The 72089-nt window shown below is 42.8% G+C and overlaps 2 protein-coding genes across 5 annotated transcripts in view; both read left to right on the top strand.

The window, feature by feature from the left end:
- The window catches only part of LOC115125157 (voltage-dependent calcium channel subunit alpha-2/delta-1), a 191920-nt gene extending 184962 nt beyond the window's left edge, over positions 1 to 6958 (top strand). For 2 of the 4 annotated variants that reach the window (XM_065022512.1, XM_065022510.1), the window contains 3 exons: positions 2361 to 2443; positions 2813 to 2901; positions 4783 to 4909. In XM_065022512.1, coding sequence (XP_064878584.1) covers positions 2361 to 2443; positions 2813 to 2901; positions 4783 to 4819 — 209 coding nt within the window. In that variant the 3' untranslated portion in view covers positions 4820 to 4909. Of the gene's footprint in view, positions 1 to 2360; positions 2444 to 2812; positions 2902 to 4782 lie in introns of all 4 variants that reach the window. The other 2 variants (XM_065022513.1, XM_065022511.1) reach the window with 1 other exon arrangement.
- Positions 6959 to 30558: 23600 nt separating this feature from the next.
- LOC115134744 (hepatocyte growth factor-like) lies at positions 30559 to 61880 on the top strand. Its single transcript, XM_029668941.2, has 18 exons — positions 30559 to 30920; positions 32011 to 32167; positions 38686 to 38798; positions 39151 to 39265; positions 42298 to 42440; positions 43600 to 43720; positions 45844 to 45962; positions 46981 to 47146; positions 49759 to 49892; positions 50728 to 50815; positions 56331 to 56467; positions 56605 to 56637; positions 56743 to 56848; positions 57045 to 57119; positions 57219 to 57368; positions 57470 to 57576; positions 57694 to 57836; positions 57956 to 61880. Exons 1-18 carry the CDS (start codon positions 30872 to 30874, stop codon positions 58133 to 58135), a joined length of 2136 nt encoding a protein of 711 aa, XP_029524801.1. The 5' UTR covers positions 30559 to 30871; the 3' UTR covers positions 58136 to 61880.
- The last annotated feature ends 10209 nt before the right edge of the window (positions 61881 to 72089 follow it).

The raw sequence follows: 72089 nt of genomic DNA, 5'->3' as shown, positions 1-72089 counted from the left end.
TACTCTGCCACAGACAGGGTGATATGTCTGAGTTTGTAAGGTGGAGTGTTAAAGGATAATACTCTGCCACAGACAGGGTGATATGTCTGAGTTTGTAAGGTGGAGTGTTAAAGGATAATACTAGGCCACAGACAGGGTGATATGTCTGAGTTTGTAAGGGAGCGTGTTAAAGGATACTACTCTGCCACAGACAGGGTGATATGTCTGAGTTTGTAAGGGAGCGTGTTAAAGGATACTACTCTGCCACAGACAGGGTGATATGTCTGAGTTTGTAAGGGAGCGTGTTAAAGGATACTACTCTGCCACAGACAGGGTGATATGTCTGAGTTTGTAAGAGAGCGTGTTAAAGGATACTACTCTGCCACAGACAGGGTGATATGTCTGAGTTTGTAAGGGAGTGTGTTAAAGGATACTACTCTGCCACAGACAGGGTGATATGTCTGAGTTTGTAAGGGAGCGTGTTAAAGGATAATACTCTGCCACAGACAGGGTGATATGTCTGAGTTTGTAAGGTGGAGTGTTAAAGGATACTACTCTGCCACAGACAGGGTGATATGTCTGAGTTTGTAAGGGAGCGTGTTAAAGGATAATACTCTGCCACAGACAGGGTGATATGTCTGAGTTTGTAAGGTGGAGTGTTAAAGGATACTGCTCTGCCACAGACAGGGTGATATGTCTGAGTTTGTAAGGGAGAGTGTTAAAGGATAATACTCTGCCACAGACAGGGTGATATGTCTGAGTTTGTAAGGTGGAGTGTTAAAGGATAATACTCTGCCACAGACAGGGTGATATGTCTGAGTTTGTAAGGTGCAGTGTTAAAGGATAATACTAGGCCACAGACAGGGTGATATGTCTGAGTTTGTAAGGGAGCGTGTTAAAGGATACTACTCTGCCACAGACAGGGTGATATGTCTGAGTTTGTAAGGGAGCGTGTTAAAGGATACTACTCTGCCACAGACAGGGTGATATGTCTGAGTTTGTAAGGGAGCGTGTTAAAGGATAATACTCTGCCACAGACAGGGTGATATGTCTGAGTTTGTAAGAGAGCGTGTTAAAGGATACTACTCTGCCACAGACAGGGTGATATGTCTGAGTTTGTAAGGGAGTGTGTTAAAGGATACTACTCTGCCACAGACAGGGTGATATGTCTGAGTTTGTAAGGGAGCGTGTTAAAGGATAATACTCTGCCACAGACAGGGTGATATGTCTGAGTTTGTAAGGTGGAGTGTTAAAGGATACTACTCTGCCACAGACAGGGTGATATGTCTGAGTTTGTAAGGTGGAGTGTTAAAGGATACTACTCTGCCACAGACAGGGTGATATGTCTGAGTTTGTAAGGTGGAGTGTTAAAGGATACTACTCTGCCACAGACAGGGTGATATGTCTGAGTTTGTAAGGGAGTGTGTTAAAGGATAATACTCTGCCACAGACAGGGTGATATGTCTGAGTTTGTAAGGGAGCGTGTTAAAGGATACTACTCTGCCACAGACAGGGTGATATGTCTGAGTTTGTAAGGTGGAGTGTTAAAGGATACTACTCTGCCACAGACAGGGTGATATGTCTGAGTTTGTAAGTTGAGTGTTAAAGGATAATACTCTGCCACAGACAGGGTGATATGTCTGAGTTTGTAAGGGAGCGTGTTAAAGGATAATACTCTGCCACAGACAGGGTGATATGTCTGAGTTTGTAAGGTGGAGTGTTAAAGGATAATACTAGGCCACAGACAGGGTGATATGTCTGAGTTTGTAAGGGAGCGTGTTAAAGGATAATACTCTTCCACAGACAGGGTGATATGTCTGAGTTTGTAAGGTGGAGTGTTAAAGGATACTACTCTGCCACAGACAGGGTGATATGTCTGAGTTTGTAAGGTGGAGTGTTAAAGGATACTGCTCTGCCACAGACAGGGTGATATGTCTGAGTTTGTAAGGGAGCGTGTTAAAGGATACTACTCTGCCACAGACAGGGTGATATGTCTGAGTTTGTAAGGGAGCGTGTTAAAGGATACTACTCTGCCACAGACAGGGTGATATGTCTGAGTTTGTAAGGGAGCGTGTTAAAGGATAATACTCTGCCACAGACAGGGTGATATGTCTGAGTTTGTAAGGTGGAGTGTTAAAGGATACTGCTCTGCCACAGACAGGGTGATATGTCTGAGTTTGTAAGGGAGTGTTAAAGGATACTACTCTGCCACAGACAGGGTGATATGTCTCAGTTTTTAAGGTGGAGTGTTAAAGGTGTGAGATGTTAGAGATCTACAGTATGTTTGACCAGGACGTGTCAGCATTTAAGATCAGAGTGGGAGTATTGTACTAATAGGAGGTGTGAGTGTGTTAGTATTTCCTTAGTGTGTGTGTGTGCAGCCCAGGGTCCAGACCCCTGTGAGCTGGCTCAGAACCCCAGATACAGGAAAGGACCTGACGTGTGTTTCGACAACAACATAGACGTAAGTTCTCTTTCTCTATCTCTTGGTTTGAATGTTCTTCATTGCCTGATTGCATGAATTTGTTTATCTGTTTTACATTTTGCTCTCAGGGATCTTTTTTGTTCCATCAAATGAACTGGTTGCTTGCATGACAGGTCTTCTCATGTTCATTCTCTCATCTTTCTGACATCTTTCATTAAGTTATACCATCCTGCATTATCTCACCCTTTAAACTGACTTTCATTAACTGGCACTACAGTAACTGTCATTTAGTGTTTTTGCATGAAATCTTAATTCTCATCTTTTACATTTTTTCTTTCTCCTTTTTTTTCTATTTCCAATTTCCATCCTTCATTTTGCATCTCCATTGGCTCTTGTTTGAAATGGTAGGACGAGCCCCTGTGTCCAATCAGCGGTGTCTCTGGTCTGAGTCCCGTCCCCCTCCTCCTGTTGCTGCAGGTGTTGATGCTGGGCCCAGGGTCAGTGTCCTTCAATACAAACTGAACTGAGACATGTCACTCCACCACTGTTCATAGTCAGGCCTTACACACATCAACTACTAACTGACCTGAAACCTTCCAATAATCAGACCTTACACATAGCCACTACTAGCTATGTGGTATCAATTACTACGTGGCTTCTAATACGTCCATCAAATGCATAAACACACTTGGATAAACCCAGAGCAAAAGAAAGGCATCTACCACTTGATCATGTAATTCTACACCAGGTGAATAGTGTACTGTTAAGTCATGTTGATGTGGATGGAATGTGATTGATGGTGAGAAGGCTGCTACTGTGAATGTGACATCATCTCCTACTCTGAAAAATACTGACATCACTCATGTAAATATTTAACATACCCCACAGTATTCCCCTTGCCTTTTCTGACACACAGTCTTCGTACTGCCCATAATAGACCTGTCACACACACACAGGCCGGGCGCGATGCTTCGGTTGGCCTGGGAATGGAGGGGACAGGTATTATACAGCGGATATAGATACACTTCGGAGAGTGAATGTAGGACAAAGCCCTCTTCCCCAACTGAACGAGGGAAGTTCCTCTGCAGTCTATATTCCCTCTAGAGTAAATTGAGGAAGCAACAGATGGGTTTCCTACATTTGACGATGTGCTGTACTGTACGACACACACACACACACACACACAAACATACACACACACCAAGGCCAAGAGCATGCACAGATATTTACTTTACTGACTTTATTGTTGCAGTGTCATTTACACGTTTAAAGTGACGTTTAAGTAACAAAATAAATTGACAATCAACTTTCATAACAGTTGCATACCAATAAAAAGAGACTAGCCTGTTGTCCTTACTAGGTCGATAGGAACATTAGCCCAAGCTATTTAGGAGGGATATCACACCTGGCACAAATGATTGTCTAGTTGTGTTCTTCCTGCTGAGGGATGCCCTATACCTGCACCCAGAGTGGAGTAGTTCAAAGTCCAGGTACAGGGGGTGACATGGGTCTAAAATGATTTTGTCAGCCTTACGGAGGGCCCTGACCTTGAAGATCTCATCCAGGCCTGTCTGTTTGACTCCAAGTACCTTGCTTGCTGTGGTAATAATCCTTTTCAGCATGTTTCTCTGGCTGACAGTGACATTGCCAAACCAACAAACAATACAAAAAGTTAAAATACTCTCAATGAAAGATTTGTAAAACAGAGTCAGTATAGTAGAGTCTATATTTAATGATCCCAGCGTTTTGAGAAAGTACAGTCTCTGTTGGCTCTTTCTGTAGATCAGATCTGTACATTTACTCCACTGAAGCTTATTGTCTGAAAGGACACCCAGGTATTTATATTCCTCTACAATCTCTATGTTCTGACCTCTGATAGATGTTGCAGAGGTAGGTGTTGTACGCTTCCTGAAGTCTATGCACATCTCTTTGGTCTTATTGGTATTGAGGACCAAGTGTGATTTGTCACACCACTCTACAAAGTCATGTAGGACCGGGCCATGATGTTCCTCGTCATCATGCAACAGGCTGATCAAGGCAGTGTCATCAGCGAACTTAACGAGGTGTCTGTCAGGATGGGAACTAGTACAACTATTAGTGAACAAGATGTACAGGAGAGGGGACAAAACACATCCCTGAGTAGAGTCTGTGTTGGTGTTGCGTATGTCCGACACGTGGGGACATATTTTGACAGATATCCTGAACACTGGCATCAAACAGGAGGACACACACACACACACACACACCGAGATGTCAATAATGTTGCACTCTCCTGAACGCAGCCTTGTAATATGTGTTTCATCTGTTATTTGCCACATAATCTGGTTTGAATTATCTCATTGGCTGCCTGTCTGATTACCGTTTGTTGTGTCCAACAGGAGGATGATTCTGACTGTGGGGGCGGGACCTCTCTAAGCCCCTCTCTCTGGCCCTTGTTGGGGCTCCAACTACTGCTGCTGTGGCTCCTCACTGGCTCCCGAGACTCATGACCCCTACACAAACACACAAATGCACACACATACACACTCACATCTCACTTAGACAGTGTTTTACATTGGACTGTTTTCTGACGATCCATCCCCTGAACGTAATCACTGATGTGTTAACTCACTGCCAGTATGGAAGAGGAGTCACTCTCCTGTTCTCCCATCGTTCTCCAATGCCAAAGGGTGCTCTCTCTCATCGCTCACTTCTCTCCTCTACCATGTTTCAATTGCCTGAGATATTCTATTCTATTCTATTCTATTCTATGGTGCAACAGTAAGAGCTAACCAAACCCTTTAATTCTGTAGTATCTATGTATTGGTTTGAGTCTGAGGGAGGTTGAGTGGCTGTCCTTTCATGCCAACATATTCTTTTTCAGTGACAGCAAATGATTTGTGTATGCCTAGTTGTTTTGTATTATTGTTGCTTATGATATTTATTACATGTAGAAAAAGATCATTATGAAGACAACAAACGCTGTAACTGAAATGGACAGCAAAGTTCTCAATATTCCAACTGTTCCAGGTCAACCAGGAGCGAGTAAATAGATGCAGTAGACTAGAGTAGGGTTCACTCAACAGAGAGCTGAACAACACTAACTATGACACCAAATAAAGCTCATTAGAGTAATGGGGATAGTTGGCCCATGAAAGAGACTCTGATAACATGGTCAAATCCTACTTTAATATCGTTATGTCCATGGTACCAATCTATGACCTGAGCCAAATACTTTCTAAATACTGTTGTGCTGTGCTTAATTTAGGTTCACTTGCTGAGTGAGCGTGGTTGTACTTTTGGGACTATTCTATTGGTTCCATTGCACCGGGAAAGTGAAATCTAGTGCAACTCAAGTGATACACTATATATTTGACCCAGGTCTTTATAGATACATATACAGTATAGCTTCATTTGATGCATCAGATTCCTAGTGCCTATGTAGCGTCAACATCCCATTCATATATCCAGAGTTAATCTTTGATGGGGAGTCATTGGAATGATGTCCCAATGTGTCCCAGTTGCACGCCGTACAGTATGCTATGTGTAGTAGTAGAGCAGGAGCAGTAGCTCAGAGATGTGTTTCCTATGTTACATAACTAGCTGGTATCTATCTAGCCTGGGTGTCAGTCTCATTCACCTTCAGACTGCCAGACAGACTTGAACCCACCTCTGTAGAACAATGTGCTCCTGAAGTTAGTTTCCTCTGGATCCCCAGACTCAGGATTTCAGCAAAGTGAAAGACAGAAAAGCTTTCCAAAAGACTACAGGAGTTTGTATCACATGCCCTGGTGAGCAGACAACTGGAGAATGATATCAGCATATACAGTATAAAGACTGTTTATTTTCCGTCTTCTTCTACTGCTTGTTTCTTCTTTGTGTTGCTCTCTAAGTGCTGTCAACGAGACGCTGAAAGCTCGGTGTCAGAATGCTGCAATGTGACGGGATGAGTCTGTTCGATGTTGGACGCTCCTCAAACCATAGATAAGTCACTGTTTGGCCATGATGGAGAGGACCAAGGTACAGGCCCTGTTACCACAGACCTGAACCACAGACAGTTTCAAGTCTTACCCCACTCTTATCCCAAACTTACCAAAATTTAAGTTCACTGTAAACTACACATTACAAAAAAGCAGCACTGTAACCCTAACCCAAAATGAAGAACTAACAGCTCATGTTATGTCGTTTTTACATCAGGGCCTATCGCTCCCAGTGTTGTCCTTTCTGCCATGGCCATCGTGTGACTAAATGGTTTGGCGTTCAGGATCATGCCTGTTTATCGGAGTCACGTGTTGACGTGTGTATAACACCAGGAACATTATGTAGCCCTGGTACAGGCATGTCCCTGGGGAAATCCTTGATTGTGCTTTAATTAATACATTACTTACTCTTTTGTGTAACTTGACTAGCCTGATTAAATTTTGTATACATTTGTACAATAATGATATTTACTGTAAAAAAAAAAAGAAGAAAAAAAAGAAACTGAAAAAAGGAGCTATAATGTTTATATAACATGGTTGTGATTCTTGTGCAAATATGATGTATTCACAATAAACGTATAGTATTGTTATGGTCTATTGATTAGCTGTTCGTTCAACAGGAGAGTAGTTTATGGACATGCAACTTGGCACAGCAGATGGACATAAAAGAAACGCTTACTGTTTGAGGTCCCCTGTTCCCACAAGTAATAATTCAATAATGATGTAATAATAGTTCATGCTGGAGAGATCAAACAGCGGGTCACAGATCAGGACAAACATGGTATTATCTTTCAGCTGCGCAGAGCAAGGTCACGATACAGCTAAAGATGAGGTGAGGGGAGAGGACAACTCTTCCTATCGCTCTGCGAGAACAACTGAGAGTCTCTCAGCCATTCCACTGTGTTAGGAGCCTTGACACAGAGTCAACTGTACTGCCACTGACAGGATAGTAAATAACTCTAATCATGCAGGTACATGGATGTACTGTACAGCACTGGCTTGTAATGTCTGTTTAATGATGAATGTCACTGTATGCCATTCTAATCACTCATCAGTGTTTGGTTTAACATCATAAGGTACTGACAGACATGCAATGACCATGGCTGTCTAATAGACATACAACTACAAAGCTATGATATGATGTTCTTGTGCTCTCTAGCACACTGATAACAATACGTTTTTCAAAATGCAATAATGCTGCTCAGATTCTCTGATATACTAATAGGGCATTATGCAACTATGACCATCCATTAGTTACAGTGAGTCTGCCCGTGGCAGAGATTTTCACTATTATTCTTCAAGGCTTGGGATTCATTATGCCAACTTGAGTTGATATTTATTTTCTCATACTGATCATGTGAGTGTGTCACTACTGGACTCCCTAACTGATGATACATCATGGTAATGCCATAGTACAGGAGTTCTCACGCAGAATGACCTGGTACCAATGGGACATTCTTCAACCACACACTCTAAAGGCCTGCACACTGTGATAACACCCTTTACATAATGGGATATTTGTGGATGCAAATGTTGTATCTAAGATGCTTTTGGAGAAATATAGTGCATCGCCTTCTTCTTTCTTTAATCAGAATGATTGTTCTAATACCTCAGTGTAATGTGCTGGCAGTGCTGGCACAGCATTACCGTGGACAGGTGTCCATGCAGATGAAAGACAGAGAGATGTGTAGTGACATAGCATGTCCCCTCTCTCTGTGGTGTCTTGACAGGGGGAGAAACCCACTTGGCCTATTTTCTGCTCTTTTTTATTTTTTTTATTTTTTTATTTCACCTTTATTTAACCAGGTAGGCAAGTTGAGAACAAGTTCTCATTTACAATTGCGACCTGGCCAAGATAAAGCAAAGCAGTTCGACAGATACAACGACACAGAGTTACACATGGAGTAAAACAAACATACAGTCAATAATACAGTATAAACAAGTCTATATACAATGTGAGCAAATGAGGTGAGAAGGGAGGTAAAGGCAAAAAAGGCCATGGTGGCAAAGTAAATACAATATAGCAAGTAAAACACTGGAATGGAATGGAAGAATGTGCAAAGTAGGCAATCATTTGAGAAACCAAGGCTGTCGAGTCTGCCGATGAGGATGTGGTGATTGACCACATCGAAAAGCCTTGGCCAGATCAATGAATACGGCTGCACAGTAATGTTTCTTATCAATGGCGGTTAAGATATCGTTTAGGACCTTGAGCGTGGCTGAAGTGCACCCATGACCAGCTCTGAAACCAGATTGCATAGCAGAGAAGGTATGGTGAGATTCGAAATGGTCGGTAATCTGTTTGTTGACTTGGCTTTCGAAGACCTTAGAAAGGCATGGTAGGATAGATATAGGTCTGTAGCAGTTTGGGTCAAGAGTGTCGTCGTCCCTTTGAAGAGGGGGATGACCGCAGCTGCTTTCCAATCTTTGGGAATCTCAGACGACACGAAAGAGAGGTTGAACAGGCTAGTAATAGGGGTGGCAACAATTTTGGCAGATAATTTTTAGAAAGAAAGGGTCCAGATTGTCCAGCCCGGCTGATTTGGAGGGGTCCAGATTTTGCAGCTCTATCAGAACATCAGCTGAACGGATTTGGGAGAAGGAGAAATGGGGAATGCTTGGGCGAGTTGCTGTTGGGGGTGCAGTGCTGTTGACCGAGGTAGGAGTAGCCAGGTGGAAAGCATGGCCAGCCGTAGAAAAATGCTTATTGAAATTCTCAATTATGGTGGATTTATCAGTGGTGACAGTGTTTCCTATCTTCAGTGCAGTGGGTAGCTGGGAGGAGGTGTTCTTATTCTCCATGGACTTTACAGTGTCCCAGAACTTTTTTGAGTTAGTGTTGTAGGAAGCAAATTTCTGTTTGAAAAAGCTAGCCTTGGCTTTTCTAACTGCCTGTGTATAATGGTTTCTAGCTTCCCTGAACAGCTGCATATCACGGGGGCTGTTCGATGCTAATGCAGAACGCAATAGGATGTTTTTGTGTTGGTTAAGGGCAGTCAGGTCTGGGGAGAACCAAGGGCTATATCTGTTCCTGGTTCTAAATTTCTTGAATGGGGCATGTTTATTTAAGATGGTTAGGAAGGCATTTAAAAAAAATATCCAGGCATCCTCTACTGACGGGATGAGATCAATATCCTTCCAGGATACCCCGGCCAGGTCGATTAGAAAGGCCTGCTCGCTGAAGTGTTTCAGGGAGCGTGTTACAGTGATGAGTGGAGGTCGTTTGACCGCTGACCCATTACGGATGCAGGCAATGAGGAAGTGATCGCTGAGATCTTGGTTGAAGACAGCAGAGGTGTATTTAGAGGGGAAGTTGGTTAGGATGATATCTATGAGGGTACCTGTGTTTAAGGCTTTGGGGAGGTACCTGGTAGGTTCATTGATAATTTGTGTGAGATTGAGGGCATCAAGTTTAGATTGTAGGATGGCTGGGGTGTTAAGCATGTTCCAGTTTAGGTCGCCTAGCAGCACGAGCTCTGAAGATAGATGGGGTGCAATTAGTTCACATATGGTGTCCAGAGCACAGCTGGGGGCAGAGGGTGGTCTATAGCAGGCGGCAACGGTGAGAGACTTGTTTTTAGAGAGGTGGATTTTTAAAAGTAGAAGTTCAAATTGTTTGGGTACAGTCCTGGATAGTAGGACAGAACTCTGCAGGCTATCTTTGCAGTAGACTGCAACACCGCCCCCTTTGGCAGTTCTATCTTGTCTGAAAATGTTGTAGTTTGGAATTAAAATTTCAAAAATGTTGGTGGTCTTCCTAAGCCAGGATTCAGACACAGCTAAAACATCCGGGTTGGCAGAGTGTGCTAAAGGCTTCTAATGTTAACATGCATGAAACCAAGGCTATTACGGTTACAGAAGTCGTCAAAAGAGAGCGCCTGGGGAATAGGAGTGGAGCTAGGCACTGCAGGGCCTGGATTCACCTCTACATCGCCAGAGGAACATAGGAGGAGTAGAATAAGGGTGCGGCTAAAAGCAATAAGAATTGGTCGTCTGGAACAGAGAGTAAAAGGAGGTTTCTGGGGGCGATAAAATAGCATCAAGGTATAATGTACAGACAAAGGTATGGTAGAATGTGAATACAGTGGAGGTAAACCTAGGTATTGAGTGATGAAGAGAGAGATATTGTCTCTAGAAACATCATTGAAACCAGGAGATGTCATTGCATGTGTGGGTGGTGGAACTAATAGGTTGGATAAGGTATAGTGAGGAGGACTAGAGGCTCTACAGTGAAATAAGCCAATACACACTAACCAGAACAGCAATGGACAAGACATATTGACATTAAGGAGAGGCATGCTTAGTCGAGTGATCAAAAGGGTCCAGTGAGTGGAGGGGTTGGTTGGGGGTCACGGCGATTTAGACAGCTAGCCAGGCCATCGGTAGCAAGCTAGCATAGGATGGAGGTCTGTTATTAGCCACCTCTTGCGTTCCGTCAGTAGATTAGTGGGGTTCCGTGTGGTAGAGGGGATTAATCCAAATCACACAACAACAACAAAAATAAAAACAATAGATATAGTTATAGAGGCCCAAGAAGAAAACATAATAATAATAAAAATAAATAAATAGTCCGATTGTCTATTCAGATAGCAGCCGGTAAAACAGCTAATGGTTAGCAGGCCGCAGATGGGCGTTCAGGTAACGTAACTCCTTCGGGTAGATAACGTCGGCAGTCCAGTTGTGAAGGCCCGGTGGGGCTCCGCGTAGGCAGTAAAACGGGTCCGGATAGGTGACTGCAGCCCAGGAGTGATTGATGGAACTCAGGAGTGATTGACGGAGCTGGCTAGCTCCGGAATAATTGATGTTTGCTCCGGAATCGACGAAAGCCGATAGTCACACGGATAGCAACTAGCTAGCTGTGAGAGCCAGGTATGAATGTCCAGAGAGCAGTTGAAATCCAGGGACATGGAGAGAAAAATTGGTCCGGTATGTTCCGTTCCGAGCCGCGCTGCGCTGCGCCGTACAAAACTGGCGATAGATTTTTGAGCTAAAGGATAGCTGATGACCACAAACCGTGGTTAGCTGAATACTAACGATTTGCCAGTAAAGAAGCTAACTAGCTTCTGAACTAGCTTCTGATTAGCTTCTGGATTAGCTTCTGGCTAGCTCCTGGCTAGCTTCTGGCTAGTTTCTGGCTAGCTTCTTGGAGTTTCTGGCTAGCTTCTTGGAGGATTACAGATTTGAGGTAAATAATACTTTTTTTATAAATATAAATTGGTGAGGCGGGTTGCAGGAGAGTGTTTTGAAGATGAGTTGATGGAAAATAAAAATAAAATATATGTGAAAAAAAGTTGTAAATATATATATATATACGGGACATGACAAGACGAGGACAAAAGACGTCTGAACTGCTATGCCATCTTGGGAAAACTGTAAAACTGAAAAACTCTGGTCAAGCATCACGGCTCTGACAGGTCAGAGTGCCTTTAGGTTTATGTTGTTGTTTACCCAATGTTATATTTGGATGAATTCAACTACTGTTCATTTTTTGATTGTTGTGTTTGTTATACTGGGAAAGGAAAGCTCAAAAGAATCACGTTGGGCTGTACTGGCAGGTCTTGGTGTGTGTGTGAAGGGATGGTTAGCTTGGGGGGTCTGTGTGTAATGTGACTCCTCATCTGTAGTGATGGGGCTCATAGCCTTTACCATGGCTGCTATCTCCTTACATGCCAGTGCTCAGAGTTAACAGAGACTGAGGAAGAGAGAGAGTGAGCGAAGGAGAGATAGGAGGGTGGGGGGTGATGAAGGAATTACCTCAACTTCAGAAATGGTCACAGGAAAAAAGCCTTATTTTTGACTGGAATAACATTACCTTACACATAAAGAGTCAGCACACTGCTATGTGTTTCTGAGTTGTGCTATATTGAACTTGGGAACTATGATGTTCAGCTGAGAGAAAGACCAGCACTGTCTGATCAGAGCACTGTGCGTTGATATAGACATTTGATCCTCATTAGTAAACTGGCCACAACCACCCTGAGGCCGTAAAAAAATTCCATGAACCTAACCTTAACCATACGGCCATTAGACCTAGCCTGAATAAACATCTCTAATCAAGCGGCCCTAATTTAGTTGACCTCTGACCTTCATTTTAATTGGTTGTAGATTAGTTGTTCCAGTCAGAGCAGAGGGGAGGGTTTGTTCCCATAAGCAGGGTCATCATTTTTCAAAAGCTATTTTCTTGTTGTCTGTTTTGCTTTAGTAAATTACAAATCTACATTGTAGTAAAACATGTCGAAATATGACCAAATTGCCTGCTCATGACAAAACGTAATATTATAGTGCTTCCCTCATGGCCCTTTTCATGACGACACTAGTAGCCACGGAAGTGAAAGCTAGCTAACTACCATCCAGAACATTAAGCTAGCCAAGACCAACAACACAAACAAACTGACTATACAGCTATGTGTTGTGAGTGGAGTAACAACGGAATATACATCCAGGTGTAGTGAGTGGAGTAACAAACGTACTACACTAAACAAGTTGAATATCTTACCTGTGATGAAAAGTTTCCACACACAGAGCTACATGTATCCTACGTGGACACCGGGTCCCCAAAACTTTGAACCAAAAATAGTTTTTCAAAGGGTTCTCCTGTGGAGACAGCTGAAGAACCCTTTTAGGTTCTAGATAGTTTAACCCAGCATTTTGGAAGTCAATTTGGAATCTGTCAACAATAAATCCTAACATTCCCCAGTATTCCTTTGATTCTCCTGTGGGTGCTGGAATTAAAGTCAACATTCCCAACCTGACCTACAGGATCAGCAGGATGCAGGGCCCCCAGGTGTGTGTTTGTGTTTGGTTTTACTATCCTTGTGGGGACCAGAAGTCATCACAAGGATAGTAAAACAATGAAAATTCACAGGTCCCCACAAGGAAAAATTATATTTTAGGCATACAGTAAGGGTTAGGATTACAATTACAGTTAGAATTAGAAGTAGGGTTAGCTGTTAGTGTTAGGGGTTAGGGAAAATAGGATTTTGAATAGGAATCAATTGCTTGGTCCCCACAACGATAGTAAAACAAATGTGTGTGCATGCATGTGTGTGTGGTGGATTCAAATAAAGTATTTGACACTGTAATGAGTAATCTGTTGGTGGTTCAAGGTACATGGCAGCCATCAGAGTTTAGCACTCTGCCTCTGGCTACCGCCCTGTAAAGTCCCCTTAGACGCCCACCACACACACACACACACATACACACACACACAGGAGACTGAACAGAGATTCATTTTGTAGAGGGGGGTGCCAGCATGTGTAGTAGATCATTCCCAGCTGCTGGGTCCCCGCTTCTTCAGAGGGTAATCAATCTCATACGGACACACACACAGGGGCATTGCAGAGGGTTGCACTGTGTGTGTGCGTGACCCCACCTGAACCCTGTTTGGCATAGTGTGCATAATGTTTACCATCAACATGCTAATTACAAATGTCAGTTCTGACACAAATACACACGCACGTGGTAAAAAAACTGCTTGCCCAGAAAAAGTTCTCTCCACTCTATCCACAGGGTGAATGAACAATATCCACTAGACAACACAAGTTGGTTGTCCCAGATGTATGGATGGTGATGGTACATACTCATTACAACAGGCCATGGTGAAATGAACATGAGGCGGTGTTATAGTGATAACAGTCATCCCAGTCATTAGTCACCAAAGGCCAATTTTGAGGAAACTGCCGATGAAGGGAATAAATACCACAAAAAAAGTTTTGTTTCTCTGCAATACTAGCCACCTAACAATTTTATGAAGTTGGCTATAGCTTGCCAGCTGGAAAGGTTCCCATTCTCCCGACTTCACAACTAGCTACCAAGCCATTTCAGCCATTCAGTCAAGTTAGAGTAGCTTGTCTAACTACCTTAGCTGGCATGCCTACTTTAGAAAAGCAAGTAATTACTAAATGTACTGAATAAGACTCACATTTCTTTCAATCTTTTACCCAGATTTTAGCAGAGATGCATATTTAGTTTCTTTAAAAAAGAACCATCACTCAGGAGGATACAGACTGCTCAAGAGGTATGCTTAGATATGCAGAAAAATGCTTGGTTTAAATGTAATCTGACTCCTTATGATAATATTCATAATATTTGTGCATTAATTATGATGCCATGATATGTGCCTGTATTGATGATGTGGGTTATGATCCCATGTCCTGTATTGTAATTTTGATTTAATATTAAGCTCTGGTATGAAGGCCGTGAGACCGATACTTATTGAAGATCAGTGATACTATCAAGAGCAGTGTGCGGTTTCCTTTTTCCTTCATCGTTTTCAATTCTTAGCCTAGTGGTTAGAGCGTTGGACTTGTAACCAAAAGGTTGCAAGATCAAATCTCCAAGCTGACAAGGTACAAATCTGTTGTTCTGCCCCTGAACAAGGCAGCTAACCCACTGTTTCTAAGCCATCATTGAAAATAAGAATTTGTTCTTAACTGACTTGCCTAGTTAAATAAATAAATCAAATGTTAAAGCAGTATATTCAGATGTTTGATTTACAACAGTCAGAATGACATCCTCACTAAAATGACTATTTAACAGGTAAAGAGGTATGCTTAGATAACCTATGCAAGGGGGTTCCCAAACTGTTTCTGAACACACCACCAAATTGACACTAGAAAATGCAGGAGATCCCACTTGGAAAAAATTATATTCCCTAGTTAACTCTGCGTGTTCATATTCTCCCAGTTTTAGGTCTCGCAGGCTAAACTAAAAGGTTGTATTCTATACCCATTTGAGAGAAACAAGTTTTTACTTTGTTTGATAAGATTATAGTTTTTCTCAGGGGACCCCATTTCTATTCCGAGTTTGGGAACCACTGACCTTTGCAGAAAAATATATTTTTGACTGAATTTGTCATAATGATAAAACTGTTCCATCCTCAAGTACTTTGTGCCCCCTCTAAAATAATGGGTTCATGACGCCCCTGTCTGTGTGTGTGTCTGTACATGCACGTATGCCTGTGTGCATGTGTGTGTGTGTGTATCTGGTGGATTGAAAAGGAGCTGCTGTATATCATTAGGGAGTGTGTGTGTGTCTGGCAACAGTTAAAAGTCTAAAGGCCTTGGTTTACAGACTGGAAGGAGCTTTGACAATGTATATAATGATTGCAACATCAACATTTAGTAGTTTAATTTATAGTTAGCTACAGAACAACACACCATGTTTATGTAGCAAGAGTGTGTGTGTGTGTGTGTGTGTGTGTGTGTGTGTGTGTGTGTGTGTGGACTTTGCCTGTCAGCACGTTTTAATTAGCAATGGTGGTCTGACAGGATGTGTGTGTTTGTTTACAGCAGGATCGTCTGACACTGTGTCTGTGTTTACACCCTCTAAACAAACATACACACACACAGCAGGACACAGGAATATGTTTGTAAAAGGATGTTTTTATTTCCTTTACCCCCAATTAGAGGCAGATATCTGAGACCCCACTCCCCAAACCCCTCGTCCTTCAGAATCACCCAGTCTAGGCTAGTGGCAAGGCCTCCACATTTTTAAAATGTGTTTTCTTCAGGTCTCTAATGCCTCCTTTTTATGAAATATTTTGCTGCAAAATTGGTCACATTTATAGATATTGTGACGCACCCCTAAACCAGCAGTTCCCAATCTAGGGGTGACGACCCCATGTGGGGTTGGCTGATATGAAAATGGGGTCACAAGAGAATTTCCAGAACCCTGAAGAAAAATAATATATACAAATACAGAAATATTGTAATATTGTCTTTGTATCTCAAAATCATTGTAATGTGCTTAACCTTAAAAAATAACAATTATTAAAATCTCAAGGATAAAATTCAACCAGAGAGATCATGGGAAAAGGCTGCACTTGACCTTTGCACTTGAATCATTCCCACCGTGAATGGCTAAGCCCGCAACGCTATGAAACCACACACTATTGTAGGGACGCTGATACTACCGTCCGCAATTGATATGGTGAATGTGTGGGGAGGCAGAGGCTCAGAAACTTACAACAATACCTTTGTCAGATAACACTGTTAAACGACAAAAACACTGGCTGAACGACTCAAACTCCACAGCTTATGCTCTCCAAATGGACGTTAGTTGTGAAGGCCAAGATGCCCACGCATTGACTTATGTTCGCGACACATGTCGTGGGATGCTATTCACGAGGACATATTGTTCTGTCTCACGATTCCTGAGCATAAAACGGCATATGGGATGTTCAGTGTGCTGTCTGGCTAAATTGACGAAAAACAGATTCCACATGGGATTCCACATGGGATCGACTGGTGGGCTTTTGCACAGATGGGGCTCCATCTATCACGGGACGGCGGGCAGGTCAAATGGAATACCCTTCCATCTCCCTCTGAGCATTAAATGCTGCGTTCAAAACAACTGGGAACTTTGAACTGGGAACTCGGGAATCTCTGACTTTAGATTTCAGTGCGTTCAAGATAACTGGGAACTCATAAAGAAACGACCTCCTACTGGGATAATTTTTTGAACAGTCATCCAACTTGGAATTCCAGCTCGGGAACTTGGGCCTCTTTCGAGAGCTCTGACTTTCCGACCTGAAGTTCACAGACGTCATGATTTGACCTCGTATTTCTACGAGTTCCCAGTTGTCTTGAAATCACCATAAAATTAATGGTAGGCTTCCCTTCACCAGCTCATATCTGGTGAAGGGTAGCCCAGGGGTCCTGGGCCCAAAAAGTTTGGTAACCCCTGCCCTACACCCAAACAGTGCAGAATAATGCCAGGCTGGAGGGAGATGGGCCACATAAACTCATGTAATCCTATATCGCAAGCTCTAATAGACAACTTCCAAGTCAAATGTGCTCTCATTCAGTGCTGTATGGTCCCGCCTGACAAAAATACATACAATTACACATGTATTTTGATGTTGTGGTTATTGTAATCGGCTCTAAGGAAAACAAGTGGGCTCAGACATCAAAATTACATTTTTGGGGTCCAAGGCTCCTTGAAGGATTTTGCATCTTTACCCCTTACTCTTGCAATTTAGTCAGCGGATCTACCACAGATTATCTTTGGGGCCAGCCTGGATTTGGCCTCAAATCCAATATGACATCAAAAATCCAATATGGCTGCCATAATACCATTTGTGGAGGATAAATCACATATATATTTTTAAATTGTATACAACACTCATGCCCATAAAGACTGTTGTGGTGTAAAAAAAAAATATATATATATATTCTGCTTCAAATATGGCCAACTGAATTTACTCGTTCGCCTACAAGTTAACTGCCCTGGTTTAATTTGTGTTGTGTTATTCAGTCTTTAAAAGGGTTTCATAAGGCTCTTGTTATAACTAGAACTATGAGTGTGTTTGGATAGCTGAAGCCAACTAGCTTTTCAATGTGTGTTCAGGTTTTTCACGACACAAGCACATAGCCACTGGGCATAGACGTCAGTTCAACATCTAGTTTTGCATTTACATTTGGTTGAGTTGTCAAATAACATGAATTCAACATGAAATCAACAACAAAAATGTAATATCATTGGATTTAGCTTGAAATCTGGGTGAGATAATAGGGCTTCCAGAGTGGCACAGTGGTCTAAGGCACTGCATCAGTATTCAGACCCCTTGACTTTTTCCACATTTTGTTATGTTTTAGCCTTATTGATTGATTAAATTGTTTTTTTTCCCTCATCAATCTACACACAATACCCCATAATGGTTTAGCAAAAATGTTTTTTTAGACATTTTTGCAAAATAATTCAAATTAAATCGCATTTACATAGGTATTCAGACCCTTTACTCAGTACTTTGTTGAAGCACCTTTGGCAGCGATTACAGCCTCAAGTCTTCTTGGGTATGACGCTACACCTGTATTTGGGGACCTTCTCCCCATTATTCTCAGCAGATCCTCTCAAGCTCTGTCAGGTTGGATGTGGAGCGTCGCTGCACAGCTGTTTTCAGGTCTTTCCAGAGATGTTTGATCAGGTTCAAGTCCGGGCTCTGAATGCCACTCAAGGACATTCAGAGACTTGTCCTGAAGCCACTCCTGCATTGTCTTGGCTGTGTGCTTAGGGACGGTGAAACTTCGCACGAGTCTGAGGTCCTATACTAGAGTTGCTTACCAGGATGATATTGAATGTTCCTGAGTGGCCTATTTACAGTTTTGACTTAAATTAGCTTGAAAATCTATGGCAAGACTTGAAAATGGCTGTCTAGCAATGATCAACAACCAATTTGACAGAGCTTAAAGAATTTTTATTTAAAAAAATAAATGTGCAAATATTGTACAATTCAGGTGTGCAAAGCTCTTACCCAGAAATACTCTGTAATCACTGCTAAAGGTGATTTTAACATGCATTGACCCAGGTGTGTGAATACTTATGTATTTAATTTTCAATATATTTGCCACATTTTCTGCAAACATGTTTTCACTTTGTCATTATTATGTATTGTGTATCGATAGGCAAGAAAAACAAATAAATGTGATCCATTTTCAATTCTGGCTGTAACAAAACAAGATGTGGAATAAGTCAAGGAGTGAAAATACTTTCTGAAGGCAGTCGGGTAGGATGGTTATTTGGCCTATATTCACTGGTAGTTGGCTAGGATTCCGGTGTGGGGCAGGCCCAGCAGGAGATGAGGAGAGTGACAGAACCTGTGAGGGTAATGTCAGGTTACCTAGAGGTTACTTAGAGTGTAGGTCATAGACTATGAATATGTTGGTTATGAGGGACGTACACAGCTCCACTCAGCTCCACACAGATACACATTTGAAGATGATCCCTGGGTGTTGCAGGGTAGGTGGAATTGATCAAACATGGTGCACAAAGGCCACTCACTCACAGTCAATCCCCAACCATCATACACGATGACATACAGCATCTTTGCTTAAGTTTGACCATACTAAGGGGCCTCTTGTTTGCCATAGATGGCATTATGTCCTGAGGGATGTTGGGATTATTGAACAGTTTCCTAGTGCATGAGTCACCCCAGCATGAGAGCTCATTCTTCACATGCAAGTCCAGTTCAGGTGTCACATGGGCTGGCCAGTCATGGGTAGTAGCAAAATAGGGCAATGCACGGCAGAACTTTCCAGATGGCATTTTGGCTGTTGAATGGCCTCCTGACATATGGCAGTCCAGATCCACGGTGTCTCTGTCTTTATTAACTGCCAGAGGGGGGACTGATGGTGGAGTGGGCCTATCACGGACAGTTCTGGGAGATTCAGGAGGTGTGTTGGATCAATGTGTTGAACACCTACCTTATGAACGTGGTTGCATCCTCTCCGTACACCACAATGTCACCAAGTCAACATGTACATCAACTCCAGGGCAGACTGGGAGATTCAAGATGGCATTACCATTTAATAGGCACAATTTTATATGACATATGAAGGTCCACTAAGTTAATGGCATTTCTTGTCAATAAGTGTCAGGTTGTGTTGGATCATTGTAGTGAACACCTGCCTTATGCGCTTGTCATCATGTGTTTTTGCATCTTCCCCATACACCATAATGTCACCAAGTCAACTCAGCTCCAGGGCAGAAAGACAGAATGGTGGACATGATTTTTTTAAAGATGTGCCAGCTCAACCCGAACAGCATAAGAGCGCATACACCAATGTGGATCACAAATGTAGTGAGCCAGCAGAAAGTCATGTTGGATTCAGGTAGCCGCTTTGGACTAGCAATAAATCAAAGCTTACATGTAAGTAATATGGAGGTGTGACTACCCATCCCGCATGCGGGAGCGTAATCATCGACTGACACTAATTTGCATAACGCAACGGACATAAATATTCCTAGAAAATATTCCTATTCATGAAAATCACAAATGAAATATATTGAGACACAGCTTAGCCTTTTGATAATCACCCTGTCATCTTAGATTTTCAAAATATGCTTTACAGCCAAAGCTAGACAAGCATTTGTGTAAATTTATCGATAGCCTAGCATAGCATTTTGTCCAGCTAGCAGCAGGTAACTTGGTCACGGAAATCAGAAAAGCAATCAAATTAAAAATTTTACCTTTGATGAGCTTCGGATGTTTTCACTCACGAGATTCCCAGTTAGATAGCAAATGTTCCTTTTTTCCAAAAATATTATTTTTGTAGGCAAAATAGCTCCGTTTGTTCTTCACGTTTGGCTGAGAAATCGCCCGGAAATTGCAGTCACGAAAACACCGAAAAATATTCCAAATTAGCTCCATAATATCGACAGAAACATGGCAAACGTTGTTTATAATCCATCCTCAAGGTGTTTTTCAAATATCTATTAGATAATATATCAGCCGGGACAATTCGTTTTTCAGTAGGACCGATTGGAATAATGCCTACCTCTGTATTTTACGCAAGAGTCACTCTGGGAGCCATCAGGTGACCACTTGCGCAATGTAGCCGCTTACGGGTATTCTTCAACATAAATGCCTAAAACTATGTCACAATGCTGTAGACACCTTCGGGAATACGGAGAAAGAGTAATCTGGTTGATAGCCCATTCACTGCTCAATAGGGACACATTGGAACGCAACACTTTCAAAACATGAGGCACTTCCGGATTGGATTTTTCTCAGGCTTTCACCTGCAACATCAGTTCTGTTATACTCACAGACAATATTTTTTACAGTTTTGGAAACTTTAGAGTGTTTTCTATCCTAAGCTCTCAATTATATGCATATTCTAGCATCTTGTCCTGACAAAATATCCCGTTTACTACGGGAACGTTATTTTTCCAAAAATGAACATACTGGCCCCTAGTCACAAAAGGATAACTTATTAAGAGCCCAATCCTGGAGGCACAATTTATCCCACAGTAGGGGCAAGTTGTAGAGCTAGGGAGAGGGTGTCCATGGTTCTCTTTCCTTTCGTTGTAGCCTCTGAGTTTCCTCATTGATCCTCAGAGGCTTGTGACTTGAAATACTTTGTGTTGCCATACCATGCAGTCTGCTGCTTTTTCTATATCCAGACAATGGTGTTTGAGTGTAATTATGACAGGCCTATTGGATTCCAAACATAGTTGAATTACACAAAAAATGGTATTGCGTACAGGTCATAATTAGAGTACATAAATCTGAAAGATGTCTTTGATTAAAAGCATGTACAGTACCAGTCAAAAGTTTCAACACACGTACTCAATCAAGGGTTTTTCTTTATTTGTACAATTTTCTATATTGTAGAATAATAGTGAAGACATCAAAACTATGAAATAACGCATATGGAATAATGTAGTAACCAAAAAAGTGTTAAGCAGGTCAATATTCACAAAGCCGCGGGGCCAGACAGATTACCTGGACGTGTACTCAAAGCATGCGTGGTCCAACTGGCAAGTGTCTTCACTGTCATTTTCAACCTCTTCCTGACAGGCTATAATACCTACATGTTTCAAACAGACTGCCATAGTCCCTCTGCCCAAGAAAGCGAATGTAACCTGCATAAATGATTACCGCACCGGCTGGTCATGGCTCACATCAGCAATATCATGCCAGAAACACTAGACCCACTCCAATTCGCATACCACCCCAAAAGATCCACAGATGACGCAATCTCAATCGCACTCCACACTGCCCTTTTCCACCAGGACAAAAGGAACACCTAAGTGAGAATGCTGTTCAGCGTTCAACGCCATAGTGCCAATAAAGCTCATCACTAAACTAAGGACCCTGGAACTAAACACCTCCCTCTGCAACTTGATCCTGGACTTCCTGACGGGCCGCCCCTGGTGGTAAGGGTAGGCAAAAACACATCTGCCACACTGATTAACAACACTGGGGCCCCTCAGGGGTGTGTGCTTTGTCCCCTCCTGTACTCCCTGTTCATCCAAGACTGTGTGGCAAAGCACGACTCCAACACCATCATTAAGTTTGCAACAGTGGTAGGCCTGATCACAGACAACGATGAGACAGATTATAGGCAGGAGGTCAGAGACCTAGCAGTGTGGTTCTAGGACAGCAACCTCTCCCTCAATGTGAGCAAGACAAAGGAGCTGATAGTGGACTATAGGAAAATAAACCAATTAACATCGACAGGGAGATAGTGGAGCGGGTCCACATCAACAATGAACTATCATGGTCCAAACACACCAAGACAGTTGTGAAGAGGGCACGACAACACCTTTTCCCCCTCAGGATACTGAAAAGATTTGGTATGTGTCCCCCAGGTCCTCAAAACGTTATACAGCTGGGGAGTGCTGAGGAGTATTTCTGTCTGTTATTTAAAAAAAACTTTTGTGATGAAAAACTCATTCTAATTGGCCGGTCCTGCCTCCCCAGTGGGTGGGCCTGTGCCACTCCTGCCCAGTCATGTGAAATCCATAGATTAGGGCCTAATGAATTGATTTAAATTGACTGATTTCCTTATATGAAATTGTTGCCTGTTGCATTTATATTTTTGTTCAGTATAAAATCCAAAGAGCAACCTTTGACTGAAAATAAATGTACATTTTTACTGTCTGAGCCCACTTGTTTTCCTTAGAACCTATTAGACTACAATAGCCACAATGTTAAAAAAAAACATGTTTAACTGTACACATTTTTGTCAGGCAGGACCATACTACACTGAATAAGAGCACATTTGACTTTGAAAGTTTTCTATTAATCAGCTACCAAAATGAGTTATCTTACATTCATCAGAAATATTCCTATTTGATATTTCTGCATATGTGTTTACAGGTATATATTTCCAAGATGCATTAAGATATCCCAATACTGTTTATTTGTGTATGTAGTGAACTAACTACTTGTATTTACAATTTTAGCAATATCAGAGTTTGTAATGTTGGGCTACATTAACTTTTTCACAACCATCCATTTCATAAATGAGAGATATTAGAGATGTGAAAAAACATGGTTGTGTTTTGTTCTACCTTGGGTATGGGTATCTAAAAAATGAAAGCCCTTTGTCAGTATTGGCCACTAGCCTAATCAATTCTATTCAGGGGACTTTATTGGCATGGGAAACATGTGTTAACATTGCCAAAGCAAGTGAGGTATACAAAAGTGAAATAAAATTTAAAAAATGAACAGTAGACATTACACATACAGAAGTTTCAAAAGAATAAAGACATTACAAATGTCATATTATGTATATATACAGTGTTGTAACAATGTACAAAAGTACACGAGGGAAAATAAATACGTATAAATATGGGTTGTATTTACAATGATGTTTGTTCTTCACTGGTTGCCCTTTTCTTGTGGCAACAGGTCACAAATCTTGCTGCTGTGATTGCACACTGTGGAATTTCACCCAGTAGATATGGGAGTTTATCAAAATTGGGTTTGTTTTCAAATTCTTTGTGGATCTGTGTAATCTGAGGGAAATATGTGTCTCTGATATGATCATACATTTGGCAGGAGGTTAAGAAGTGCAGCTCAGTTTCCACCTCATTTTGTGGGCAGTGTGCACATTCTCTTGAGAGCCAGGTCTGCCTACGGCGGCCTTTCTCAATAGCAAGGCTATGCTCACTGGGTCTGTACATAGTCAAAGCTTTCCTTAAGTTTGGGTCAGTCACAGTGGTCAGGTATTCTGCCACTGTGTACTCTCTGTTTAGGACCAAATAGCATTCTAGTTTGCTCTGTTTTTTTGTTAATTCTTTCCAGTGTGTAAAGTTTTCATGATTTGGTTGGGTGTAATTGTGCTGCTGTCCTGGGGCTCTGTTGGGTGTGTTTGTGTTTGTGTTTGTGAACAAAGCCCCAGGACCAGCTTGCTTAGGGACTCTTCTCCAGGTTCATCTCTCTGTAGGTGATGGCTTTGTTATGGAAGGTTTGGGAATCGCTTCCTTTTAGGTGGTTGTAGAATTTTGTCTTTTCTGGATTTTGATAATTAGTGGGTGTCGGACTAATTCTGCTCTGCATGCATGAGTTGGTGTTCGACGTTGTACACGGAGAGGATATTTTTGCAGAATTCTGCATGCAGAGTCTCAATTTGGTGTTTGTCACATTTAGTGAATTCTTGGTTGGTGAGCGGACCCCAGATCTCACAACCATAAAGGGCAATGGGTTCTATGACTGATTCAAGTATTTTTAGCCAGATCCTAATTGGTATGTTGAATTTTATGTTCCTTTTGATGGCATAGAATGCCCTTCTTGCCTTGTCTCTCAGATCGTCCACAGCTTTATGGAAGTTACCTGTGGCGCTGATGTATGTATCAGGTATGTATAGTTTTTGTGTGCTCTAGGGCAACGGTGTCTAGACGGAATTTGTATTTGTGGTCCTAGTGACTGTACCTTTTTTGGAACACCATTATTTTAGTCTTACTGAGATTTGCTGTCAGGGCCCAGGTCTGGCAGAATCTGTGCAGAATATCTAGGTGGTGCTGTAGGCCCTCCTTGGTTGGTGACAGAAGCACCAGATCATCAGCAAACAGTAGACATTTGACTTCAGATTCTAGTAGGGTGAGGCCAGGTGCTACAGACTTTTCTAGTGCCCGCGCCAATTCATTGATATATATGTTGAAGAGGGTGGGGCTTAAGCTGCATCCCTGTCTCACCCCACGGTCCTGTGGGAAGAAATGTGTGTGTTTTTTGCCTATTTTAACCACACACTTGTTGTTTGTGTACATGGATTTTATAATGTCGTATGTTTTATCCCCAACACCACTTTCCATCAATTTGTATAGCAGACCCTCATGCCAAATTGAGTCGAAGGCTTTTTGAAATCAACAAAGCATGAGAAGACTTTGCCTTTGTTTTGGTTTGTTTGTTTGTCAATAAGGGTGTGCATGGTGAATACATGGTCTGTTGTACGGTAATTTGGTAAAAAGCCAATTTGACATTTGCTCAGTACATTGTTTTCATTGAGGAAATGTACGAGTCTGCTGTTAATGATAATGCAGAGGATTTTCCCAAGGTTGCTGTTGATGCATATCCGACGGTAGTTATTGGGGTCAAATTTGTCTCCACTTTTGTGGATTGGGGTGATTAGTCCTTGGTTCCAAATATTGGGGAAGATGCCAGAGCTAAGGATGATGTTAAAGAGTTTTAGTATAGCCAATTGGAATTTGTTGTCTGTATATTTGATAAATTCATTGAGAATACCATCAACACCACATGCCCTTTTGGGTTGGAGGGTTTTTATTTTGTCCTGTAGCTCATTCAAAGTAATTGGAGAATCCAGTGGGTTCTGGTAGTCTTTAATAGTAGATTCTAATATTTGTAAGACTCTCTCCCCTCTTCTCTTGCTCCCTCACTCCCCATCTGCCTCCTTCCTTTCCTTCCTCCACAGGCCTGTTGGGTCACTCTAGGTCTGATGAGAGAGAAGAGAAAAGATGATGTGAAGAAGAGAGAAAGAGGGCTCAAGGAAGAGAGAGAGAGAGGGAGGAGGGAGGGAGAAGGGGTAAGGGTCAGGTTGAGCTATTCCCCAGGTCATTGCAGTAAATGAGAATGTGTTCTCAGTCGACTTACCTGGTAAAATAAAGGTAAAATAAATAAAAAGGTCTAGGAAATTTGTAGCAGATGAAACACAACCTTTACGTGTGCACACACCAACCAAACACATACACTACCCTGGTGCCTGGCAAATTTGGAGGAAATCAAATTACCCCATCTATCCTATTACCCCCTACCCCCTCTACACCAGTGATGCCCAGTTCCAAACCAACATTTTAAGAATGTGCCTGCACCCTTTTTAACTTGCAAATGTGGTAGGTTGAACTGGATGCTTACAAAGTGCAGGTTGAGGAGCTGTTTTTTAATATAGGCCTACTGCACAGTTGAAGTCAGAAGTTGTTTTATTTATTTATTTATTTATTTCACCTTTATTTAACCAGGCAGGCAATTTGAGAACAAGTTCTCATTTACAATTGCGACTTGGCCAAGATAAAGCAAAGCAGTTCGACACATACAACAACACAGAGTTACACATGGAGTAAAACAAACATATAGTCAATAATACAGTAGAAACAAGTCTATATACGATGTGAGCAAATGAGCAGAGATAAGGAAGGTAAAGGCAAAAAAGGTAATGGTGGCAAAGTAAATACAATATAGCAAGTAAAACACTGGAATGGTAGATTTGCAGTGGAATAATGTGCAAAGTAGAAATACAAAATAATAAGTTTACATACACTTAGGTTGAAGTCATTAAAACTCGTTTTTCAACCACTCCACAAATTTCTTGTTAACAAACTATAGTTTTGGCAAGTCGGTTAGGACATCTACTTTGTACATGATGCAATATATTTTTTTCCAACAATTGTTTACAACAGATTATTTCACTTATTACAATCAGAAGTTTAAATACACTAAGTTAACTGTGCCTTTAAACGGCTTGGAAAATTCCAGAAAATTATGTCATGGCTTTAGAAGCTTCTGGTAGGCTAATTGACATCATTTGAGTCAATTGGAGGTGCACCTGTGGATGCATTTCAAGGCCTACCTTCAAAATCAGTGCCTCTTTGCTTGACATCATGTGAAAATCAAAATAAATCAGCCAAGACCTCAGAGAAAAAATTGTAGACCTCCACAAGACTGCTTCATCCTTGGGAGCAATTTCCAAATGCCTGAAGGTACCACGTTCATCTGTACAAACAATAGTTTGCAAGTATAAACACCATGGGCCCACACAGCCATCATACCGCTCAGGAAGGAGATGCGTTCTGTCTCCTAGAGACTGATTTTGGTCCAAAAAGTGCAAGTCAATCCCAGAGCAACAGCAAAGGACCTTGTGAAGATGCTGGAGGAAACAGGTACAAAAGTATCTATATCCACAGTAAAACGATTCCTATATCGACATAACCTGAAAGGCCGCTCAGCAAGGAAGAAGCCACTGCTCAAAAAACCGCCATAAAAAAGCCAGACTACGGTTTGCAACTGCACATGGGGACAAAGATTGTACTTTTTGAAGAAATGTCCTCTGGTCTGATGAAACAAAAATAGAACTGTTTGGCCATAATGACCATCGTTATGTTTGGAGGAAAAACGGGGAGGCTTGCAAGCCGAAGAACACCATCCCAACCGTGAAGCACGGGAGTGGCAGTATCATGTTGTGGGGGTGCTTTGCTGCAGGAGGGACTGGTGCACTTAACAAAATAGATTTCATCATGAGGATGGAAAATTATGTGGATATATTGAAGCATCTCAAGACATCAGTCAGGAAGTTAAAGCTTGGTCACAAATGGGTCTTCCAAATGGACATTGACCCCAAGCATACTTCCAAAGTTGTGGCAAAATGGCTTAAGGACAACAAAGTCAAGGTATTGGAGTGACCATCACAAAGCCATGACCTCAATCCCATAGAAAATGTGTGGGCAGATCTGAAAACGCCTGTGCGAGCAAGGAGTCCTACAAATCTGACTCAGTTACACCAGCTCTGTCAGGAGGAATGGGCCAATATTCACCCAACTTATCGTGGGAAGTTTGTGGAAGGCTACCCGAAAAGTTTGACCCAAGTACAACAATTTAAAGGCAACGCTACCAATTACTAATTGAGTGTATGCAAACATCTGACCGACTGGGAATGTGATGAAAGTTATAAAAGCTGAAATAGATCATTCAGTCTACTATTATTCTGACATTTCACATTCTTAAAATAAAGTGGTGATCCTAACTGGCCTAACACATAGAATTCTTACTAGGATTAAATGTCAGGAATTGTGAAAAGTTCAATGTATTTGGCTAAGGTGTATGTAAACTTCCGACTTCAACTGTATATATTTATTAGCTTTTTCACAGTTTTCATGATTTACAATTTCAGACAAGGCAATGGCAAGTCAAACCAAATGTCCAAACAACTCATGCCTCTATTCAGTCTTAAATGGTTCCAGTTGTATGTAACAGTGAGCTAGCTACTAAACTCAGCAAAAAAAGAAATGTCCCATTTTCAGGACCCTGTCTTTCAAAGATAATTTGTAAAAATCCAAATAACTTCACAGATCTTCATTGTATGAATGAACCAATGAACCATAAACGATTTATGAACGTGCACCTGCGGAATAGTCGTTAAGACACTAACAGCTTACAGACGGCAGGCAATTAAGGTCACAGTTAAGAAAACTTAGGACACTAAAGAGGCCTTTCTACTGACTCTGAAAAACACCAAAAGGAAGATGCCCAGGGTCCCTGCTCATCTGCGGGAACGTGCCATAGATATGCTGCAAGGCGGCATGAGGACTGCAAATGTGGCCAGGGCAATAAATTGCAATGTCCATACTGTGAGATGGCTAAGACAGAGCTACAGGGAGACAGGACGGACAGCTGATCGTCCTCGCAGTGGCAGGCCACGTGAAACAACACCTGCACAGGACCGGTACATCCGAACATCACACCTGCGAGACAGGATGGCAACAAAACTGCCCAAGTTACACCAGGAACGCACAATCCCTCCATCAGTGCTCAGAATGTCCGCAATAAGCTGAGAGATGCTGGACTGAGGGCTTGTAGGCCTGTTGTAGTAAGGCAGGTCCTCACCAGACATCATTGGCAACAACATCGCCTATGGGCACAAATCCACCGTCGCTGGACTAGACAGGACTGGCAAAAAGTGCTCTTCACTGACAAGTCGCGGTTTTGTCTAACCGGGGGTGATGGTCGTATTCACATTTATCGTCGAAGGAATAAGCGTTACACCGATGCCTGTACTCTGGAGCTGGGTTCGATTTGTAGATGGAGGGTCCGTCATGGTTTGGGGTGGTGTGTCACAGCATCATCGGACTGAGCTTGTTGTCATTGCAGGCAATCTCAACTCTGTGCGTTACAGGGAAGATATCTTCCTCCCTCATGTGGTACCCTTATTGCAGGCTCATCCTGGCATGACCCTCCAGCACTTTGACAATGCCACCAGCCATGCAGTTTGTTCTGTGCATGATTCCCTGATAGTCAGGGATGTGACTGTTCTGACATTGCCAGCGAAGAGCCCGGATCTCAATCCCATTGAGCACTTCTTGGACCTGTTGGATCGGAGGGTGAGGGCTAGGGCCATTCCCCCCCAGAAATGTCTGGGAACTTGCAGGTGCCTTGGTGGAAGAGTGGGGTAACATCTCACAGCAAGAACTGGCAAATCTGGTGCAGTCCATGAGGAGGAGATGCACTGCAGTACTTAATGCAGCTGGTGGCCACACCAGATACTGACTGTTACTTTTGATTTTGACCCCCCCCCCCTTTGTTCAGGGACACATTATTCAATTTCTGTTAGTCACATGTCTGTGGAACTTGTTCAGTTTGTCTCAGTTGTTGAATCTTGTAATGTTCATACAAATATTTACACATGTTCAGTTTGCTGAAAATAAACCAGTTGACAGTGAGAGGACGTTTATTTTTTTTGCTGAGTTTAGAAATCTTAGTCTAATTTCAAAACACACAAACACTTCTATATCAGATCGTTATAGAGGACTAATGGAGATTTTTGCAAACCATAACATCTGAATGATCTCAACACATCTGCTGCTACAGTACTTGCGTGTGTGTGTGTGTGTGTGTGTGTGTGTGTGTGTGTGTGGTTATGAGAGTTTAAGACCCTGTTTCATTGGTATGGATGGTTTATTATCAAAGAGCATGACTGGTTTATAATAATAATACAAAACCTCCTATTAGTCATCTGCAGAGGGAGAGAATAGAGAGAGAGAGACATGGAGATGCATAGAATGTGTGTGTGTGTGTGTGTGTGTGTGTGTGTGCATTTAGGAGCGATGACATGATGAGGGGTGATGACGTGATGAGATTCCCCATGTCCCAGGAGATATGGAGGAGCGGAGGTTTAGGATGCTGTGTGTCCTCCATGAAGACAGGGCTGATTGTAAAAGCTGAGATAACTCCTGACACTCCGGCTCATGGGTCTGATGCTGTCATCAGGGGAACTTTTCCACTAATTAATACCTAATGATTTTCACTGAGATATTAACTGAGTGTACAAAACATTAGGAACACTTTTACCTAATATTGAGTTGCATCCCATTTTGTCCCTTTAGAACAGCCTCAATTCGTCGGGGCATGAACTCTACAGGGACAGATGCCCATGTTGATGTCCAATGCTTCCCACAGTTGTGTCAAGTTGGCTGGATGTCCTTTGGGTGGTGAACCATTCTTGATACACATGGGAAATTGTTGAGCGTGAAAAACCTAGCAGCATTGCATTTCTTGACATACTCACCTACTACCATACCCCGTTCAAATGCACTTAAATATTTTGTCTTGTAAATGTACCTTCTGAATGGCACACGTACATGATCCATCTCTCAAAGTAAAAAACATATTCTTTAACCTGTGTCCTCCCCTTCATCTACACAGATTGAAGTGGATTTAACATTTGATAATAATAGGGGATCATAGCTTTCACATGGTCAGTCTGTCATGGTAAGAGCAGGTGTTCCTAATGTTTTGTACACTCAGTGTACCATGAGTTGTTAAACAGTGAGTGAGTGTAGTAGAGGAATAAAGTGGGAGGAGAGCGCTGAGATGGAGAGGGAGAGAGAGAGAGATCCATAGTGTGTTTCTACTAAGAGGCATCTGTGCTGTAGCTGAGTGAACAACCCCAGTACCTCCGTCCCGCTGTCTGGACCTTGTCAACGAAAGACAAAACCTTTACTATTATTGGGATATCAATAATCGTTTATAACGTGAACAGCCTTTGCAGCAACTATGTGGATTTACAACATTATTTTTACTCTCTTAATCATCCGTTATTCAGGTAAGTTTGGGAGACAGTCACCAGGGCATTTTAGACTTTATGATTGTAGGCTAATTGAGATTCAGCAGTTTGTTGTGGAACTTTTCTCCTCGCCCTGCTAATGTCGAATGGTGGATGTGATTTTCTACAAACCAACACATCGTAATAACCTGTTTAAATCTGTTACCTTTCAAGTTAGCTTGTCAAGTTTAAACTGTAAAAAGAAAAGAAAAAAAATCCACACAGCTTTCTGTGAGGAATATAGAAACCTTAGAGCCCATCTCTGTGATGGTTCTACAGCAAACTTTCGTAACATCATTTTTTAAAGCCAATTAAGATAAGAACCTGTGCGTTTTATGTAAAACTATGTACATCGAGCTGAAGCGCTAGAGGTAACTCTCTCCGCTCTCATGTGTCTATTCCGCTTGATGTGTTGGTGGAAATAGGCTAAATTCATACAGTTACACTCAGAGTTTGACGTGAACTCGCTGATCTCAGCCAGCATTCACCATTTAGAAAGAACATAATGTTTGCTATAGGCTATTGATACTACTTGTATAGGTATTCTACCATTATTAGGCCATACATTTATACACTTTTATTGAGGAGGAGAATACTGGAGTATTACGACTAAACAGAGATATAGCCTGACAGTTTGCTACTGTGCTGTTTATGTGTGAGTCAACACTGCATAGTGTGTGTGTGTCTGTGGGGAGGGGGGGGTGAGAACCACAGCATTGAGTGGATGTGGAACAACATGAGCGTATCAATCCCTGCTGGAGAGGAAGGGGTGGAAAGAAACTATGTGCATGTGTGAGAGAAAGAGAGAGAGGAAGGGTAGGGGTGGTAGGTAAGTGTGTCCCAGCTGAAACGGAGGTGAGGAGAAGAAAGAGTTATCTGTCCGTCTGTGAGTATGTCAGTAAGGGGACAAAGAGTGATGAGTGTGCATCTCATTAAGACATTCATATTAATGGGGGTAAAACCATGCTAATTTAAACATCATGATGCTGCTGGGTTTGTCTCAGTACTGATGGGAACATCAATACAGCCTCACTGGACAGGGGCTGGACACTGCATTCAACACCTTCCTTTCATACTGTGTGTGTGTTAGAGTGCAGGAGGAATGCATTACAGGACTACCAGAGGAGTGATGGCGTGAGATTGGTCCAACTGCCAGACTCTGCCCTCCATACCAAAAGCAGGAAGTTGAGCATTGTGAAGTGTGCCCGTGGTTGCAGCCGCAACAAGATACTGCTCTTCACCTGCAGGTAGGTGTGGTGCATCTGTGACCAACTCCTGGGTATAGCAACATTTCTGCGCTTGCAGCTTCATATTCTATGTGTCTATGACCATGTTTACATGCAAACCAATATCCCGGTATTATTCGGGATACTGAAGTATTCTGTTTTTGAGTTGATACAAATTAACCTATCCCCTTTACATTAACCCAAAATAGTTTGTGTCCCGGTTATGAGAAACCCGGACAAATGCCTGGGATAGGCTGGTCTAAGATGGGATAGTGTGGGATGTAGGCATCGTATCCTGTTTACTGTTGTTTTAGTGTCACATGTCATGTGTGTTGTGTGATGATGTTTTATCTGTTTGTCAAACCACTTCAAAAAGTATGCTACCTGCACAGTTTTATCCCCCATAATAATTCAGCCTACTATAATTAATTTACTACAATTACTACTAGCAACTTTCACTCCTAATTTAGACAAGTTTCTGCTTATAATTTACAACATTTGGTAGGCCATATTATAATTCCCGACATTTGGTAGGTAATTTGTTTGTCAAATATAGTTTGAAACATGGAACTTCTCTTCAGTCTTAACTTGTTGCCCCAGAAGACTAAATAAAGTAGTGCTCACCGGTAACAGTGGCGGTTGGTGCTGTTTAAGATGAGGGAGGACGATTATTTCTTCATGAGCATGGCCTTATTTCTATTACAGCATATTGGATGACTGTCATTCATATTCCATTCACCCAGCTCAATGTAACATCAATAGGTTTAGGATACTGCACGGTGCTAACATTTTCCCTATACCCATCATGAGGTTGCTACAACCTAGCCTATGAATGAAAGTTTACAATGTAGGTGCACAGGTCAAGAGAAATTGAGTAATCAAGGTGACAGACATTGACACATTAAATACCACCTAGCACAATCTTGCCTGCATCTAGCTGATCTAGTGTGTAATCATTAGTCCAACAGTTGCAAACGAGAGTTTCTATTGGTGTAACGTTCGTCGTCTTCCTCTGATGAGGAGTAAGAGAGGTCGGACCAATTTGCAGAGTGGTATGTGTCCATATTTATTAAATGAACACGGAAATAAGAAAATAACAAAGAGAAACGACCAAAAACAGTTCTGGCTGGTGCAGACACACAACAGACAACAGAAAATAATCACCCACGAAACACAATAGAAAACAGGCTACCTAAATATGGTTCTCAATCAGGGAAAACGATTGACAGCTGCCTCTGATTGAGAACAATACCAGGCCAAACACAGAAATAGCAAATCATAGAAAAACTAACATAGACAACCCACCCAACTCACGCCCTGACCATACTAAAACAACGACATAATAAAATAACTAAGGTCAGAACGTGACAGTACCCCCCCCCCAAAGGTCCGGACCCCGGCCGCAAAACCTAAACCTATAGGGGAGGGTCTGGGTGGGTGTCTGTCTGCGGTGGCGGCTCTGGCGTGGGACGTGGACCCCACTCCACCATAGTCCTTCTCTGCCTCTTTTACTGGCCTCCGTGGCCTCTTTAACGCGGTGACCCTCGCCGCCGACCTCGGACTGGGGACCCAAGCCACGGGTCCCGAATGGACGGGAGATTCCGGGAGATTCTGGCAGCACCGGACGGACGGGAGATTCCGGGCAGCACCGGACAGGCGGGAGACTCCGGCAGCCCCGGAGTGAACGGCGATTCTGGCAGCACCGGCGTGACAGGTGATTCTGGCAGCTCCTGGCTGACCGGTGGCTCTGGCAGCTCCTGACTGACCAGCGGCTCTGGCAGCTCCTGACTGGTGGGCGGCTCTGGCAGCTCCTGACTGGCAGGCGGCTCTGGCAGCTCCTGACTGGCGGGCAGTTCTGGCAGCTCAGGACAGACGGGCGACTCTGGCAGCTCAGGACAGATGGGCGACTCTGGCAGCTCAGGACAGACGGGAGACTCTGGCAGCTCAGGACAGACGGGCGACTCTGGCAGCTCAGGACAGACGGGCGACTCTGGCAGCTCAGGACAGACGGGCGACTCTGGCAGCTCAGGACAGACGGGCAACTCTGACAGCTCAGGACAGATGGGAGACTCTGGCAGCTCAGGACAGACGGGAGACTCTGACAGTGCTGCCCGGTTCCTCTTTCTCCACGGTAAGCACGGGGAGTTGGCGCAGGTCTCCTATCTGACTTCGCCACACTCCCCGTGTGCCCCCCTCCCAAGACATTTTTGGGGCTGCCTCTCGGGCTTCCAGCCGCGCTGCCTCCTCATACCGCCGCCTCTCAGCTTTCGCTGCCTCCAGCTCTGCCTTGGGGAGGCGATATTCCCCAGCCTGTGCCCAGGGTCCTTTGCAGGCCAGGATCTCCTCCCATGTCCTGGAGTCCTGAGATCGCTGCTGCCCGTTAACACTCTGCTTGGTCCTTTGGTGGTGGTTTAAAAATATATATATATTTTACCTTTATTTAACTAGGCAAGTCAGGTAAGAACAAATTCTTATTTTCAATGACGGCCTAGGAACAGTGGGTTAACTGTCTGTTCAGGGGCAGAACGACAGATTTGTACCTTGTCAGCTCGGGGATTTGAACTTGCAACCTTCCGGTTACTAATCCAACGCACTAACCTGCCAGAATCTGTGATTCTGTAACGTTCGTCGTCTTCCTCGGTCGGACCAATTTGCAGCGTCGTATGTGTCCATATTTATTAAATAAACACGGAAATAACAAAATAACAAAAATAAACGACCGAAAACAGTTCTGAAATGACCGAAAACAGAAAACAATCACCCACGAAACACAATAGAAAACAGGCTACCTAAATATGGTTCTCAATCAGGAACAACGATTGACAGCTGCCTCTGATTGAGAACCATATCAGGCCAAACACAGAAATAGCAAATCATAGACAAACTAACATAGACAACCCACCCAACTCACGCCCTGACCATACTAAAACAAAGAGATAATAAAAGAACTAAGGTCAGAACGTGACAATTGGACAGATTCAGGTATGTTTATCCCTGTTTCGTTCAGTTTGCTTCCATTTAAGAAATGTTTTCAACAGAATTTGCAGTATGAATACACCCCTGATCACACGCAATCACAGTTCACTTTCATAGCAGCCAGATTGTTTTATAAATCCTTCTTTCATCTCCTCCTCTCACCTTTTCTCTTCACTTGTTGACTCCAGTGCACAACACATTACCTTTCCAAGCCAAACCTTCATTTCATAACCGCTAACAAATACACACGGCCTACATCATTGTCACCATTTTATCGAATGTCAAGGCAACAACATAGCTACTAGAACTAACATGTTAGTAAACCCGCTACAATCATGCAGTAGGAAAATTGCAATTGGCTCAGAACATGGCAGCACGGATGGCCCTTGTATGTACACAGAGAGCTAATATTAATAATTTGCATGTCAGTCTTTCCTGGCTCAAAGTGGAGTAGAGATTGACTTAATCAATATTTCTATTTACAGTACTATGCAAAAGTATTTGTGTTTTTCCTATTTTGTTGCATTACAACCTGTAATTTAAATTTATTTTTATTTGGATTTCATGTAATGGACATACACAAAATTGTCCAAATTGGTGAAGTTAAATGAAAAAAATTACTTGTTTAAAGAAATGTAAAACAATTCTAAACGGAAAAGCAGTGGGTGCGTGCATATTCACCCCCTTTGCTATGAAGCCCCTAAATAAGATCTGGTGCAACCAATTACCTTCAGAAGTCACATAATTAGTTAAATAAAGTCCACTTGTGTAATCTAAGTGTCACATGATCTGTCACATGATCTTAGTATATATACACCTGTTCTGAAAAGCCCCAGAGTCTGCAACACCACTAAGCAAGTGGCACCACCAAGCAAGCGGCACCATGAAGACCAAGGAGCTATCCAAACAGGTCAGGGACAAAGTTGTGGAGAAGTACAGATCAGGGTTGGGTTATAAAAAAATATCAGAAACTTTGAACATCCCACGGAGCACCATTAAATCCATTATTAAAAAATTGAAAGAATGTGGCAACACAACACACCTGCCAAGAGAGGGCCGCCCACCAAAACTCACGGACCAGGCAAGGAGGGCATTTATCAGAGAGGCAACAAAGAGACCCAAGATAACCCTGAAGGAGCTGCAAAGCTTCACAGCAGAGATTGGAGTGTCTGTCCATAGGACCACTTTAAGCCATACACTCCACAGAGCTGGGCTTTATAGAAGAGAGGCCAGAATAAAGCCATTGCTTAAAGTGTTTGCCAAAAGGCATGTGGGAGACTCCCCAAACATATGGAAGAAGGTGCTCTGGTCAGATGAGACTAAAATTGAGCTTTTTGGCCATCATGGAAACCGCTATGTCTGGCGCAAACCCAAGACCTCTCATCACCCAAGAACACCATCATGTTTTTCATCATCAGGGACTGGGAAACTGGTCAGAATTGAATGAATGATGGCACTAAATACAGGAAAATTATAAACCTGTTTCACTCTTCCAGAGATTTGAGACTAGGACAGAGGTTCACCTTCCAGCAGAACAATGACCATAAGCATACTGCTAAAGTAACTCTCGAGTGGTTTAATTAAAGGGAAACATTTAAATGTCTTGGAATGGCCTAGTCAAAGCCCAGACCTCAATCAAATTAAGAACCTGTGGTATGACTTAAAGATTGCTGTACACCAGCGGAACCCATCCAACTTGAAGGAGCTGGAGCAGTTTTGCCTTGAAAAAAGGGCAAACATCCCAATGGATAGATGTGCCAAACTTATAGAGACATACCCCAAGAGACTGTAATTGCTGTAAAAGGTGGCTCTACAAACTATTCTTGGGGGGGGGTATATAGTTATGAATGCTCAAGTTTTCCGTTTTTTTGTCTTATTTCTTGTTTGTTTAACAATAGAAAATATTTAGCATCTTCAAATTGGTAAGCATGTTGTGTAAATCAAATTATACAAACCCCCCCAAAAATCTATTTTAATTCCAGGCGACAAAAGAGGGAAAAAATTACAAAATAAATACAAAAGTACGGTTGTTTTTTTCTTTGTATTGTCTTTTACCAGATCTATTGTGTATTTTATCTTACATTCCTTTCACATTTCCACAAACTTGTGTTTCCTTTCAAATGGTACCAAGAATATGCATATCCTTGCTTCAGGTCCTGAGCTACAGGCAGTTAGATTTGGGTATGCAATTTTAGGCGATAACTGAAACAAAGGGGCGGATCCTTATGAGGTTTTAATGTTTCACAGTTTTTTTAATGACAATCATTGAGGAGGATGGTCCTCAGTGATTGGTCCTGTGCGAAATGTCCAAATGTCATCCGTTTTAAGGAAATGAAAAGCTGAGAAAACGACAAAACAATTTCTGATAAGACTTCAGTTAGTCTTGGATGCATATTTTATGTGGTTGAAATACTGTTTGCTTGCAAAACAGTTTCAAAGATAACACATTATCATTCACATTTTCTCTATAGAGGTGCTGAATTTAAAAAAATATATTTCTCCACTCCTGTTCCTGAGACAAAATGAACGTATGTTGTATAATTTCACTTCAGGAAATGCATAGCCAAATTCTGCAGGAGTTAATATTATGTTAGGCTACATGTGAGATGTTATAGGCCTACAGTCAGTGTCCAGATTTCAGTTACTATTCCATTTAACTCATATGAACTTAAATGAGGAATATTGAATGTTTATTCATGGACAGGAATACTCATGAGTGGGATATCAAAGGTGCAAGTGGCTTATCCAAAATAAGACCTTAAGTGGGGTATGAGCTACTATCCGGAACACTGTCCGTATGTACATATGGTCTATGACAACTGTCAAGAGTTGTTTTCCACCTGTAGTTAGATTGTTGCTGTCAAGTTTTTGATTAATTAAATGCAGTAACTCCCTTCATTTCATGACTCTAGAACCAAAAAAATTTATTCAAAATAGCTTCTGAATTTTCATAATTGTATTTTCAATAATGGGAAAATATGGTACTTTTTCAATTTCCTGAAAAGTTTATGTTTTGGAGAAAATACATTTTCATCAGACAGCGACAATTGTTGTCTAAGCCAGTATGACACCATCCCCTGGCCTTCTTTGGCAGCAGCCCAAACTCTATATCGTAATCATGTGAGGGTTGGAGCCAATTCCATTTCAATTCCAGTCAATTCAGGAAGTACACTGAAATTAAAATTCTCTTCAATGCTTTTCAATGAGGAACATTTGGAATTGGAATTTGGTTTTCTTTTGATTGCCTTCTAAATGGAATTGTTCCCAACCCTGCTTACTGTAATACCCTACCACTCTGTAATGACAAGTTCGGTTTTCCTTAGTGTCTTTCAGCAGCAAAATTAGTCTGGTATGCATGTCTAGGTTTCCCCTGACAGACTCAGTCCTCTCTGTAGTCTCCTTTCAGCAGTAGCAGGCTTGGCGTCAATCCTATTTCAATTCAGGACACATACTGTATTATCTGCATGTTAATTATAAGTCGATTTGGATAAACATGCCTGCTAAATGATTATACTACATAAATCAATCAATATTTCACTCCATCCCTCTCTCTATCTATCTAGAGCGTTCTTGTATGATCAGAAAAACAGGAAATGCCAGTGGCTGTCGTTTGACAGGAACTCACCAGGAGTCCAAAGCCAACATGACTTCAACTACCAACTCTACCAGAAGAAAGGTATTGTACACTATCTCCCTGTCTTTCTCTCTTTCTGTCCTCCAGCCCTCTCCCCCTTCTCTCTCTATGGGCAGTAGAAAGGCACTGCTTACAAGTGTCTAAAGTGCCTCGTACTCCTTGTTCTCATCAGTTTGGTACCTGGGTTAGTAATGTTATGTATGTGTAGAGTAACATGGAACAGTATGGGGGATGTGAGACCCTTCCTAACATGTTCTCTCAGATGCTCTGTGCTCTGAAAAGCAGACATGTTCTTACAAACAGAGTCCTTTTTTGTTGACTGTCCTCTCTCTCTCTCTCTCTCTGTCCCTCTCTCTCTATATCTCTCTCTCTCTTGTTCTCTATCTCTTTCCAGCCTATGTGCAGGAGTGCATAGTGGGGACAGGAGTGAACTACAGAGGGAGAAGGTCTGTAACGGCCAGTGGAATCAGGTGCCAAGCCTGGGCCTCTCCTTTCCCTCATGAACACAAGTAAGCTAGAACCTGTGTTTGTGCATGTGATGTGTGTGTGCGCCTGTGTGCATGTGTGTAGAGTGATACATTAGCTGGTGATTAGTCTTAAGGGGCCAGTCATTCATCAGTACTAGTCCTCTCTGAACTCACTCTAACACTTTACACAGTCAGGGATCATTTCCTATTTTAGTCTCCCTGTTTATGTAGGGTGTGTGTGTTCAAGAGAGTTTATACTGTAGTAAAACCTGTTAATTAAGTGATAAAAACCTGAGAGAGAGAGAGAGAGAGAGAGAGAGAGAGAGAGAGAGAGAGAGAGAGATAGAGAGCACAGGGAGAGAGATAGGGAGAGAGAACACAGGGTGAGAGAAGGGAACACAGGGATACAGGGAGAGAGAGGACACATGGAGAGAGAGAGCGAGAGAGAGAGCGAGAGAGAGAGAGAGAGAGAGAGAGAGAGAACACAGGGACACAGGGAGAGAGAGGACACAGGGAGAGAGACAGCTCGTGACAGAAGTTCATTAGAGGAGCACAACCATCCACCCCCTCCTCGTTCTTCCTCTCATTCTCCTCTTACCTCGCCCTTCTCCTCTTCTCTCCTGCTGTTTTTGCCTTTCTTCCCTGTGCAGTCAAATCAAATGTTATTTGTCACATGCGCCAAATACAACAGACCTTACTGTGACATGCTTACTTACAAGCCCTTAATTAACCAACAATGCAGTTTTAAGAAAAAAGAGATAAGAATAACAAATGATTAAAGAGCAGCAGTAAATAACAATAGTGGGGGCTATATACAGGGGGTACCGGTACAGAGTCAATGTGTCAATGTGCGGGGGCACCATTGTCAAGGTAATTGAGGTAATTATGTACATGTAGGTAGAGTTATTAAAGTGGCTATGCATAGATAATAACAGATTGTAGCAGCAGCGTTCCAGCTATGACTAGGGTGACTGGAGTCTTCAACAATTTTTATGGCCTTCCTCTGACACCACATGGTATAGAGGTCCTGGATGGCAGGAAGCTTGGCCCCGGTGATGTACTGAGCCGTACGCACTACCCTCTGTAGTGCCTTGCGGTCGGAGGCCGAGCAGTTGACAAACCAGGCAGTGATGCAACCATGCTCTCAATGGTGCAGCTGTAAAACCTGTAAAAAATCTGAGGACCCATGCCAAATCTTTTCAGTTTCCTGAGGGGCAATAGGTTTTGTCGTGCCCTCTTCACGACTGCCTTGGTGTGCTTGGACCATGTTAGTTTGTTGGTGATGTGGACACCAAGGAACTTGAAGCTCTCAACCTGCTCCACTACAGCACCGTTGATGAGAATGGGGGTGTGCTCAGTCCTCCTTTTCCTCTAGTCCACAATCTTCTCCTTTGTCTTGATCACGTTGAGGGAGAGGTTGTTGTCCTGGCACCACACGACCAGGTCTCTGACCTCCTCCCTATAGGCTGTCTCATCATTGTCAGTGATCAGGGCTACTACTGTTGTGTCATCAGCAAACGTAATGATGGTGCTGGAGTTGTGCCTGGCCATACAGCTATGAGTGAACAGGGAGTACAGGAGGGGGCTGAGCACACACCCCAGATGGGCCCACGTGTTGAGGATCAGCATGGTGGATGTGTTGTTACCCACCTTTACCACCTGGGGGCAGCCCATCAGGAAGACTAGGATCCAGTTTCAGAGGGAGGTGTTTAGTCCAAGGGGCCTTAGCTTAGTGATGAGCTTTGAGGGCACTATGGTGTTGAATGCTGAGCTGTAGTAAATGAATAGCATTCTCACATAGGTGTTCCTTTTGTCCAGGTGTGAAAGAGCAGTGTGGAGTGCAATAGAGGTTGCATCATCTGTGGATCTGTTGGTGCGGTATGCAAATTAGAGTGGGTCTAGGGTTCCTGCGATAATGGTGTTGATGTGAGCCATGACCAGCCTTTCAAAGCATTTCATGGCTACAGATGTGAGTACTACAGGTCTGTAGTCATTTAGGCAGGTTACCTTAGTGTTCTTTGGCACAGGGACTATGGTGTTCTGCTTGCAACATGTTTTGTATTACAGACTCAGACAGGGAGAGTTTGAAAATGTCAGTAAAGACACTTGCCAGTTGGTCAGCATATGCTCGGAGTACAAGTCCTGGTAATCCGTCTGGCTCTGCGGCCGTGTGAATGTTGACCTGTTTAAAGGTCTTACTCACATCAGCCGCAGAGAACGTGATCACACAGTCATCCAGAACAGCTGATGCTTTCATGCATGTTTCAGTGTTAATTGTCTCGAAACGAGCATAGAAGTTTAGCTCGTCTGGTAGGCTCGTGTCACTGGGCAGCTCTCGGCTGTACTTCCCTTTGTAGTCTGTAATACTTTACAGGCCCTGCCTGATCAGTGATGAAGCAGATGCTAAACTCCTGGACTGTTTTGCTAGCACAGAATGGAATATGTTCCGGGACTCTTCAGGTGGCATTGAGGAGTACACCACATCAGTCACTGGCATATCCCAACCAGAACCCATGGATTACAGGCAACATCCGCACCTAGCTAAAGGCTAGAGCTGCCGCTTTCAAGGAGCGGGACACTAATTCGGACGCTTATAAGAAATCCCGCTATGCCCTCAGATGAACCATCAAACAGGAAAAGCGTCAAATACAGGACTAAAATTAAATCGTACTACACCGGCTCTGACGCTCGTCGGATGTGTCAGAGTTCTGTTAAGGCTTGGTATGTCAAGCAATTACAGATCAATTGTGTGCATGTGTGCTTTATCAGTGAGTTTACTCTGGGGCACCCACACATTACCATATGTTGCATTATGTTGCCTTGCTCTTTGCCTTCCAAATTGTTTCAGCTGTGACCCATATAAATGTGAGTCAGCAAACAAAACCACAATTGAATTGTTCCTCAGTCAATACGTAGATGTGTATGACTCAAGGTTACTTAGTAACACATGGCCTGTTCTACGCTCCACCTTGGAGATTTCCCTTTTGCCTTTCAACTCTGCACCAGATAGAATGAGAAAATGTTTGTGATTGAGTGAGATATTGATGAACACTGAAGTTCTTCTCTCCCTCAAGTTTCCTACCAAGGAGGAACAGGAAGAAGGAGCTGACAAACAACTACTGTCGTAACCCTGACAACGCTATTTCAGGACCATGGTGCTTCACTACAGACCCCAACGTCAGACACCAGGACTGTGGAGTACCTGAGTGCTTACAAGGTAGGACACCCACGCATGCACATACACACACACACACAAATTGACCACTGCCAACAACTAGTGGCTCTAACATGGTGGATTCTCTCCCTCAATGCCCCTCATTGGTCTCCACTTATCTGTGGCAAACTGCAGCCAAGTGGAATATCAGGTGTGTTCTCAGTAATGTAGAATTATCCAACTGTTTCTGATGGTATTGGCCTGAATTGCTGCATGCAGAAGTGTGATTCAGTTTATGTTGTCGATTCTCATTTAATCTTTCCCTGGCTTTGTTAACTATTTCAACCCAAAGGGACTCCGTCTGCTTTTTTGCTTTTCAGTCTATACATAACCCATGTTCCTACTGGGGATTCTTACTCTAGTAGGTCAGTTAAATGTCTTTAACTTTAGGCATGGAGCAGTTTTCCCACCACAGCCCATGTTCTTTTACAGTGCACCATTTAACTGCACTGTGATCCCTTCTCCCTGTGGAACTGGATCATGGTCTGTGGTATCTAGAACTGGATGACGCAAACTGTCACAGGAGAAATCACTGTTTCTCAGAGGTCTAGAGGACAAATGTCTAGAGAACAAATAGTATAGTACAATAGTACAATCTATCTAGTTAATAAACAGCTGACAGTGATGTGATAAGATGTGTATGAAATACACAGGACTACCAGAGATGTGTGTGGGAGGGAGGAATCCACACGGTTGTTATAAGATTCTGAGGAAATGTAATGGGTCTGTGTTGTAATGGGAATGTGTGTTTTGGTCCAAAGAAAAATGACTGGAAAGGTTGATTTGAAAGAAAGTTTCCAGTAATGAGTAACACTGGGACATCACACACACACACACACACACACACACACACACACACACACACACACACACACACACGCACACACGCGCACACGCGCGCAAACACACACTCATATACACACATAATGAGAATAGTAGACTCATAAACATCTGTTTCTAATCTGCCCTGCTCTGCTGTTTACACTGCTCCACACACACACACACACACACACACACATACACACTGAATGTTGACTAATTTGACTTAAGGGGAGACATTTTACACAAACTATTAAATACATGGGACAACTATTTTGGTATTACATGTAGTATTTATGTAGTATCTGCATCAATAATGTCCATGGCACGTGTGTGTCCCCAGTGGAGTGTGTGAGCTGTAATGGGGAAAGGTATAGAGGTCCCATGGATCACACAGAGACGGGACGGGAGTGTCAACGCTGGGACCTAGAGGAACCACACAAACACCTCTTCCACCCCAAGAGGTAACACACACACACACACACACACACACACACACACACACACACACACACACATACACACTCAGTTTGAGGTTTAATATTAATTACAGAAACACAAGGATGACTAAAGACGTGTTAACGAGTCTAACACTAATCCACACCACCTGCTGCTGGGGCAGGACACACACACACATACAAACACACACACACCCTTCAACGCTGTGATGAAGAGGTTCTCAGTACCTCTGAGGCTCTGTTAGTATGCCTGGAGGAGGAATGAGATGCAAAACACCTGCAGTGGACCAGTGTACTCTGCCAATGGAGGCCCTATGGTCAACACACACATACTTATAGATACACACACACACACACACACACACACAAACGTATAAATGCACGCTTACACTGATGGAGACGCACACACACACACCAGCATTCCCACTTTGTTCATTGCTCATACAGTTGAAGTCAGAAGTTTACATACACCTTAGCCAAATACATTTAAACTCAGTTTTTCACAATTCCTGACATTTAATCCAAGTAAAAATCCCCTGTCTTAGTTTAGTTAGGATCATCACTTTATTTTAAGAATGTGAAATGTCAAGAATAATAGTAGAGAGAATGATTTATTTCAGCTTTTATTTCTTTCATCACATTCCCAGTGGGTCAGAAGTTTACATACACTCAATTAGTATTTGGTAGCTTTGCCTTTAAATTGTTTAACTTGGGTCAAATGTTTCAGGTAGCCTTCCACAAGCTTCACATTGGGTGAATTTGTTGGGTGAATTTTGGCCCTTTCCTCCTAACAGAGCTGGTGTAACTGAGTCAGGTTTGTAGGCCTCTTTGATCGCGCACGCTTTTTTAGTTCTGCCCATACATGTTTTATATGATTAAGGTCAGGGCTTTGTGATGGCCACTCCAATACCTTGGCTTTGTTGTCCTTAAGTCATTTTGCCACAACTTTGGAAGTATGCTTGGGGTCGTTGTCCATTTGGAAGACCCATTTGCGACCAAGCTTTAACTTACTGACTGATGTCTTGAGATGTTGCTTCAATTTATCAAAATAATTTTCCATCCTCATGAAGCCATCTATTTTGTGAAGTGCACCAGTCCCTCCTGCAGCAAAGCACCCCCACAACATGATGCTGCCACCCCCATGCTTCACAGTTGGGATGGTGTTCTTCGGCTTGCAAGCCTCCCCCTTTTTCCTCCAAACAGAACGATGGTCATTATGACCAAACAGTTCTATTTTGTTTCACCAGACCAGAGGACATTTCTCCAAAAAGTACGATCTTTGTCCCTATGTGCAGTTGCAAACCGTAGTCTGGCTTTTTTATGGTGGTTTTGGAGCAGTGGCTTCTTCCTTGCTGAGCGGCCTTACAGGTTATGTCGATATAGGAATTGTTTTAATGTGGATATAGATACTTTTGTACCTGTTTCCTCCAGCACAAGGTCCTTTGCTGCTGTTCTGGGATTGATTTGTACTTTTCGCACCAAAGTACGTTCATCTCTAGGAGACAGACCATGTCTCCTTCCTGAGCGGTATGACGGCTGCGTGGTCCCATGGTGTTTATACTTGCGTACTATTGCTTGTACAGATGAACGTGGTACCTTCAGGCGTTTGGAAATTGCTCCCAAGGATGAAGCAGACTTGTGGAGGTCTACAATTGTTTTTCTGAGGTCTTGGCTGATTTCTTTTGATTTTCCCATGATGTCAAGCAAAGAGGCACTGAGTATGAAGGTAGGCCTTGAAAACATCCACAGGTACACTTCCAATAGACTCAAATAATGTCAGAAGCTTCTAAAGCCATGACATCATTTTCTGGAATTTTCCAAGCTGTTTTAAAGGCAGTCAACTTAGTGTATGTAAACTTCTGGCCCACTGGAATTGTGATACATTGAATTATAAATGAAGTGATCTGTCTGTCAACAATTGTTGGAAAAAGTACATGTGTCATGCACAAAGTAGATGTCCTAACCAACTTGCCAAAACTATAGTTTGTTAACAAGACATTTGTGGAGTGGTTGAAAAACGAGTTTTAATGACTCCAACCTAAGTGTATGTTAACTTCCGACTTCAACTGTATGTATCTACATCCGTCCCAAAGACTCGTTGAAATCCTTCTCTTCTGTTTGGGTTGTAGGTATCCTGATAAAGGCTTAGATGACAACTATTGTAGGAACCCAGATGGACGTCAACGACCGTGGTGTTTCACCCTGGATGCACACACATCCTGGGAGTACTGCAACATCACAGCCTGCCGTGAGTGTGTGTGTGTGGGTGTGTGTGCATGCGTATGTATGTGTGTGTGTGTGTGGTGTGACTAACTACTCCAAATGTACAGCTTCCTGTACCTGTCATTCCACCCCCTCCTCTCTCTCTGATTGAATAAGCCAGAGGAATGCGGTTTTGAGCAACACACACTCATTCCCAGTTATGTCATGGCTAATAGACTGTGTGTTTATTTTAGGCTGTATCACAACCGGCCGTTATTGGGAGTTACATAGGGCGGCGCACCATTGGCCCAGCGTCGTCTGTGTTTGGCCGGTGTAGACTGTCATTGTAAATAAGAATTTGTTCTTAATTGACTTTCCTAGTTAAATAAAGGTCTAAAACAAAGTGAGCCAATAGAAGGTTGACGGAGAACAACACTTTTTAAAGCTGTGTGAGTGTGTTTGTTGATTCTTTGTTTCTGTTTGGCTCTTCTCTGATTAGTCATCAGCAGCACTGGAACTGGGACAGATAGCATCTTACCGGTTGGACTCTCTCTCTCTCTTTGTCTCTGTGATACAGGCCTTGGAAGTCAACCCAGTCCAGTTTTATGGTCTAACCCTTAAACGTTGTGTTAATGAAACCAAGGCATAAAGACATAGAAACAAAGAGTTGTATTGTTTTGGCCGTTTCTATTCCCTGGTCCTGTCTTTATAATCCTCACCAGTAGAACTCTATTTTTAGACAGAAAAATACTGTGTTTAGATTGTGGAGAGACAAAAGCTGCCGCGTATACTTGTATACACAATTTATCAGCGTTGTTTCCTTGTTATTTCAGTTTAATCAACTACATGACTGCAATATAATCTATAGAAAATAGAGGTGTTTTAGTCCAAGTGAGTCTTGTTCTTGCTACTGTCTGAGTGGCACAGTGGCCTCAAGGAAAAGCTGGTGTAGTTTAACAGATGTTACAGGTGGTATGGCTATATTTAACCATGGTGCATTTCTCACTCACTCACTCACTCACACACACTCACTCACACAGTCTCTTTCTCCTTGCCTCTCTCAGCCTCAGACAGTGTGGGAGAGGTAGATGTGACTACCAGGTGTTTCCTGGGTCGAGGTGAGGGCTACAGAGGGACAGTAGCAGTAACACCCAGTGGGGTGACCTGTCAACGCTGGGACTCACAGTACCCCCACAACCACACATACATACCCCAGGACTATCGCTGCAAGTGAGTGACTGGACACACATCGACAACCCGACACACACTATATTACATGTTGAAGGGCAACTTCACCACTTTTCAACCTCATATTCAATTATAACATTAACAAGTTATTCCCAATGACATCATCATAAGTTAAAACATGTAAAAGAGTGATTTTCAAACATTATGAGATTCGTGGTGACGTGGGGAGACAGATAATACCCTCCCTCTTGTAACGGGATTCTTCCTGGGAAGGAGAGGCGGACCAAAATGCAGCGTGGTTATCTTTATACATCTTTAATCAAGATGATAACGAACAATACAAAAATGTAACGTGAAAAACCGAAACAGCCCTATCTGGTGCAAACAAACACGGAGACAGGAACAATCACCCACAAAACCAAACACCAAACAGGCTACCTCAATATGGTTCCCAATCAGAGACAATTTTTTAAATTTTTTATTTATTTCACCTTTATTTAACCAGGTAAGCAAGTTGAGAACAAGTTCTCATTTACAATTGCGACCTGGCCAAGATAAAGCAAAGCAGTTCGACACATACAACGACACAGAGTTACACATGGAGTAAAACAAACAAACAGTCAATAATACAGTAAAAAAAAACAAGTCTATATACAATGTGAGCAAATTAGGTGAGAAGGGAGGTAAAGGCAAAAAAGGCCATGGTGGCAAAGTAAATACAATATAGCAAGTAAAACACTGGAATGGTAGTTTTGCAATGGAAGAATGTGCAAAGTAGAAATAAAAATAATGGGGTGCAAAGGAGCAAAATAAATAAATAAATTAAATACAGTTGGGAAAGAGGTATTTGTTTGGGCTAAATTATAGGTGGGCTATGTACAGGTGCAGTAATCTGTAAGATGCTCTGACAGTTGGTGCTTAAAGCTAGTGAGGGAGATAAGTGTTTCCAATTTAAGAGATTTTTGTAGTTCGTTCCAGTCATTGGCAGCAGAGAACTGGAAGGAGAGGCGGCCAAAGAAAGAATTGGTTTTGGGGGTGACTAGAGAGATATACCTGCTGGAGCGTGTGCTACAGGTGGGAGATGCTATGGTGACCAGCGAGCTGAGATAAGGGGGACTTTACCTAGCAGGGTCTTGTAGATGACATGGAGCCAGTGGGTTTGGCGACGAGTATGAAGCGAGGGCCAGCCAACGAGAGCGTACAGGTCGCAATGGTGGGTAGTATATGGGGCTTTGGTGACAAAACGGATTGCACTGTGATAGACTGCATCCAATTTGTTGAGTAGGGTATTGGAGGCTATTTTGTAAATGACATCGCCAAAGTCGAGGATTGGTAGGATGGTCAATTTTACAAGGGTATGTTTGGCAGCATGAGTGAAGGATGCTTTGTTGCGAAATAGGAAGCCAATTCTAGATTTAACTTTGGATTGGAGATGTTTGATATGGGTCTGGAAGGAGAGTTTACAGTCTAACCAGACACCTAAGTATTTGTAGTTGTCCACGTATTCTAAGTCAGAGCCGTCCAGAGTAGTGATGTTGGACAGGCGGGTAGGTGCAGGTAGCGATCGGTTGAAGAGCATGCATTTAGTTTTACTTGTATTTAAGAGCAATTGGAGGCCACGGAAGGAGAGTTGTATGGCATTGAAGCTTGCCTGGAGGGTTGTTAACACAGTGTCCAAAGAAGGTGCCGGAAGTATACAGAATGGTGTCGTCTGCGTAGAGGTGGATCAGAGACTCACCAGCAGCAAGAGCGACCTCATTGATGTATACAGAGAAGAGAGTCGGTCCAAGAATTGAACCCTGTGGCACCCCCATAGAGACTGCCAGAGGTCCGGACAGCAGACCCTCCGATTTGACACACTGAACTCTATCAGAGAAGTAGTTGGTGAACCAGGCGAGGCAATCATTTGAGAAACCAAGGCTGTCGAGTCTGCCGATGAGGATGCGGTGGTTGACAGAGTCGAAAGCCTTGGCCAGATCAATGAATACGGCTGCACAGTAATGTTTCTTATCGATGGCGGTTAAGATATCGTTTAGGACCTTGAGCGTGGCTGAGGTGCACCCATGACCAGCTCTGAAACCAGATTGCATAGCAGAGAAGGTATGGTGAGATTCGAAATGGTCGGTAATCTGTTTGTTGACTTGGCTTTCGAAGACCTTAGAAAGGCATGGTAGGATAGATATAGGTCTGTAACAGTTTGGGTCAAGAGTGTCCCCCCCTTTGAAGAGGGGGATGACCGCAATGACTAACACCTGCCTCTGATTGAGAACCATATCAGGCCAAACACAGAAACAGACAAACTAGACACACAACATAGAATGCCCACTCAGATCACACCCTGACCAACCAAAACATAGAAACATACAAAGCAAACTATGGTCAGGGTGTGACACCTCTGGCTAGAAACACAGTGCAGGTTTTGGAAATCACCATTTGTCTTACTTTTAATCCTACCCTTTGATATCACTGAGAATTATTTTTTTTTAAACTTTCTTCTCATCTTTTTAACCACAGATCGTAGAAACATGCTGCTTTCACATATGTAGACACTGGTTTGGTGCTGGAGATAATGAATAGGAGGTTGAAAAAGGGTGGAGTTGCACTTGAGCTTGTTTAGAGAATATATCTTTATTGTGTGTGTGTGTGTGTTGCAGAGACCTGAGGGAGAACTACTGCAGGAACCCTGACGGCCTTGACCTCCCATGGTGCTTCACTTCAGACCCTAACGTTCGCAAGGCATTCTGCACCAACATCCTCCGCTGTGGCACACAGAATACTGAACCCCATGGTGAGAGCCTAGCATAATCAAAACCACAGTAGTCTCCTGAGCTAAAGCCTACAGCTCCAGGAACTAATACAGGTCTTCAGGTCTCAGACAATGGTAGTGCAATAGACATTTACTGCTTTTGGTTAAACTAACATGTGAAGGGGTGGTGGGTAGCCTAGCGGTTATAGCATTGGCCCATTAATCAAAAGGGCACTGGTTCAAATCCTGAGCGACTAGGTGATAAAAATCTGCCGATGTACCCTTGAGCAAGGCACTTAACCATAATTGCACCTGTAAGTCGCTCTGGATGAGAGTGTCTGCTAAATGATGTAAATGTAATAGGTTTCTGGCTCCTAAACATTTTTATTTTGACCATGCAAAATAGATGGATTACTGATGCAGATATGTTTTCTCTGAATAATAATATATTTAATTAGTTCAGTGTTGTCCCTGAAGTATGATCTCCTGAGCAACTTAGAAAGTATGTTTCTATAGAAGTATTACTGAAGGACTCTGGGAATCACAGCCCAATGCACATAAATTAACTAGCTCTGACAGCATTACAACATCGCTCTGTCCCATTGGACAGTGTGGAGAAGAGGCCAGTAAGTGGATCTGGAATACAGATTCTTTAGGGTTGTGTTTTTCTTACACTCTGGGACAGCTGGGACAGTTTTGTGACTGGTGTTTTGTGGTCATATTCTGGTATACCAGTCAGGACAGCAGAGATTTTAATACCATATTTCCCTTTGGTTGGTGTGGTCTGTAGCATTCTGACTTGTATTACAGTAACATAAATATGTTTTCATATTTTATTATCCTGTTATCATACTGTAAGTGTGTGTGTGCGTTCCAGACTGCTACGAGGGCAACGGAGAGAGCTACAGAGGAGAGGTGTCTAGGACCAGGTCAGGTCTTCCCTGTTCCCTCTGGAGAGACCACAGGTAACAAAACCACATGCTACACATCTGCGTGTGTGTTGTGGGGTGGGGTGGGGTGGGGTGGGGGGTGGGGGACGCATAGATGGGAGTAGGGCTGTGGTGGTCATGACATTTTGTAAGCTGGTGATTGTCGAGCAAATAACTGCCGGTATCACGGTAATTGACAGTAAATGAACATAAACACGTTTAGCCGTTTAACATAGCCTACACCATCACAGTTCATCCATGATTTATTTTGGATTTATTGTGAGAAACGTGATATGAAGAAAATGTTTATTTCAGAAAAACAGGATAGCATACTATGAGTTGTGGGCTCCACTAGTTCCACTAGTGGGCTCCACTAGTTCATTTAGCAGACAAGATTTGCTTAGAATGCCGTGGCATTATTTTATAGTATGAAGAATACAATTGAACATGCTGTATGAATGCTGTTCTGCCTGCGGCTATAGAACCCTGACCTGTTCACCGGACGTGCTGCCTTGAACTGCTGTTTTCGACTCTCTCTACCGCACCTGCTGTCTCTAACTCTAAATGATCGGCTATGAAAAGCCAACTGACATTTACTCCTGAGGTGCTGACCTGTTGCACCCTCTACAACCACTGTGATTATTATTATTTGACCCTGCTGGTCATCTATGAACATTTGGAACATCTTGGCCATGTTCTGTAATAATCTCCGCCTGGCACAACCAGAAGAGGACTGGCCACCCCTCAGAGCCTGGTTCCTCTCTAGGTTTCTTCATAGGTTCCAGCCTTTCTAGGGAGTTTTTCCTAGCCACCGTGCTTCTACATCTGCATTGTTTGCTGTTTGGAGCTTTAGGCCCGGGTTTCTTTACAGCACTTTGTGACATCGGCTGATATAAAAAGGGCTTTATAAATACATTTGATTCAATTTGATTGAATAAAATAGAAAGGATATTTTCTCCAAATGATTTTCAATGGAGTGCGCTCATGCAGCTATTCAGTGTTGAGCAGGTCCTCCTGTATGCTTCATTTAGAGTTATTTATGCAACTTTAGTTGTGTTTCTTTAGATACAAACGTTGGGCTATATGTTTTGATTTGTAGTACATGCGACTCTAATGATGAGTAGCAAAAAGTTGCATCAAAGGCATGAGCTCTTTGTTTCTTGTGCAGGCTGTGCACACTTTATCAGTCTCTCATTCATCATTTGTCAAGCACTCTCACAAGGCCTCGAATCTACTATTACCCATAGCACATAACTTGACCTATTCTATTGGTCAACTTGTCCTTCTGTGTGAGAAATAAATATTCCAAATATAATCTGGGACAGTTGTGGAATGTGATAGATCCCAAATTAATACAACCAATGCACCAATTTTTTTTTTTTAAAGCAATGAGGCTGATGCAACAGGTCAGAATGTTTAGCATAAAATGTTAATAAACTATTAGGCTATTTGTTCACAGCCAGCAGTGCTCCCACGGCAGTAGGCTATAAGTGCGAATGTTACAAAATGCAATTAGCTGGAAAACACATTCTCAAAAGTGACCGCAAGTGTGATTATTCATTTAATGCTTTATTATGTTAAAAATGATCTTCCCCAAACTCACACGCCGCCTATGAGCCAGTTAGGCTCTCCACCGGTTATAAAGTGGATTAATTTGCCTAATTTTAAGTAGTTATTTGGCCACTTTAGTTGTGATACAAACCTTATCAAAACATATAGGCCTATGGGCTAGGCTACATGAGGTGTGTGACTATAATTTGAAAAAGTTGCAAAAAAAAGTAATGTGCTGTTTCAAGTGATAGTATATATTTGTGATAGGCTAATATTGTCACCCATCAGACTATTCTTAATTTAATTTTGTCTTTACATACAGTACCAGTCAAACGTTTGGACACACCTACTCATTCCAGGGTTTTTCTTTATTTTTACTGTTTTCTACATTGTAGAATAATAGTGAAGACATCAACATTATGAAATAACACATATGGAATCATGTAGTAACCAAAAAATAGTTAAACAAATTCTTCAAAATAGCCACCCTTTGCCTTGATGACAGCTTTGCACACTCTTACCATTCTCTCAACCAGCTTCATGAGGTAGTCACCTGGAATGCATTTCAATTAACAGGTGTGCCTCGTTAAAAGTTCATTTGTGGAATTTATTTCCTTCCTATTGCATTTGATCCATTCAGTTGTGTTGTGACAAGATAGGGTTGGTATACAGAAGGTATCCCTATTTGGTAAAAGAACAAGTCCATATTACGGCAAGAACAGCTCAAATAAGTACACAGAAACGACAGTCCATCATTATTTAAGACATGAAGGTCAGTCAACCTGGAACATTTCAAAAACGTTGAAAGTTTCTTCAAGTGCAGTCGCAAAAACCATCAAGCGCTATGATGAAACTGGCTCTCATGAGAACCGCCACAGGAAAGGAAGATGCAGAGTTATTTAGAGTTACCAGCCTCAGAAATCAGCAATTAACTGCACCTCAGATTGCAGCCCAAATAAAATGCTGCACAGAGTTCAAGTAACAAACACATCTCAACAGCAGCTCTTCAGAGGAGACTGCGTGAATCAGGCCTTCATGGTCGAATTGCTGCAAAGAAACCACTACTAAAGGACACCAATAAGAAGAAGAAACTTGCTTGGGCCAAGAAACATGAGCAATGGACATTAGACCGGTGAAAATCCTTTGGTCTGATGACATACGGATGATCTCCGCATGTGTGGTTCCCACTGTGATGCATGGAGGAGGAGGTGTGATGGTGTGGTGGTGCTTTGCTGGTGACAGTGTCTGTGATTTATTTATAATTCAAGGCAGACTTAACCAGCATGGTTACGACAGCATTCTGCAGCGATAAGCCATCCAATCTGGTTTCCACTTAGTGGGACCATCATTTGTTTATCAACAGGACAATGACCCAAAACACACCTCCAGGCTGTGTAAGGGCTATTTGACTAAGAAGGAGAGGGAGTGCTGCATCAGATGATCTGGGCTCCACAATCGCCCGACCTCAACCCAATTGAGATAGTTTGGGATGAGTTGGACCGCGGTGAAGGAAAAGCAGCCAACAATTGCTCAGCATACTACCGTTCAAAAGAATGGGGTCTTACTACTTTTGCACACACTGTACATAGATTTTTCTATTGTGTTATTGACTGTACGTTTGCTTATCCCATGTGTAACTCTGTTGTTTTTGTCGCACTGCCTTGCTTTATCTTGGCCAGGTCGCAGTTGTAAATGAGAACTTGTTCTCAATTGGCCTACCTGGTTAAATAAAGGTGAAATAAATATATATTTTTTTAGAAGTGTCCTTGTTTTGAAAGAAAAACACATTTTTTTGTACGTTAAAATAACATCAAATGATCAGAAATACAGTGTTGACATTGTTAATGTTGTAAATGACTATTGTAGCTGGAAACGGCTGATTTTTAATGGAATATCTACAGAGGCGTACAGAGGCCCTTTATCAGCAACCATCCATCCTGTGTTCCAATGGCACGTTGTGTTAACTAATCCAAGTTTATCATTTTAAAAGGCTAATTGATCATTAGAAACTGTTGTTTTGATTAAAGAAGCAATAAATCTGTCCTTCTTTAGATTAGTTGAGTATCTGGAGCATCAGCATTTGTGCGTTCCATAACAGGCTCAAAATGGCCAGAAACTTTCTTCTGATTCTGAGAAATGAAGGCTTTTCCATGCGAGAAATTGAAGATCTCGTACAACTCTGGGTAATACTCCCTTCACAGAACAGCGCAAACTGTCTCTAACCAGAATAGGAAGAGGAGTGGGAGGCCCCGGTGCGCAACTGAGCAAGAGGACAAGTACATTAGAGTGTCTAGTTTGAGAAACAGACGCCTCAACTGGCAGGTACATTAGATAGTACCCGCAAAACACCAGTCTCAATGTCAACAGTGAAGAGGTGACTCCGGGATGCTGGCCTTCTAGGCAGAGTTCCTCTGTCCAGTGTCTGTGTTCTTTTGCCCATCGTAATCTTTTATTTTTATTGGCCAGTCTGAGATATGTCTTTTTCTTTTCAACTCTGCCTAGAAGGCCAGCATCCCGGAGTCGGCTCTTCAACGTTGCCATAATTGTGAATGGTAGTGTATGTGGGAACTCCTTCAAGACTTTTGGAAAAGCATTCCAGGTGAAGGTGGTTGAGAGGATGCCAAGGGTGTGCACAGCTGTCATCAATGCAAAGGGTGGCTACTTTGAATAATCTCAAATGTAAAATATATTTTTTGGTTACTACATGATTCCATGTGTTTTTTCATTGTTTTGATTGCTTCACTATTATTCTACAATGTAGAAAATAGTAAAAATAAAGAAAAACTCTTGAATGAGTTGTGTCCCACCTTTTGACTGGTACTGTATACTAAATAATGTGTGAAATGAGTTTTGATTTAGAATGGAACATTATCATGCACCTGTCTCAGAACAGAGGCAGGGGGAAAACACATGTCATCTATGCACTTAAATAGCGAATGGAGGACACTTTTCCCGTGGTTCATTTTCATGCCAGCCAGGTAGGCTATACTCCTGTTTTAAAGTGAAGCAATGTGCTTAATATTAGGAAAGTTGAGCAATAAATATGGTAGCCCAAGCCTATAGAAAGCTAATGGGATCCTCCTCTTTTTAATAAGGTCATCAATTGCATAGCCTATAGAAATGTTGCACAACATGAGCTAATGGGCTCTCATGAAGTGTTTGACTTTCGATGTGACTTTCGACCACATTTACATTGATGTCAGAGTGATTAGAGGGACAATAGAGTGTGGAGTACCAGGCAGTTAGCAAGTTTGGAATTTAACTGCGGTCATGACTCATGACTGGCGGTGTGGCGGTAATACGGTTACCGTAACAGCCCTAAGATGGAGTGCCCTCCTCAGAAACACATGGTTGAACCTAAGAGGTCATGGGGGAGTTAACCTGTAGCTGACATGTGGTCAAGTCATATTGGTCTAAAAAAAGAGTCAGAGCCTGGCTGTTCTCAAGGAGAGAAAAACTAGTCCATTACTCCACTCCACTGTAATGGATGGTTGAGTGGGTGTGTAATAAAGCATCTGGAGGACACACTGCAGGCTTCCTCTGACCCTGAGCCTCTTCCCTTCACCGAATACTTCAAAGCCAATCGGTTCCTCTGCTTGGCTCCCGCCCAGAGGTCAGAGGTCAGCGGTTATTGTTTATGTTAGAGAGACTCAGAGGGATCACTCTCTCAGCAGACACGCACACGCACACTGTGCGTTGGTGAATGGTCCTATTATCATCTTGGAATGTCTGGGAAGGAATTCTGTTGGTGACGTTCCAAACATTATGATCGTTGCCCTGTGTCACTGTAGGTGTGTGTGTGTGTGTGTGTGTGTGTGTGTGTGTGTGTGTGTGTGTGTGTGTGTGTGTGTGTGAGGAAGAGATGGAGAGAAAGAGAGATGTGTAAAGAGAGATGGGTATAAAGAGAGAGGCCATACACAGCTGTCTCCTCCCATTATGATGGGCTGACAGTCTGTCTTTAACCGTTTCTCATACTCTCCTTTGCTTTTGTTGTATGTAGTTGGGACAGAGATGCAGCGGTGCTGACTGTGGGACAGGAGGCGAGTTTCTGTAGGAACCCAGACAGAGACACACATGGCCCCTGGTGTTATACTAACAGCACTGCTATACCCTGGGACTACTGCAGCATCAAACCATGTGAGTCACACACACACACACACACACACACACACACACACACACACACACACACACACACACACACCTGCTGTAGTGGCATTGTCACTGTGTTGTCACTGAGACCTCTATCTTGTGTTTCATCCTCTGTCACACAGGTGTACCATCAAAGAACACCATTCCACAGAGAGGTCAGTCGCTCTACTCCGCCTTCTGGTTTTCATGTTTCATCTTGTTTTTCTCTCTGGGTATAAAATGGTTGTTTCAACATAGTTTCCTCTTTCTCAACTTGTCAGTGGAGGTGTCCAATGTGTCATGTTTCATCCATAAGACGACCAGGATAGTAGGAGGAGCTCCAGTCGCCATCACAGACGGAAGCTGGATGGTCAGCATACAGAAACGGTACACACACACACACACACACACACACACACACACACACACACACACACACACGCCTGGCTTTGCTTCTCTGTGTTATCTACTGTAGGTATAAACTCTGCTCTAGTGGCAGATGTATAGACCATTTGTCCAAGTGTCGGGGTTAGCAAAGGTCATTTCCCAGTGTGTAATATCATGTGTTGTGTTCCCTCCCCAGGTCCAGTCACTGGTGTGGAGGTTCTCTCATACGAGAGGAGTGGGTCCTCACTGACAGACAATGCTTCTCCTCATGGTAACTGCACCTCTCTCTCTCTCTTCCTCTTTTGCTCTTTACCTTTCTTCCTCTGCCTCTTTATCTTTACTATGCTTACATGCACCTGTATCCACACAGTGTTCCAGACCTGAGTGAGTATCGTGTGTGGTTAGGTGTATCAGACCTTCGTGGCTTGGCTCCTAACAGCTCCTTCAGACAGGAAGTCTCCATCTCCCATGTGATCTGTGGTCCTGAGGGCTCCAACCTGGCCCTCATACGGCTGGCCCAGTGAGTGCCTGAACAGAAATATACAAACACTCCTGGTCGTATATCGTACGTTTTCTAGTCTTCTATTCTTCAACAACAACAAAAATATTTCTCTCACTCAGGCCTGCCCTCCCTGCAGACAGTGTCCACACCATTCAGCTGCCGGTGGCTGGGTGTTCCATTGCTGATGGCTCGATGTGTAGCATGCATGGATGGGGCGAGACCAAAGGTACACACACATACCATCGCATCCATCAGGATTATATCATCTAGGAAAGGGACTGGTTACTCATTAGCTGTACTGTTGTCATGACTATAATCTCCCCTCCTCTCACCTATCACTCAGGTACGGGTCATGAAGGTGTACTGAAGGTGGTCCATCTGCCCATGATCAGTAATGAGAGGTGTAGTGAACAACACAGAGGGAACCTCCACATCACAGACAGCAAGATTTGCGCTGGGGGGAGGAAGGACGAGGGCGTCTGTGAGGTAAGGAAGCTGATGAACTGTGAATGAAATGTGCCTGAAACACTTGGAACAGTTCTCTCTCATCAGGAGTTGACTGCATGTTTTTCCTAATGTATGCTTTATGTCTCTCCCCCTGTCAGAGGGACTATGGCGGCCCCTTGGTGTGCCAGGAAGGAGAGAGCAGGGTCATAGTGGGGGTCAGTGTCCATGGCAGAGGCTGTGCCCGTGCCAATCGGCCTGGCATCTTCATCAACGTCCCCTTCTACACCCAGTGGATCCACAAGGTGTTCCGACACTACCCCGAACCTCAGATCAACTAGGCACGACCCTCAGATCAACTAGGCACGACCCTCAGATCAACTAGGCACGACCCTCAGATCAACTAGGCACGACCCTCAGATCAACTAGGCACGACCCTCAGATCAACTAGGCACAACCCTCAGATCAATTTGGCACAACCCTCAGATCAACTAGGCACGACCCTCAGATCAACTTGGCACTACCCTCAGATCAACTTTGCACTACCCTCAGATAATTTAAATATCAAATACAGATAAACCTTTATCCCATCGTCAATTAGAGACTCACTCGACCCCCCTTGATATAGATACACCTGTGGCTCGGTCACATAAGGACCAACTGAGTCCCTGTGTATTTGAAAGAGGGAAAACTCCAACCATACAGAAAGATATCAAACGCAACTCCAAACTTGATTCTGGAATTCAGACACATGGGCTTCTATATGTCTTTGGAGTGGACCTGTGAAGTGGAATGTAATTGTGTTGATCAAACTGCTGGATCGATCCTTTAGATAATATAAATATGTAGTGTTACAGACATGCTACTAAGGACAACCGAGGTGTGGATATGTGGTTGGCTAAACACCATGTGCTGAAGCTGGTAAGGTTTGGATGTTCAGGACTCATATTGTACACAATCAGTAAGAATCTGTAGACAATGTGGTAATAGGGGAGAGTGGGGTAAATTGAGACACCCCTGTTTCTAGGAAACCTTATACAAAATTAATAATGTGACCACATTTTTAGGAAGAGGTCATCATTTCATGGAGTCAGAAGGAAGAAACCACCACCACAAAGTAAATTGAATGTATTGTGTTCCAGGTTCCATGATGCTGGTATCTAAACCAAAGTTAGATGTACATCAGTTGGGGTCTTTTGCTGATCATATCAAGAATCTGGCAGACCAGTTTCATGGGCTTCGCCGTAAATGCAGAGAACTGGCACAACTGGCACATTGAAGTAACATCTCTATCCCAGGCAACTGGTCAAGAAATGAAAGGGTCAGTGATATTGAACAGAGAGATCTATCTGAATGTAGGCATACATTTAAGATATACACTATACCACACCCCCATTCCATTAATTCAACTTTGACCTACCAGCACCATCACCCACTATCACAGGTCACCATCACCCACTTACCTCAAGGCGGCTCAACTGACCTTGTTCCTTTGCTCAACTTACCCCATACCCCATCTTACCCCGTAAGATGTGCCAAAATACCACATTTTTTGAACAAGCTATGTTTTCAAAACTGTTATGTTTCCATGAATTCTGATTTTTTTTCCAGGGATACACAACATCCTGAAATACATTACGAAATTGTGCTCATCAAACATCTCATTCGAAAATCATGGGCATTAATATGGAGTTGTTCCCCCCTTTGCTGCTATAAATGCCTCCACTCTTCTGCAAAGGCTTTCCACTAGATGTTGGAACGTTGCTGCTGGGACTTGCTTTCATTCAGCCAATAGAGCATTAGTGAGGTCGTGTACTGATGTTGGGCGATTAGGCTTGGTTCGCATCGGCTTTCCAATTCAGCCTGAAGGTGTTCGATGGGGTTGAGGTCAGGGCACTGTGCAGGCGAGTCAAGTTCTTCCATACCGATCTCGACAAACCATTTCTGTATGGACCTCGCTTTGTGCATGGGGGCATTGTCATGCTGAAACAGGAAAGGGCCTTCCCCAAACTGTTGCCACAAAGTTGGAAGCACAGAAGCTGTAGCGTTAAGATTTCCCTTCACTGTAACTAAGGGGCCTAGCGCTAATCATAAAAAACAGCCCAAGACCATTATTTCTCCTCCACCAATCTTTACAGTTGGCACTATGGATTCAAGCTGGTATTGTTCTCCTGGCATCTGCAAACACACATTTGTCCGTCGGACTGCCAGATGGTGAAGCGTGATTCATCACTGCAGAGAACACATTTCCACTGCTCCAGAGTCCAATGGCGGCGAGTTTTACACTACTCCAGCTGATTCTTGGCATGGTGATCTTAGGTTTGTGTGTGCCCGCTTGGCCATGGAAACCCATTTCATGAAGCTTCTGACGAACGGTTATTGTGCTGACGTAGCTTCCAGAGGCAGTTTGGAACTCTGTAGTGAGTGTTGCAACCAAGGACAGATGATTTTTAAGTGTTATGCGCTTCATCACTTGGCGGTCCCGTTCTTTGAGCTTGTGTGACTTACCACTTTGCGGCTGAGCCATTATTGCCCCTATAATTGTGTACTTCACAATAACAGCACATACAGTTGACTGGGGCAGCTCTAGCAGAGCAGACATTGGATAAACGGACTTGTTGGAAAGGTGGCATCCTACTGTATGACGGTGCCACATTGAAAGTTACTGAGCTCTTCAGTAAGGCCAATGTTTGTTTATGGAGATTGCATGGCCATGTGATTGATTTTATACACCTGTCAGCAACGGGTATGGCTGAAATAGCCAAATCCACTCATTTTAAGGGGTGTCCACATACTTTTGTGTATATGTAGATATCTTTGGTAGAAACAATACTATTTTTCACTTGACATAGTGATGCTGAATGTAAAAAACAGAAATGGCTCAACCTACCCCAATCTCCCCTACACTTGATTCCTGAAGTTACTTGAATGTACTGAAAATCAAAAGGCAGTAGCTCTCCACTTCTGTAGTGTTCTTCTGTACTATGCCAATAAGTGTCACAGTGTAAATAGTTTGCTGAGTGTGACTCTAACACTCTGAATTTGATATTGGTCTTATAGACCTGTGAGAGGATGATGAAGTTGGCCTTTTAGGAAGATGGAAAGATCAATATGAAGCCATTGAATGTAAATATGTTTTATTTCTGTATATGTACAGTATTTTAAAGGTAAAAGGGAATGGATTGCAACTCCAAGCCTTACCAGTGTCCTCTTACCCTTTCCCCTCCTTTCTTTCTATTTCCACTTCTCTCCTCATCTCTCCTCCCCGCCTCTCTTACTGCAGTAATGTATTCTGTTTGATAAACACACAGAACTCATTACCACAGGCCAGTATGACTGATTCCGTGTGTGTGTGTGTGTGTGTGTGTGTGTGTGTGTGTGTGTGTGTGTGTGTGTGTGTGTGTGTGTGTGTGTGTGTGTGTGAATTCTATTGGAGTGAGTTATATTCCCTCCCCTCCCACAGCCCCTGGCAGACATCCAGTAACTATCTACTCTGGAAATTAACTTTCACAGAATCTGTTATTGCAAACTGTTACTGAAATGGAGGTGTACTGTATTTTTTATGTTATCATTGTGGAAGTATTAGCCTCTATATCTATCACACGTTGGTCTGACTATTTCACCTGGGAATGTGAGGGGTCAAACAAGTAGGCCCACTTTAGAGCTCTTCTTATATTTCATTCATTTGTATTTGAACATTTAGTGAAGTTGTATTCTGTGTGTGTGTGTGATGCTGCTATACAATGTTAGATTATCTGTACCTGTATACTCTAGGCTACTGTACATGTATTGTTTTTAATTTGAATACTCAATTTCAATACAGTACTATCATATACATGTAATAGCCTACACCGTGTTCCTTTCTCAATGTTATTGTGCATGGCACAATGGCCACATACAATGAGTTTGTCTATTTAAAAGGCATTAGGTGGTTGGGAGTGTAATCATTAGACCTAATTTCCATTTCAACCTTTCTGGGAGAATTTGTAACAAGGTGTTATAACAGTAGGGCCTAGGCTTCTACAGGTGTCATTTATTACATTTGCTTCAGAAAGCGTCCATAAAATTAACAGAAGGAAATTGTCTTTGACACGTGGCTCACATATCAAGCTCATTAAAAGCACCAATGCTAACATACATAGGACAAGACAATTAAAAGGTAGGCACTAAGTGCAGCATTAGCATTTGTGTCTAAATGTACTGTTTAAAATTGTTATTGCAGAGCGAGGATTTGTTGTGGATATTCACTTTGACTTTGTACTGTACAAGCGGCCTGGCAGAAGCAATTTGTTTGCTGAGTAGGCAAGTTTGTAGTTGGTTAGTAAGCTGCTCTGAAGTGTATCTCATCAATAGACTACTCCCAGTCTGGAATTTACATCTTTCATGTTTTACCTCCATGGCAGACGAGCTGCAGACGCTGGTCAAACCCTCCTCAGTTGAATCCTAAATTATAGTATTTTTTCCAAGTTAGTTAGACTGAAGCGTTGTGAGAGGTGTTACCTGTCTAGCTTACTCCAAGACCAACAATTATCTGTGGAATCATGTTTTATGTTTTGTGTGGACCCCAGGAAGAATAGCTGCTGCTTTCACATCAACTAATGGAGACCCTAATAAAATGCCATTATGGAACTCGGCTGCAGTGTCCACTAGGTGGTGATAGCGTACAGGCAATATGTGAAGGAAGAATACGATTTAAACCACAAGAGTCTAATCCCTTGCTAAACTGGAGGAGGGGGATCATTTTGCTATTTGATTTAGAATTTTAAGACCCCTTGAAGTATAAAAAAAGGACATTTTTATATGGCCCTACTGCTATTAGTCCATACAAACACATTGAATACATATTCACTACATGGAACAAGAGATAGTCCCCCCCCAAAAGGAAGTTTGTCATGAAGTGTCTGTCCTATATCTGAGAGATGTAACCCCTTATTTTTGGAACTAAACAGTCTCCATCTATACTTCCATTCATTTTTTCACCTGATCACGGAGGACCTTCAGACGAGTGTTGTGAAGCCTGTGGGTGTCCTAGAACAAAACAACTGACAGGTACACTACCGGTCAAATTTTTTAGAACGCCTTCTCATTCAAGAGTTTTCCTTCATTGATACTATTTTCTACATTGTAGAATAATAGTGAAGATATCAAAACTATGAAATAACAGATATGGAATCATGTAGTAAGCAAAACATTTTATATTTGAGATTCTTCAAATAGCCACCCTTTGTCTTGATGACAACTTTGCACACTTGGCACCCTCTCAACCAGCTTTATGAGGTAGTCACCTAGATTGAATTTCAATTAACAGATGTGCCTTCTTAAAAGTTAATTTGTGGAATTTCTGTCCTCAATGTGTTTGAGCCAATCAGTTGTGTTGTGACAAGGTAGGGGTATACAGAAGATAACACTATTTGGTAAAAAACCAAGTCCATAATATGGCAAGAAAAGCTCATATAAGCAAAGAGATACGACACTCCATCATCACTTTAAGACATGAAGGTCAGTCAATATGGAAAAGTGTAGTCGCAAAAACCATCAAGCGCTATGATGAAAGTGGTTCTCATGAGCACCGCCACAGGAAAAGAAGACCAGAAATTGCAGCCAAAATAAATGCTTCACAGAGTTCAAGTAACAGACACATCTCAACATCAACTGTTCAGAGGAAACTGTGTGAATCAGGCCTTCATGGTCGAATTGCTGCAAAGAAACCACTAGTAAAGGACACCAATAACAAGAATCGACTTGCTTGGGCCAAGAACCCCAAGCAATGGAGATTAGACCGGTGGAAATCTGTCCTTTGGTCTGGAGTCCAAATTGGAGAATTTTGGTTCAAACCACCTTGTCTTTGTGAGACGTGGTGTGGGTGATCTCCGCATGAGTATTTCCCACCTTAAAGTATGGAGGAGGAGGTGTGATGGTGTGGGGGTGCTTTGCTGGTGACACTGTCTGTGATTTATTTAGAATTCAAGTCACACTTAACCAGCATGGCTACCACAGCATTCTGCAGCGATATGCCATCCCATCTAGTTTGCGCTTAGCGCTTAATTTGTTTTTCAACAGGACAATGACGCAACACACCTCCAGGCTGTGTAAGGGCTATTTGACCAAGAAGAAGAGTGATGGAGTGCTGCATCAGATGACCTGGCCTCCACAAATCAAATCAAATGTTATTAGTCAATTACACGTGTTTAGCAGATGTTATTGCAGGTGTAGTGAAATGCTTGTGCTTCTAGTTCCGACAGTGCAGCAATATTTAACAAGTAATGTCTAACAATTTCACAACAAATACCTAATACACACAAATCTAAGTAAAGGAATGGAATTAAAGAATATATAAATACATGGATGAGCAATGTCAGAGCGTCATAGACTAAGATACAGTAGATAGTATAGAATACAGTACAGTATATACATACTGCATGAAATGAGTATTGCAAGATATGTAAACATTATTAAAGTGACATTATTAAAGTGACTGGTGTTCCATTGATTAAACTGGCCAATAATTTAAAGTCTGTGTATGTAGGCAGCAGCCTCTCTGATGGCTATTTAACAGTCTAATGGCCTTGAGATAGAAGCTGTTTTTCAGTCTCTTGGTCCCACAATCTCCCCGACCTCAACCAAATTGAGACGGTTTGGGATGACTCAGACCGCAGAGTGAAACAAAAGCAGCCAACGAGTGCTCAGCATATGTGGGAACTCCTTAAAACAGTTTGAAAAGCATTCCAGGTGAAGCTGGTTGAGAGAATGCCAAGAGTGTGCAAAGCTGTCATCAAGGCAAAGGGTGGCTACTTGAATAATTTCAACTATAAAATATAATTTGATTTGTTTAACACTTTTTTGGTTACTACCTGATGTGTTATTTCATAGTTTTGATGTCTTCACTACTATTCTACAATGTAGAAAATAGTAAAAAATAAAGATAAACCCTTGAGTAGGTGAGAAGGTGTTCTAAAACTTTTGACCAGTAGTGTTCGTGTTCATGAGTCCACAGAGGGGTCATTAGTGTGTTTCCTAAACTGTTCAGGTGTTACAGACAGAAGCTGGCAGTTTGGCTGTACCGACTTCTGTCGAGTCCCAAGACGCTTGTGGGGATCGTAGAGCAAAACGGAGAACACCAACGTGTTCGTGAGAGTCTTATCTTCCCTTGGGATCTCTTCTTTCCATATTTTATAGTCCAAAACGCAGATGCAGGGCTGTGTGTATGTCACAGCAGTGATGCTGTGCTAGAGCAGGGTTCTCCCTGACTGACGGTGTCTTTAGTGTTGGCTGCTCTTATAGCCCTGCACCCACATCATTCCCCACATAAGCCACTATGCATCCAAACACACTTAAACATGCCTAATAGACACTGGAACGCAAGGGATGGAGCTGGAAGGGACAGAGAGGCAGAGGGGATTAAATGCGGAATCCATTGATGTAGCATTAAAGATGTCACAGCCAGCAGAAAATACACAGAATTGACATTTTCTGTTGTGTGAGTTCTGCATGCTACTGCTGACATGCACAAGACACAAACACATGGCCACCAGTGTCCCAGCAGATGTGTGGGGGCCATACTCGCAAACTTTTGATTAGACCTGAGGTTTATACTTGTGGTAAAAAATAGCTAGCTGCTATCTTTTCTCATAGGCTAACCTGGTACAATAAGTAACCTGGCACTATGCGAGGCCAACCAGCTGAGCACATGATTATATTCGGTAACAGAATAACGAATCAACCTATCAGATACCTTACACGATAGATCCACCATCCAATTAGATTTGTCAAACAGGTCAACTTGGCCACCAGAGGGAGATTCTAAAACCTCCATCTTCAAGTTTTATTTGTCTCAGTCATAGGTGCAGTGTGCAAATATACATTACATGACGCTTCCTTGATTAGGCTACTGATGTTACACAAAATTCTAAAGGCACGTTTTTGCATATATGAAAAAATGCAAACTTTTTGCTTACTGTTTCACACATCGATTTGCTTTTAGCGATAAAACAAGTAAGAGGATTATACTTTTATATTTGTAGCTACACTGTAAAAAAATGTAAAAGAAGATGCCGGTCTTGTCAAATAGCTGTATTTCCCTACTACTTTTCCAAATTTGTGTTGCAGTATGCTAAGACAGTTCACCCGAAGTTTGAGAGATACCACAGCTGTAAGTTCAAACCCCAAGGAAAATAACACTCCACTGCTAGTCCTCAAGTCAAATAACGCATATGTGACAAAGTACATAATTATACCAATGCATAGAAAACAATCATAGGCCTATATGTAAAATGTTATATAATTATTAGGCCCTATCATATCAGTGTGTTTCTCTACAAGGCTGAAAAAATATGTACAGTTGAAGTTGGAAGTTTACATACACTTAGGTTGGAGTCATTAAAACTTGTTTTTCAACCACTTCACAAATTTCCTGTTAACAAGCTATAGTTTTGGCATGACGTTTAGGACGTCTACTTTGTGCATGACACAAGTCATTTTCCAACAATTGTTTACAGACACATTATTTCACTTATAATTCACAGTATCACAATTCCAGTAGGTCAATTCCAGTAGGTCAGCTTACATACAGTAAATTGACTGTGCCTTTAAACAACTTGAAAAATTCCAGAAAATTTTGTCATGGCTTTAGAATCTTCTGATAGGCTAATTGACATCATTCGAGTCAATGGGAGGTGTACCTGTAAATGTATTTCAAGGGCGACCTTCAAACTCAGTGCCTCTTTGCTTGACATCATGGGAAAATCCAAAACAAATTCAGCCAAGACCTCAGAAAACAAATTGTATACCTCCACACAAGTCTGGTTCATCCTTGGGAAACAAAAATATACATTTTGGCCATAATGACCATTGTTATGTTTGGAGGAAAAAGGGGGAGGCTTGCCAGCCGAAGATCACCTTCCCAACTGTGAAGCACGGGGGTGGTAGCATCATGTTATGGGGGTGCTTTGCTGCCGGAGGGACTGGTGCAGTTCACAAATGAGATGGCATCATGAGGATGGAAAATTATGTGGATATATTGAAGCAACATCTCAAGACATCAGTTAAAGCTTGGTCACAAATTGGTCTTCCAAATAGACAATGACCCCAAGCATACTTCCAAAGTTGTGGCAAAATGGCTTAAGGACAACAAAGTCAAGGCATTGGAGTGGCCATAACAAAGCCCTGACCTCAACCCTATAGAAAATATGTGGGCAGAACTGAAAAAGCGTGTGCAAGCAAGGACGACAACAAATCTGACTCAGTTACACCAGCTCTGTCAGGAGGAATGGGCCACAATTCACCCAACTTATTGTGGGAAGCTTGTGGAAGGCTACCGAAAACGTTTGACCCAAGTTAAACAATGTAAAGACAATGCTACTAAATACTAATTGAGTTTATTTAAATGTCTGACCCACTGGGAATATGATGAAAGAAATAAAAACTGAAATAGATTATTCTCTCTGCTATTATTCTGACATTTCACATTATTAAAATAAAGTGGTGATCCTAACTGACCTAAGACAGTGATTTTTACTATAATATAATTGTGAAAAACTGAGTTTAAATGTATTTGGCTAAGGTGTATGTAGACTTTAGACTTTAACTGTAGCTCCTTATTAAATCATTGTCACGCCCTGACCTTAGAGATCCTTTAAATTCTCTATTTGGTTAGGTCAGGGTGTGACTAGGGTGGGCAATCTTGGTTTTCTATTTCTTTGTTGGCCTGGTATGGTTCCCAATCAAAGGCAGCTGTGTATCGTTGTCTCTGATTGGGGATCATATTTAGGCAGGCTTTTCCCTCCGGTTATTTGTGGGATCTTGTTTTTGTGTAGCTGCCTGTGAGCAGCCCAGAATGTCACGTTTTGTTTTCTTCTATATTGTTTGTGGTAAGTACACTGCGCCTTGGTCCATTCATTCAGACGATCTTGACAATAATTCTTAAACTTTATTTTCAAGGTGTTAATTCCACTTCTCTTCAACACCCTAACAAATGTAATTCTACATTTCAATAGGGGGAAAAAAATACATCCATCGGAGATTCAAATCTATACTGGGTACTCTACACTGTGAGCTTTTGTGCAGTCACATACCACTCATGATCTATACTGAACAAAAATATAAACGCAACATGTAAAGTGGGGTCCAAGTGGGGTCCATTGTTTCATGAGCTGAAATAAAAGATCCCAGAAATGTTCCATTTGCACAAAATGCTTATTTCTCTCAAATTTTGTTCACAAATTTGTTTACACCCTTGTTAGTGAGCATTCCTCCATCCACCTGACAGGTGTGGCATATCAAGAAGCTGATTAAACAGCATGATCAGTACACAGATGCACCTTGTGCTGGGGACAATAAAATGCCACTCTAATATGTGCAGTTTTGCCACACAACACAATGCCACAGATGTCTCACGTTTTGAGGGAGCCTGCCATTAGCATGCTGACTGCAGGAATGTCCACCAGAACAGTTGTCAGAGAATTTTATCTTAATTTCTCTACCATAAACTACCTCCAATGTCATTTTAGAGAATTTGGCAGTACGTCCAACCGGCTTCACATCCGCAGACCACGTACAAACATGCCAGCCCAGGACCTCCACATCCAGCTTCTTCACCTGCAGGATGGTCTGAGATGTGCCACCCGGACAGCTGATGAAACTGTGGATTTTAACAACTGAAGAATTTCTGCCCAAACTATCAATAACCATCTCAGGGAATCATCATCTGAGTGCTCATCGTCCTCACCAGGGACTTGACCTGACTGCAGTTTGGCATCATAACCGACTTCAGTGGGCGAATGCTCACTTTCGATGGCCACTGGCATGCTGGAGAAGTATGCTCTTCACGGATGAATCCCGGTTTCAACTGTATCAGGCAGATGGCAGACGTGTGGGCGAGCGGTTTTCTGATGTCAACGTTGTGAATGGCGTCGTGTGGGCGAGTGTTTTTTTGATGTCAACATTGTGAACAGAGTGCTGGTGGGGTTCTGGTAAAAAACTAAATGTATAAAAACATGTTCCAAATTATAACATAAGCTACGGACAACGAACACAATTGCATTTTATCAATGGCTATTTGAATGTATAGAGATACCGTGATGATATCCTGAGGCCCATTGTTGTGTCATTCATCCGCCACCATCACCTCATGTTTCAGCATGATAATGCACGGCCCCATGTCGTAAGGATCTGTAAACAATTTCTGGAAGTTGAACATTGCCCAGTTCTTTCACGGCCTGCATACTCACTAGACATGTCACCCATTCATTGAGCATGTTTGGGATGCTCTGGATCATTGTGTACGACAGCGTGTTCCAGATCCTGCCAATATCCAGCAACTTTACACAGCCATTGAAGAGGAGTGGGACAATATTCCACAGGCCACAATCAACAGCCTGCTTGAGGCAAATGGTGGTCACATCAGACACTGATCCTCGCCCCTACTTTTTTTTAAGGTATCTGTGACCAACAAATGCATATCTGTATTCCCAGTCATGTGAAATCCATAGATACGGTTCTAATTTATTTATTTCAATTGACTGATTTCCTTATATGAACTATACCTCAGTAAAATCTTTAAAATTGTTGCATGTTGTGTTTATATTTTTTTCAGTGTAGTTAATTTTGTGAAAAAGTTTTGGATCACGTCCAGCTACATCAACGATTTTAATTGGCTGATACGAAATCTGTTATCGGATATAATCATGTGCTCAGTTGGTCGTCCTCAGCATTGTGGCTTATTGTGCCAGGTTGCCCTATGAGAAAAGATAGCAGCGAGCCATTTTAGACCACCCGTCTAAACCTTGGATCTAAGCAAAAGCTTGCGAGTATGTCCTCTTGGTGTATCATCTAGAGGCAGAGCGCAGCGTGACTGCCATGGCTCCTGTCTGCTTAATGACCCGTAGCACACAGCTACTGTCACAGACCATCATGCCTGGCTGACTGCTGACTGCTCATACATGTAGGAGGGAGGGAATGAAGGAGGGACGGAGAGGGAAGAGAGAGAGAGATATAGAGGGCTATATGGCTGATGAAAGTGCTCTCTATCATTACAATATTAACTCTTGGTTAAAAGGCCAAGTGCAATCTAAAACTGTAACGGCGTTCGTCTGTTGAAAGAAGAGAGTCGGACCGAAATGCAGCGTGTAGGTTACTCATGTGCTTTAATAAAGGAAATAGCGATACATGAAATAACTGTGAGAAACAAAACAACAAACGGAACGTGAAACTAATTACAGCCTATTTTTTTTTTTATAAAAATAATTTATTATCTTCAATACCATTCATTCTTTACAACTCATAATTTACATACATACACAAATAATGGTATTTTAAATAAACTAATTAAACTAAAACATAAACCACAAACAAAACCTCAGGGGAGCATCTTCCCTCCCCGTTACCCTACAAAATACCTCTCCCTATCTCCCCGTCCCTAATCTATCCTCTTACAAATCTAAATGACACCCAGCCCTAAACCCCCCTTCCACCTCTCCCGAGCAGCATGCTGCCCCCACTTCCTCTCCTCCCTCTTCATCCTCCCCTCAAATCTCCTTCCACCCTCCTCACTATCCCTTCCACCCCCAATCTTTCCCTGTCTTCACCATGTTCTGCCTTGCTTCCCACAGCCCCGTTTAAAGAGACTCATGAGAAGCCAGAGCAGAAACCTGTCCCTATCCGTCCCTCTCGCTCTCCCTACACCCCTCTCTAACCTGGCCCACGTCAATACAAAATCCCCCTTTACCAAACCTAACAACACCCGTGCCCTAGCCCATACTACTCCGGCAAAGGCACAGTCCCAAAAGACATGGCGCACAGTCTCCTCCCTGCCACAAGAGGATCTTAGACAGGTGGGGATTGCACCAAATTATACCGGTATAAGATGGAACGTACCGGCAAACACTTATGAAGGCTCAACCAATTCAGGTCCTTGAGCCTGTTATCCAGACCCCGCGCCTGCACTCCCTCCCAGACCACTTCCGAGATGCCCACTACAGGCGCCGGACTCCCTGCCTTTCTGACCTCCTCGTACAGGTGCCTGTGATCTAAACCTACTCGGGCAACTTCAACCTCAGGGTGCGCACGCAGCCACTTGGCCGCATGACCAAAGTGCCACGGCAGCTGTTCCGCCCGAGGACCCGTGTTAGACCACACCATTATGCTTCTCGCCTGATACGAGAAAAACACCCGCAGGAGGTAACCGGACGGGTGTATCACTGGCTGAGCAAGCTCCGTTAACAAGAAGGAAACAAAAATTGAGTCCAGCTTGAGGGGAAATGTGGTACCCCCTACCTCCCTCCCCGATGGGACAGATCATGCGTGCCCTGGCGACCCACTCGCACCTGCCACTCCACATAAACTGAAACACAAGCCTCACTAGAGGCCTCCTCAGACAAGCCGGCAATGGGTAGATGTATGCCAAATACAAAAGAGACGGCAACACATCCACCTTTAGGACCAGGACTTTGCCCATAAAAGACAAATACCTAGCTTTCCACATTGCTAGCTTCCTCTGTACCACTGCGATACGCATGTTCCAGTTTAGCGTCGCTGAGCCGGAGGTCTCAAAATGGACCCCGAGAATCCTCAGGGCCCCCTCACAGAGAGATAACCCCCCAGGCACATCCGTTCTACCGCGCCATCTTCCGAAAAACTTGACTGAAGACTTTGCATGGTTCAGAACTGCTCCCGACGCTCGGGTGAAATCCCCAAAGATGGCAAGGGACCTTGTCAGGCACGAGTCCTTGCACAACAGCAAGGAAGTGTCGTCGGCGTACTGCGTCATCTTAACACGCAGCCCACCACTTCCAGGGATCAGCAAACCTTCCACCCCTGTGTCTGCCCTAATGGCAGCCCCAGAGGCTCCATGTACAGAACGAAGAGGAGAGCCGAGAGTGGGCACCCTGCCTGACCCCAGACGAGAGGTCAAAAACATCACCCAAGTGACTATTTACACTAACTCGGCACCCCGCTCCGACATATAATGTACGAATCCATCCTATAAACTTCTCCCCAAATCCTAATCGACCTAACACTCTGAATAAAAGGATCTATTCACGCGATCGAAGGCTTTCGCCTGATCTAGCTGCTACCATTAAAGGCAGACCTCTATCTTCAACCCAAGCGATGGAGTCCCTGATTAACTGTAGGTTCCATCGAATAGAGCGGCCCTCTACCCCGCACGTCTGATCCTCATGAACGACGTAGGGAAGGGCTGTGCGCAACCGGTCTGCTAAAACCTTTGCAAGTAGCTTGTAATCTACACACAGCATGGTCAACGGCCGCCAGTTGCCAAGGTCTGTTACTTCCCCCTTCTTA

Source organism: Oncorhynchus nerka, linkage group LG9a (assembly GCF_034236695.1).
Source record: "Oncorhynchus nerka isolate Pitt River linkage group LG9a, Oner_Uvic_2.0, whole genome shotgun sequence".
Classification (NCBI taxonomy): Eukaryota; Metazoa; Chordata; class Actinopteri; order Salmoniformes; family Salmonidae; genus Oncorhynchus; species Oncorhynchus nerka.
Note: the sequence above shows the minus strand (reverse complement) of the source record. Positions and strands in the feature narration are given on the sequence as shown.

Coding starts and splice junctions, on each gene's coding strand:
- LOC115134744 (XM_029668941.2), top strand. CDS start 30,872: ATGTGGATTTACAACATTATTTTTACTCTCTTAATCATCCGTTATTCA. Junction 32,168..38,685: donor ATACTGCTCTTCACCTGCAG/GTAGGTGTGGTG, acceptor CTATCTATCTAG/AGCGTTCTTGTATGATCAGA. Junction 57,369..57,469: donor GCCCTCATACGGCTGGCCCA/GTGAGTGCCTGA, acceptor TCTCTCACTCAG/GCCTGCCCTCCCTGCAGACA.